The 72,089-nt window shown below is 41.4% G+C and overlaps 1 protein-coding gene and 1 pseudogene across 1 annotated transcript; both read left to right on the forward strand.

The window, feature by feature from the left end:
- The first annotated feature begins 28,589 nt into the window (after window positions 1-28,589).
- UQCRFS1 (ubiquinol-cytochrome c reductase, Rieske iron-sulfur polypeptide 1) lies at window positions 28,590-33,695 on the forward strand. The gene is made up of 2 exons (XM_037021495.2): window positions 28,590-28,868; window positions 32,805-33,695. Exons 1-2 carry the CDS (start codon window positions 28,655-28,657, stop codon window positions 33,413-33,415), a joined length of 825 nt encoding a protein of 274 aa, XP_036877390.1. The 5' UTR covers window positions 28,590-28,654; the 3' UTR covers window positions 33,416-33,695.
- Window positions 33,696-33,936: 241 nt separating this feature from the next.
- Window positions 33,937-49,695, forward strand: LOC108388551 (glyceraldehyde-3-phosphate dehydrogenase-like; annotated as a pseudogene).
- The last annotated feature ends 22,394 nt before the right edge of the window (window positions 49,696-72,089 follow it).

A 72,089-nucleotide genomic window follows, 5' to 3' on the forward strand; every position in this document is an offset into this window, starting at 1 on the left:
GAAACCTCTCTGTGCCTTGTTTCCTGGGGAGTAACAACAGTATCGATTCAAAGAACTGTTATACAAGTTCTATGAGTTAATATATGTGTAGCTTCTGGAACAGTGCCTGATAAACAGTCAGTGCCACACATCGTTTTCTTCCCTTTCTTTGTTGGACTAGGTAATTGTAGTGTGAAATATTCTCCCAGCTTCTGGGAGGGTATAATGTAAAATGTTATCCCACCTCCTGGCTTTCTAGGGTAATGTTTTTTTTCTCCCATTGTTAATATTTCAGTTTCCAAGGATAATGAAGTATTAAAGTTCACTGTAAAAGGAAAAGAGGAGAATAAATTGAAGCACTAGTAGAAGAAGTAAACTATCTCTCAGGAAAGCAGAGAGGAAGATAAGTTCTAAAACAAAAAAGGACAATAGATAATGAAAGAGGAGGGAGGTTACCAGAGGGAGTGATGCATGCAGGCGCCTGGACAGACTAAGAAAGGTTCTTACTGGAAAATACAGGGGCTTTCACCTAGTAAAGATCTGCAAGAGACCATATGTGAGCACATGGGAACAGCAAAGCAGCTAATCCCTCCACAGACCATCCAGCTGAAGGACTGAGGCCACACCAGCTCTACTCAGCTTTGGTTTGAAAGTCAGAATTGTACAAAGGTGAGAAGTTCATACTGTCAGTATCAAGCACTTTCCCTTGCCTGTTCAGCAGACTGACACCCACACCTGTCCCAGGACTCCATTTAGTCCCTGATCTGTGATATCCTGTACCATCCACAATGTTCTAGGACACTGTAAACCCAGGAGAAGGATGTCCCCCGACTATCCCTGGTGAGGTAGTGCTGAGCTTCTACTTGAGGACTCCCACCACTGGGACAGTTTTTACTGACCTCCCTAAAGGGGACATGGTGAGTCCCTGCTCCCAGTTAGATCACTGAGCTCCAGTGATGACACTCCTTCAGGAAGAGCATCTCATAGCAGCCTGGGGTGGGAGGTGTTGTTCCTGTTCTAGGGAATAGAGGTGGAAGCTCAGAGTGTTGAGGACCTTGTCTCACTTCAAGTAGGAAGGTAAACCCAGGAAGTCTGTATATTTAATCATGATGCTCTCTTGATACACTGGAAGGACTCAGAATAGGTTTTCCAAGTTAAATTCAGACTTTGTGTTTGGTTTTGCTTTTTAGTGTTGATTCAAAGCTGTAGTTATTACCTAGTGTGGTGTCATACGCATAATATACATGAATTCCAAGAGATGCCTGACTGGGCTCCCCAGGGGACACAAAGGGGCAGCCTGGGCATTTTGTGCTCTTCCAGGGCTGGGGGTGGCAATGGAGGGAAAAGGAGCCAGTCTAGCAGGATTGCTCTGGAGCCCCCTGATGGCACTTAGGGCAGCTGCCATATCTGTCTGAGGAGCTGACTCCAAGAATGCACAGTCTGACTTGGGTCTTCATGCCACAGGTATGGAATTGAAGTCAGTAGTTGGGATGTGGCCTGCTTGGTGAGCTACTGGCAAATCCAGCCCTACAACAGAGGCCTCTCTCTATCCACACATCCATCCTTCTATTCATGCATCCATCCATGCATGCAGAGAAACAAAGGCTCATGAAACAATACTTACTTTTACTATAGTGATGCACTCATATTTGCTTTACTATCCTATTCTGTGTTATTTTTTAAATATGGTTGAGATCCACAGAATTCATCTTATGACCTAATAATGGGTCCTCACTCACAGTTTGAAAAACACTGCCTTAGTAGTTGGGAAACCTGCTGGTCCCCTCCTGCCCCTTCCCCTCCTTCTCCTACTTCTCTTTATCTCTAATTCTCCCTTCCTTGGTCTCAGCTGCCTCACCAAACCTGCAGAGTGAAGGCGCGAGTGACTGACCAGTGACACATCTAATTGGAAAGCAGCATTTATAGGGGGTGGGTCGGTGGGGAGCAGTAGTAACCACCCAACATTAGGGTACACAGCTGAAATCCAGACAGCCTGACATGGAGCAGAACTAGGTTCAGGCCCTCTGTGGGTTATGGGATAGCAGCAGGAATGAGGTCAGACGGCAAGAAAGCCAGAAACCTGCTGGCCAGGGTAGAGCAGCAGGCTCTGGAGAAGCAGAGTAGGCGTCTGGCTTGGCACGTTTCTTCCCTGCAACAGGGTGTATGGAGCACACACTGGAAGTCAGGCTTGGTGTACTAGGCCCTCTCCTCTGAGACTATGGTCTTCTCAGCCCTAGAGGGCATTCATCAATGTGGGCCTAAAGTCTCAGTCACAAGTTGGAACAAATGGGGCCTCAGAGACAGTCGTAAAATAATGAATGATAGAAAGCCAGAATCTCTACCCTTGAAACTTCTACCCACTGATCAGTTATATTCCAACTTTGGGCCAGGTCCAGCATTGAGATGTGGGAATCAGAGGATATGATTGTCCAGGCCCTTGGACCTCACATTCTGAGGATGTGTGAGGGTCTGACAGACATCCAGGCAGCTGCTGTGCACACCATGTAAAGAGCTGCAGCATTCCCAGAGCAGAAGCTCTGGAAAGAGGCCCTCCCTCATTTGTTGTTCCCACCTTCACTCATTCATTAGACAAACATCTGTGTAGCACCTGCTATATGCCAGGCTGAGGTACAGCAGAGAACAAAACAAAGTGGGTCTGCCCCAGGGGGCTTCTCTTTTGGATGGAGACAGACAATTGCAAGGAGCTGTACACAGCGGGTTGGGTGTCTAGGATATGGGGAGCAAGGAGCTCTGAGTGCTGCTGATTTTTCTGCCTTCTCCCTCCCTGAGCTCCTTTATACTGACTATCTCTGGGTGGGTTACCAGGATAATGTCTTACCCAAGCCCCTCATCTTCACTTTGTCACTCGACCTTCACCTCGGTTTCCGCTGGCCATCCTCTGCCCTGTCAGGTGCAGACTCACTGGCCAACTCAGGCCAGGGAGATGTACAAACTGAAGTTTGGTGTCATCTATGGCTTTCCTAATTCTAAAGACAGAGAATTTCCTATTTACATTAAATAGAAGTTATTCAAGATGAAGGAGGAAAAGCCAACATAAACTATAACTGACACAGGGGAGGAGCCAAGATGGCGGCGTGAGTAGGACAGCGGAAATCTCCTCCCAAAAACATATATATTTTTGAAAATACAACAAATACAACTATTCCTAAAAGAGAGACCAGAAGATACCGGACAACAGTCAGGCTACATCTACATCTGTGAGAACCCAGTGCCTCACGAAGAGGGTAAGACACAAGCCGCAGCCCAGCGGGACCCCAGTGACACCCCCACCCCAGCACCCTGGTGGGAGGAGAGGAGTTAGAGCGGGCAGGAGAGGGAGCCCAGGACTGCTAAATACCCAGCCCTAGTCATCTGCACTGGAAGCGCAGACACACAGTGTGTGGTGTGCTGGATACTAGGGAAATGGGACAGGAAAACCTGTGAGTGGGTCCCCACAGCTTGTGCCCCTGGGACAAAAGAAAAGCAAGTGCTTTTTGAAAGTCTTAAAGGGACAAGGACCTTACAGCTGGATGGAAGCGTCCTGGCACACTCAGCCCAGCACCTGGGAACCCCAGCGAACTCCCAGGCACACTAACCCCCTGGGAGGTAGCGCAGCTCTGAGGCCCCTTATGGAGATAAACAGCCTCCCTCCCATTCCCCTTCCCACGTGGCCCTGCCATAGCAGAGCAGCAGCCTGAAACCATCTGTGCCCACAGCAACCACAGTGCTTACTCCACAGCTGCCTGGGCAAGAATCAGAGACCCAGTCTGTGCACAACTGCCCAGCACAAGCCTCTAGGGGTCGCCGTTCTCCAAGGAGAGGAATGCGAGGAGCAAGCAGGAAGGGATTTTGTTCTCCCAGCTGACACATGCACCATCTGCCCTTCACCATGAAAATGCAGAAGAATTTGATTCAGACCAGAAGCACACAGACATCCTCCCCTGAGAGGGAACCTGGTGAGATAGAGCTAACCAATCTTCCTGAAAAAGAATTCAAAATAAAGGTCATAACCATGCTGATGGACTTGCGGAGAAATATGCAAGAGCTAAGGAGGGAGAATATAGAAATAAAACAATCTCTGGAGGGACTTAAAAGCAGAATGGATGAGATGCAAGAGGCCATTGATGGAATAGAAATCAGAGAACAGGAACACAGAGAAGGTGACGCAGAGAGAGATAAAAGGATCTCCAGGAATGAAACAATATTAAGAGAACTGTGTGACCAATCCAAATGGAACAATATCCACATTATAGGGGTACCAGAAGAAGAAGAGAGAGAGAAAAAGGGATAGAAAGTATCTTTGAAGAAATAATTGCTGAAAACTTACCCAAACTTGGAGAGGAAATAGCCTCTCAGACCACGGAAGCCCACAGAACTCCCAACACAAGGGACCCAAGGAGGACAACACCAAGACATATAATAATGAAAATGGCAAAGATCAAGGACAAGGAAAGAGTATTAAAGGCATCCAGACAGAGAAAAAAGGTCACCTACAAAGGAAAACCCATCAGATTATCATCAGACTTCTCAACAGAAACCTTACAGGCCAGAAGACAGTGGCATGATAAATTTAATGCAATGAAACAGAAGGGCCTTGAACCAAGGATACTGTATCCAGCACAATTATCATTTAAATATGAAGGAGGGATTAAACAATTCCCAGACAAGCAAAAGTTGAAGGAATTTGCCTCCCACAAACCACCTCTACAAGGTATTTTAGAGGGACTGCTCTAGATGGGAGCACTCCTAAGGCTAAACAGATGTCACCAGAGAAAATAAAATCACAGCAAAGAAAGCGGGACAATCAAATACTAACTAAAGGCAAAAAATAAAATCAACTAACCACAAAAGCAGTCAAAGGAAACACAAAAGAGTACACACACAAAAAAAAACCTAACATACAAAGAATGGAGGAGGAGGAATAAGAAGGGAGAGAAATAAAGAATCATCAGACTATGTTTATAATAGCTCAATAAGCAAGGTGAGTTAGACAGTAAGATAGAAAAGAAGCTAACCTTGAACATTTGGTAACCAAGAACCTAGAGCCTACAATGACAATAAGTACATATCTTTCAATAATCATCCTAAATGTAAATGGACTGAATGCACCAATCAAAAGACACAGAGTAATAGAATGGATAAAAAAAACAAGACCCATCAATATGATGCTTACAAGAGACTCAACTCAAACCTAAAGACATGCATAGACTAAAAGTCAAGGGATGGAAAAAGATATTTCACGCAAACAACAAGGAGAAAAAAGCAGGTGTTGCGGTACTAGTATCAGACAAAATAGACCACAAAACAAAGAAAGTCACAAGAGCTAAAGAAAGACATTATATAATGATAAAGGGGTCAATCCAACAAGAGGATATAATCATTATAAACATATATGCACCCAATACAGGAGCACCAGCATATGTGAAATGAATACTAACATAATTAAAGGAGGAAATAGAATGCAATGCATTTATTTTAGAAGACTTCAACACACCACTCACTCCAATGGACAGATCCACCAGACAGAAAATAAGTAAGGACACAGAGGCACTGAACAACACACTAGAACAGATGGACCTAATAGACATCTATAGAACTCTACACCTAAAAGCAACAGGATACACATTCTTCTCAAGTGCACATGGAACATTCTCCAGAATAGACCACATACAAGGCCACAAAAAGAACCTCAGTAAATTCAAAAAATTGAAATTCTACCAACCAACCTCTCAGACCCCAAAGGTATAAAACCAGAACAAAATTGTACAAAGAAAGCAAAAAGGCTCACAAACACATGCAGGCTTAACAACATGCTCCTAAATAATCAATGGATTAATGACCAAATCAAAATAGAGATCAAGCAGTATATGGAAACAAATGACAACAACATCACAAAGCCCCAACTTCTGTGGGATGCAGCGAAAGCAGTTTTAAGAGGAAAGTATATAGCAATCCAGACATATTTAAAGAAGGAAGAACAATCCCAAATGAATAGTCTAAAGACACAATTATCGAAATTGGAAAAAGAAGAAAAAATGAGGCCTAAAGTCAGCAGAAGGAGGGACAAAATAAAGATTAGAGAAGAAATAAATAAAATTGAGAAGACTAAAACAATAGAAAAAATCAACGAAACCAAGAGCTGGTTCTTTGAGAAAATAAACAAAATAGATAAGCCCCTAGCCAGACTTATAAAAAGAAAAAGAGAATCTACAAACAACAACAGAATCAGAAATGAGAAAGGAAAAATCATGATGGACCACAGAAATACAAAGAATTATTAGAGAATACTATAGAAAACTATTTGCTTACAAGCTGGAAAACCTAGGAGAAATGGACAACTTCCTAGAAAAATACAACCTTCCAAGACTGACCAAGGAAGAAACAGAAAATCTAAACAGACCAATTACCAGCAAAAGAATTGAATCAGTAATCAAAAAACTACCCAAGAGCAAAACTCTTGGACCAGATGGCTTCACCGCTGAATTTTATCAAACATTTAGTGAAGATCTAATACCCATCCTCCTTAATGTTTCCCAAAAAGTAGAAGAGGTGGGTATACTTCCAAACTCATTCTGTGAGGCCAGCATCACCCTAATACCAAAACCAGGCAAAGACCCCACCAAAAAAGAAAACTACAGACCAATATCCCTGATGAACATAGATGCAAAAATACCCAACAAAATATTAGCAAACCAAATTCAAAAATACATCAAGAGGATCATACACCATGGTCAAATGGGATTCATCTCAGGGATGCAAGGATGGTACAACATTTGAAAATCCATCAACATCATCCACCATATCAAGAAAAAGGACAAAAATCACATGATCTTCTCCATTGATGCTGAAAATGCATTTGACAAAATTCAACATCAATTCATGATAAAAACTCTCAACAAAATGGGTATAGAGGGCAAGTACCTCAATATAATATAGGCCATATATGAAAAACCCACAGCTAACATCATACTGAACAGCGAGAGGCTGAAAGCATCACCTCTAAGATTGGGAACAAGACAGGGGATGCCCACTCTCCCCACTGTTATTCAACATAGTACTGGAGGTCCTAGCCACAGAAATCAGACAAAACAAAGAAATACAAGGAATCTAGATTGGTAAAGAAGAGGTCAAACTGTCACTGTTCGCAGATGACATGATATTGTACAGAAAAAACCCTAAAGACTCCACTGCAAACCTACTAGAACTGATATCAGAATACAGCAAAGTTGCAGGCTATAAAATTAATACACAGAAATCTGAGGCTTTCCTATATACTAACAATGAACTAATAGAAAGAGAAACCAGGAAAACAATTCTGTTCACAATTGCATTGAAAAGAATAAAATACCTAGGAATAAACCTAACCAAGGAAGTAAAAGACCTATACACTGAAAACTACCAGACATTCAGAAGAGAAATTAAAGAGGGCACTAACATATGGAAACTCACCCCATGCTCTTGGTTAGGAAGAATTAATATTGTCAAAATGGCCATCCTGCCCAAAGCAATCTACAGATTCAAAGCAATCCCTATCAAATTACCAACAGCATTCTTCAATGAACTGGAACAAATAGTTCTAAAATTCATATGGAACCACCAAAGACCCCAAATAGCCAAAGCAATCCTGAAAAGGAAGAATAAAGTGGGAGGGATCTCGCTCCCCAACTTCAAGCTCTGCAAGCCATAGTAATCAAGACAATTTGGTACTGGAACAAGAACAGAGCCACAGACAAGTGGAATAGAATAGAGTCTCCAAACATTAAGCCAAGCATATATAGTCAATTAATATACAATAAAGGAGCCATGGACATACAATGGGGAAATGACAGCCTCTTCAACAGCTGGTGTTGGCAAAACTGGACAGCTATATCTAAGAGAACGAAACTGGATCATTGTCTAACCCCACACACAAAAGTAAATTCGAAATGGATCAAAGACCTGAATGTAAGCCATGAAACCATAAAACTTTTAGAAAAAAACATAGGCAAAAATCTCTTGGACATAAACATGAGCGACTTCTTCATGAACATGTCTGCCCAGGCAAGGGAAACAAGAGCAAAAATGAACAAGTGGGACTATATCAAGCTGAAAAGCTTCTGTACAGCAAAGGATACCATCAATAGAACAAAAAGGCATCCTACAGTATAGGAGAATATACTCATAAATGACAGATCCGATAAAGGGTTGGCATCCAAAATATATAAAGAGCTCACTTACCTCAACAAACAAAAAGCAAATAATCCTATTAAAAAATGGGCAGAGGAGCTGAATAGACAGTTCTCTAAAGAAGAAATTCAGATGGCCAACAGACACATAAAAAGATGCTCCACATCACTTGTCATCAGAGAAATGCAAATTAAAACCACAATGAGATATCATCTCACACCAGTAAGGATGGCTAACATCCAAAAGACAAACAACAACAAATGTTGGCGAGGTTGTGGAGAAAGGGGAACCCTCCTTCACTGCTGGTGGGAATGTAAATTAGTTCAACCATTGTGGAAAGCAGTATGGAGGTTCCTCAGAATACTCAAAATAGAAATACCATTTGACCCAGGAATCTCACTTCTAGGAATTTACCCTAAGAATGCAGGAGCCCAGTTTCAAAAAGACATACACACACTTATGTTTATCGCAGCACTATTTACAATAGCCAAGAAATGGAAGCAACCTAAGTGTCCATCAGTAGATGAATGGATAAAGAAGATATGGTACATATACACAATGGAATATTATTCAGCCATAAGAAGAAAACAAACCCTACCATTTGCAACAACATGAATGGAGCTAGAGGGTATTATGCTCAGTGAAATAAGCCAGGCTGAGAAAGACAAGTACCAAATGATTTCACTCATCTGTGGAGTATAAGAACAAAGAAAAAACTGAAGGAACAAAACAGCAGCAGAATCACAGAACCCAAGAATGGACTAACAGTTACCAAAGGGAAAAGGACTGGGGAGGATGGATGAGAAGGGAGGGAGAATGTGGGGAAGAAGAAAGGGGGCCTTACGATTAGCATGCATAATATGTGGGGGGCACGGGGAGGGCTGTGCAACACAGAGAGTCTTCTCTGTTTAGTGATTTTACAGCATCTCACTATGCTGATGGACATTGACTAATAGGGTATGTGGGGGGGACTTGGTGAAGGGGTGAGTCTAGTAAACATAATGTTCCTCAAGTAATTGTAGATTAATGGTACCAAAAAAAACCACTATAACTGACACATTGATTGAGCCCACAGTTATTGATTCTGACAGGCTGTACCCATTCACCTAGGTTTCTGCCCATGGGCATGGATAGCCAAGCTTGCTCTGGAGAGTATGAACTGAAGGGAGAGGGAGCTTTTTAACTCTGCCTAGTATCATTTATCTACCTAGTATCATTTCTTTCTCATTCAGATGACCAAACATGTATTTCCCAGATATATTTGGTCATCATCCACATTTCCTGAAAACACTTCAGAGCCTTAAAGGTGAAATGGATGTCCTGTCATGTTAACAAGAAACTTTTGGATCCCCACCCAAGGTCTGGGGCTGAAGGTTGACTCAACTGATATCCAGCGATTTACTCAATCATGACTATGAAATGAAGCCCTCACAAAACCCAGTGAGAAGAGCATACCTCTCTCTTGCATCCTGCTTCTCTGTCATAGAGAGCTTCCATGCTTGGGGAACTAGATCCTCCCCATGCGCCATGGAGCCAGGCCCCAAGCTCCACGAGGACAGAAGCACTTTTATTGGGGACCTTGCCCTATTTATCTCTTCCTCTGCTTGTTAACATATATCCTTTACAGTACACTTTATTAAAGTGGTTGACATAAGGGTTTTCCTGAGTTCTGTGAGACGCTCTAGCAAGTTAATGGAACCTTAGGGAGAGGTTGTTGAAGCCGGTTGGTCAGAAGCACAGGCAACTACCTGGGGCTTGCAACCAGCATCTGGAGTCAGGGGTGGAGGGCTGTCTTGTAGGACAGAGGCCTTCACCTAGGGACTCTGGTGCTGTCTTTAGGCAGCATCAGAATTGATTTGAGTTCTCAGACACCCTGCTGGTGTTCGAGAATTGCTTGGTGTCATGCACTGAAAGACCCCCTTCCCATCACACATGCACGTTGGAATCAGGTCTGGGAACCCAAAAGGAATTGTACTATTGCTGGGGAAAAACACAGGACCTTGATTAAAGCCTTTTCAGAGAAGGTGGGATGAAGTAAAAAAATGACTGTAGATACCTCTTTCAATGAAAGTTCTGCAAAGGCAGAGAAATGGGGGCCACTTCTAGAGAAAGACTGGACTTAAGGGAGGTTTGTTCCCCCTTCCAACTTTATTGGAGTATACTTGACAAATAAAATTGTATTTATTTGAAGTTCACAATGAGACAATTTTGTATTTGCGTACTTACGGTAAGAACACCTAAGATCTACTCTCATAAAATTTCAAGTATACGATAGAGTTTTATTTAGTCACCATGTTTTAAATTACATATTCAAACTGATTCATCTTCTAAGTGGAAGTTTGTATCCTTTGAACAACATCTCCCAATGTCCTCCACTCCCAGCCCCTGGCAACCACCATTCTACTCTCTGTGTCTATGAGTTTGGCTTAATTTTTAAGATTCCATATATAATTGACACTATTCAGTATTTGTTTTTCTCTGGCTTATTTCACTTAGCATAAAGCCCTCTATGTTTGGTTTATCCATATTGTTGCAAATAACAGGACTTTATATATGTATATATATGTACCTGATGGACATTTGTATTTCTTCTTTAGAAAAAATGTCTATTTAGGTCCTCTGCCATAAATTAGGTCATTAAGAGATTTTTTTGCTATTGAGTTCTATGAATTCTCTGTATGTATTGGATATTATTCCCTTAGCAGATCTGTAGTTTGCAAATATTTTCTCCTATTCTATGGGTCACCTTTTCATTTTGTGGATTGTTTGTTTTGTATGCAGAAGCCTTCTCGCTGGATCCAGTCCCACAAGTCTAGTTTGCCTTTTGCTTTTGTTGTCTTTGCTTTTTGTGTCATATCCAAAAATTATTACCAAGATCAATATCAAGGAGATTTTTCTCATTTTTTCTTTTAAGAGTTTTATAGTTTCAGATCTTATATTTAACTTTTAATCCATTTTGAGATACTTTTTGTGAGTGGTGTAAGATAGGAGCCCAATTTCCTTTTTCTGTTTCTGAGTATCTGTTTTTCTTATTACCATTTCTTGAAGAGACTATCCTTTCCCCATCGTATATTCTTGGCTCTCTTGTCAAATTTTTGGGTTTGTTTCTGGGCACTTGATTCTGTTCCATTGGTCTATGTGTCTGTTTTTAAGCTTAGTACTATGCTGTTTTCATTACTAGAGCTTTGTGATGCAGTTTGAAATCAAGAGGTATTATGACTACAGCTTCATTTTTTCTCAGGATCACTTTGGCTATTAGAGTCTTCTGTGCTTCCATAAGCATTTTAGGATTTTTTTTTCTTATTTCTGTGAAAAATGCCACTGGAATTTTGATAGAGATTACATTGAATTCAACCGATTTGGATGCCTTTTATTTTTTTTTCTTACCTAAATGCTCTGGCTAGGGCTTCCAGTACTATGTTGACTAGGAGTCCTGAGACTGGGATTCCTTGTTTTGTTCCTGGTCTTAGAAAAAATGTTTTCAAACTTTTATTGTTGAGTAGGGTATTAGTTGTGGGCTTGTCATATATAGCCTTTATTATGTTGAGGTATGCTCCTTCTACACATAATTTGTTAAGAGTTTTATCATGAAAGGATGATGAATTTTGTCAAATGTTTTTTCTGTGTCTATTGAAATGGTCATATGACTTTTATCTTTCATTCTATTTATAAGGTTCATCACATTTATTGATTTTTGTATGTTAAATCATCCTTTTATCTCAGGGAAAAATCCCACCCAGCCATGGTGTATGCTCCTTCCAGTGTGCTGTTGAATTCAATTTTCTAGTGTTTTGTTGAGAATTTTTGCATCTATATTCATCAGGGATATTAGTCTATAGTTCTCTTGCAGTGTTCTTACCTGACTTTGGTATAAGAGTAATATTAGCTCATAAAATGAGTTTGAGAGTATTCCTTCCTCTTCAGTTTTTTGGAAGAGACTGAGAAGGATTGGCATTAACTATTTTTTTAAAGTTTGGTAGAATTCTCCAATGGTAATATCTTATACTGGGATTTCTGGGTTGGGAGGGTTTTTTTTATTAGTGATTCAATCTCTTTTCTTATTAGTCTGTTCAGATTTTCTAGTTTTTCATGATTCAGACTTGGTAGGTTGTATATATCTAGGAATTTATCCATTTCTTCTAGATTATCCTCAAGGAAGATTTCTAAAAAGATGTCATGTTAAGGCATTTTTGTGTAGGGGTAGTATAGCCAAAGGTGGAAGGAGAAATTGATGATGCAGAAAAGAGGAGGTGAGAGGGAATGGGATTCTTTAACTGGATAGGGATACATCAACTTTATTAACAGGAGGCAGGGTAAACAGAAGTTTATGGATTTGCTGCTGGAGAGATGATGGGATCTTCACCATGCTGTTACTCTATTGGGCTGCTTTTGGCACTGTTTTGCATCCTCTTAGACCCACCTCTTGTTGCAGCTGCTGATGTAGCACTGAGCTTCATGCTGGTTCTGATCAGCATTATATGGATGCAATCTGACAGCACCTCACCCAGTTGTATCTCTTGATCCTGCTTCAGGATTTTTCTAACTCTGAGGTTTTAGACATCCAAGAATATGCTCTACAGTCACACATATTAAGCATAGAAGCTCTGAAAGTTAATGGTCGTGGGGCCACACTTGATGTATGGAGGCTGGAAGCCAACGTTTAAATACCTTCCTCTTTTATCCTGCAGTGATAGTTCTGAGGCACGTTTGATAAGGCACCTGACCTGCACAACAGTGACCCACTTAATAATGAATGCATCCTTGGGTTGACTTTTCTTCTTTCCTTGTTTCACTCCCCACTCCCTCACTCTAGCTCCCTGGGATCATATTCCAATGTCAGGTACCTACATATAAATCTCTGCTCTTAGGGGAATTTAGACTGACGATATCTTGCCTGTTCAGCTCCTGCTCACTTTACTGTTCTTATTTTGCGCTAGGTTGCTAAAGCCCATTACTCTGGCCTTCTCACAGAGCCTGTAACATGCCAACTTTGCTCCTATCTCTATATCCTTGATCACTCTTGAATGTCAGCCCCAGCTCTTCCTGCGCCACCTCATCTATTCTCTGCTCATGTGCCACCATCACAGGGAAACCCTTTCTGATCAGTCAGTGTGAGCAGACCTCACTCCCACCACCAGGCCTTCTCCATCTCATTTCCTTGTTTACTTTCCGATAGGACCTGCCATACTCTGAAGTACTCTTCTTCCTTAGTTTACCTTGTGGATTTTTTGTAGGCGATTGGATTGCTTACTAGAGGCCTGCCTCCCTGGATTAACCGTGCTTGGGTTTATTTCTTAGTTCTATGGAGGTATGGTGCAGCCCTGCTCATAAAATGTCCCAGTTACAGGAGTGAAGCAGGTAACATAAATGTTTCAAATGGGCCCATTATAAGATAATAAGTGACAACTAGCACCCAACCTCTGTTTCCAGAGGACAAGAGGAACTGGTGGGGATGCTGGGGAAGCCTTGGGGCTCAGACCGTGCCTAAGGAGGGGCTTCCACACAGCTCCTTCTTGTTGTCACCTAGGAATGTCACTGATAACTACTTGACCTGGTTTCTCAAGATAAACAAGGTATCTTATACTGCGTGTGTGTGAAACCTGCAAATTTTTAAATATTGGCCCATAATTTTATTTTTCAATACTTTCTGAGCCAAAGATACCAGAACTTAAGCTCTGCTCCAGATGTGGCAGAGTTTTGTCCTGCCTCACTCAGTCAAACTAATGAGAGTTGGTTGTTCCAAGCTGTCGAGACTGCTTCACCAGAGTCAGAAACAGAGACTTGCTAACACAGGCCCACCCAGTACCGACAGAAAACAAGAGAAGAGGGTCTGCCTGTGGAAGGGAAGGCAATTAGACTGATTAACTTGCCATTGTTTGTAAATATATAAATCCAAGATGCCAAAGAAGTAGAATATGTGGCTTTTAGATAAGGTACCATAAACCTGTCTTGGATAATTAACCTTTTTAAGAAGCAAGCATGTTCAGCACTTAGTATCTGAAAAGGTATAACATAGCAAGAATGAGCTATAAATAAAAGAGATGGAAAGCACAGTTGCATTTTCCCACTTCATTATGGTGGGCTGTAGCTAATTAATTCATAATGACACTGAATTGATACTGTATTATTTGTGTTCATGCAAATTACCTCTTAACTCACATTAAAAGATGAATACATTGAGCAGGTTGAACTTTCAAAAAAGTGAACATTAATAGAAGGCAAAATAATAATGGTTATGGATGATTATTCATGCTTCTGTAGATAGGATTATATGCCAACATTTTCATTTGAAACTCTGATGTTCAACAATTCGTAACTCAATCGTAAAACAGATTCCACTGTACTCTAAGTTAGTATTATGGTTGTCAGTTGGGAAGGATTATGTTTTCTCCTCTGTGTTTAAAATTAGCTCTATTTAATAAGTTAAGAAGTTAAAATTTCCCCAGATTTAGAAAATGGCTTTCAGTGCCTCAGCGGGCCAGGCCCTGGCCAGGGATGTTTGCTGTCTGACTGAGTGTTCCAGGAGTTCCTCTGGGGATGATTCCCAGCCCTCTTGGGGGCTGAGGGTTTCTTCTCAGTGCCACATCTGGTATTGTTTTTAACTGCCCAATAGTCTGAGACCCTTTCCTCTCTGAGATAGCCCTCTTTTGCCTTCCCCTCCTTTCCCCAAAGATCAGGAGATATACATTCATTTACCTTTTCGTTCATTTGATACGTATTCAGTGAATACACAGAGTGTGACAAGCCATGTGTTGTGTGGGGGCATGGGTGAGCAGAGAACATAAGGGGAAGCTGAGGAACCGTTGGAGTTCCTTATATTAAAATGTAGTATTGTTCTTATTTTGAATTTCATGGAGAACTCCATGCTTAGGTCTGAAAGATCCTAATCTGGCTGCAGCAGACAGTTAGCTATCTGCAGTAGTGAACAGCACAAAAAAGCAGTGTCGTTTCATCATTTCAGACAGTGATGAGTACAGCAAAGAAAGAAAAAGGGTGAAGTGGCTGAGAGTGACAGGGGTGTGGGGGGTGAGAAAAACAGTCTAGAGAGGTTATCAACAGAAGATTTCAAGGAGCAGTGGCATTTAACCTGAGCACAGCATGACAGAAAGGGCACTGCTGTGTGAAGTCCTGGGGAGTAGTGTGTACCAGGCCGAGGAATGGCCGTGGGACCCCTGAGGCTGGAGTGAATTTGGACTGTTAGAGGCCAGCAAGGTTCCCAGGAAAGCTGGACCCCCAAGAGCATGCGAGCAGCAGCAGAAAGTGAGTCAGAGCAGTGGTAAGGCCTGGAAGGGCAGGTGAAGAAGTCCAGAAGGGATTCTAAGTCTCTTCCCTTTCTGAACCCTGGTTCTTTCTTCAAGGATTCCTTTTTATCCTGTCTTCCTCATGCAGTCAAAATAGAAGCAGGTGAGATTTGCTTTTTACCACTTCCTGAATGCAGGTAGATCTGTTTGTTTATATTTTAATTGTAAAAATAATAATATAAACTCAAGGTAAAAAAAGTCAAATAATATAGAAAAATATACAAAAGTAAGTAAAGATAATATATATAAAAATATATATGTTATACATTTTTATATATAAACATAAAAATAATTCTGCTATCCAAAGACGATAATTAATGCTTGATGTGCATCTTGCTAGACATTTTTTGTTCACAAAAATAGACATTTACAGACACACAAACACACTTAACCATTTAACAAAAATCTGATCATATCTATCTCGATTTATAAGCTGCTTTTCTCACTTAACACATTGAGTATCACTTACCATGCCATTAAATATAAATCTACAATGAAACTTTAAGTGACGGCAAAGCCATTTTATTAATGTGCCCCAATCTAACCAATTCTGTAGTAGATCTGGGGATAATTTTCCACTGTTATAAATAATAGTGCAATGAACATCTTCGCACATTCATCTTGCACTTGTCTGCTGGTTTATTTTGGACATGTTCTTAAAAGTGGAGTGGATGAGTCAAAGACTTCGGGTTATGAGCAGAATGACAGAGTCCCATCCATGGAGTGTATGAGGATCTTTGGTCAGGCCTCCCAGGAGAGCAAGAGCTGCCCTCACTCTCTTACTTGGTGGGCAGAGCTCCAGGGCCATTTCTGCAATTTCCAGTTCTATCTATTTTGACTGAAGCCCAGAGATCTAGTGGCCCCAGTTTTCTGGCATCACCAGCAAGTTAGTCCAGGTTCTCCTGTGATTTTCTTTCCACAAAAGAAAGTTGGAAAGAGTTTTAGTGTGTGGCATAGTATTTGGCCTCACCATGAGACAAAGTTGCAAGCAAAGAGGTCGACAGCCCCATCTGGGGCCTGAACAGAGAGAGGGAAGGGAAGACTTGACCTTTAGAACCTTGAGATGTTCACATCATGCTACTGGGAAGAGTTCTACCAAAAGTGTCCGTTTCTTTGAGGGCAAGCCAGGGGAATGCCTCTCGAAGCAGAAGCTAATGGGGGAACTGGTGTCTTCCTCCACAGAGCAGCTGCCCATTGTTTGGCTGCCAGCCATGTTTACTGTACCCAGCCAGCAGTGCTCAGGGCCTGCTTCCCTTCTCATGCATTCATATGGGCACTCTTGCCCTCCTTTCCTTTCCTGACACCTCCCCCTGGGGCACCTTAGGGCTCCCTTCTCCCCCAGGTGTCAGATTCTGTGTTCAATCAATGTAATTACCAGCTATTCTTCTCTAACTCTGGAGCACAAGAGGCCACATAACCACTAATTTCTTGGGCTCCATCTGTGTGCATTACAGATTGAATAGGAGGAATTCAGTTATTCTTCTCCAGCTGTGGACAGAGCAGTGCTTCTGTGGGGGATACTAAAGAGTACAAAATTCTTTCCTCATCCTAAGGAGTTTATTTAATGGAGACAACACGGAGGAGAGAATAGGGTGGTCTCAAAACCTAATGAGGACATCAAACCATACAGCCTGCAGGAGTTCAGAGCAGGGAGACTAGCAATAACAGTAGTGGTGGTAAAATACTCATCAGCACACAGTCAGCACTTCCAAAGACTGTGGAGTGGGGGTTTGCCCCTCCCTCCCATGACATGCACACCTTAGAGCCCCCATTTTATTGCACAAAAACTGAGGCAAGGAGACATGAACTGAGAGACCAAGGCTGAATATGCCCCTTCATCTGCCTGCATCTCCCAGGGCTTCCTGGGCAAATGGAGCTTGCACTGTAACCTAGACCCAGAGAGAGATCAGTGGGAGGATGGAGGGTGCTCCAGGTGAGCAGCAGCAGAAGCCGGGTGAGGATTAAATAGCTCAGGCCTTTGGCGCAGAGCCACCAGGTCTGTGGGGCTAGCCTTTCATTGTTCATCATTCCCATCCCTTGTAGTTCTGCCATCAATAGGACATCATTAATTATTTGGATTCAAATTTGACAAATCAAATTGCTAAGAATTAAGTAAGTTGTAGATCAATATTATCTGAATGATCAATTAATCATTCCTTGTAATTAAAACTACCAATTCTTAATACCTTTCAGTTATATTTTATTGCACACTTTCTAATTCAGAGCTTTTAGGCAATTGTATTGATTGTAGGTATACTTATACTTGGTATTCAAATAATTTATTAATCAGCCTACCTCATTATGGAGATATGGTTTAATTACCATCACTTAGACACAGAAGGTAGGTTTAATTCAGCTTAGGTTTTTCTTAAGATGCTAGAGGTTTGCTGTTTTATTCTGTCATGTGCTTCTACATGCCACACAAAGTTCCTTCTTTCGCAAAAAATAATTGTAAGGAAAGTAGGTAAGTGTACTTACAAAGTAGGTAAATGGATGAACTCTGGTATTTCTTCCAAACTATGTTTTAACTTTAATCTTTCTTATGAAGGTTTTGCAACTTAATTTTCTAATACACTAGGAAAGGATTCTCAACATTCAGGGGTAAAAAGACCTTAAGATGTACAAATAGGTACTGTTTCCAGGATACCTTGGAATACAAATTAAATATCAAGCACTTCACAATCTGTTTCGTATGTCCATCAATTTTGAAATAAGTACAAATAAAATTTCTTATTTTACCTATGAATTTATTATTCTAGTGGCAATGCTGAACAACTGGGGTTTTGTTTCAACTTCCCTTAATGTTTTCTGAGCAGCACTGTGAAAGGGAAATAATGACCTGTAATTGTGTGTATAGATCCTGCCCGGGTCCTGGGTGGGCCTGAGCCTCCTGCTTCTCTCACTCACATGCAAGGCCTCAATGCCTAGGTATGTCTTGGTGACTAAAGGATCCTAAACCTCCCCAGGGTGGAAGAACCTTGCTGGGTTTCTATCTGCAAATGTAGGATTCAGGCAGCTGTGGATCTCAGCTTCTCTTGAGTAATGGGCAAAGCTTCCACAGGGGATTTGAGTTAATTCCAAGCTGAGTGGGTCTACAACTTCATACCTGGGGACAGATGACAGAAGGTACAGAACTATAATCCTACTGGGGCAGAGGGAGAGGGATTTAGAGGGAGGGAGACACTCTACATTAACACCTTCTTCGCCCTCTATAGGCTGCCCAAGATTTTTCAGAAGTGTACCCTTTCAACTTACCCCCTACTTCTCTGAATACTCTCTTTCCTCCTGAAAATGTATGATTCGCCATCAAAACAGCTTATGCTAGATCTGTCTCTCCTAGGGTTCTCCCCATTCTGCAGCAGTGGGAGGAAGCCCTAACATGACACAGAAATGGTGGTTGTTTGGAAGACAAAATGGACATGTGCCAAGTGCTCTCATGTAGGAATACATTTGCTCACCTTCCATACCATGTTCTTATGGAGTCATCATGGAGCGAGCAGATGAGAAATGAGGCAGCAACATGCCCAGGCCGCTACTGCGTGCAAGTCTCTTCCTGGGGGGTGCCATAGTAGGCAGAATTCTAAGGTGGCCCCCAAGATTCCTACCCTGGTATAGATGTCTTGTACAGTCCCTTCCCCTTGAGTGGAGGTGGGCCTGGCCTAATCAGGTAAGCCATTGTCAAGAGGGTCTAGAGATCAGAGATGGAAGAAGTCAGAGAGGTCCAAAGAGGGAATTTTGCCTGCTGGGCTTGGAGGAACAGCTGCTGTTTTGTGGAGAAGGCCTGAGAAGAGGGCCCAACTGAGCTGTGCTCAGGCTCTTGACCCACAGAAACTATGAGATAATAAACAGGCATCATTTTAATGCCTAAATTTGTGGTATTTTTTACACAATAGAAAACAAATAAAGGCCCCAATCTCCACATTCAGGAGCCTCTCCTCTCCCACATAATTTCTATTCTGCCCATTTGAAGCCATTCCCTTCCACCACTGCCTTCAGACCTCTAGGCATGTGAGGTCCCCTCTTTCTGTCCCCCTTCTGCCAGAAGCAGATACTGAGGCAACAACTTGAGAATGTGTTGTTCCCCTGGGAAGTGGAGAGAACACCATTAGAGGAGGGAGGAAGCGAGACAAGGGAAGGCAGCCTACAAAGGGTGTACTAACAAGCCAGTTACCACTACGGCCACTGGGGCTGAATCCCGGGGGGAAATACTGGGGAACAGTGTAGAACACACATTCAGAGGTACCCGTGCAAAGGAAGGCAGTGAAGGAATTGTGAGTCATTGCTGGAGGGCTGCTGGGGGTGTGTTGGGCTGGTTATTCTCCTGCATTCGCGCCACAATATGGGCAAGAGAGAGCCTTTGGGCAGAGAAGTTTAGAGGCCGGCACTGGGAGGTCAGGGAAGGGTACAGGCAGGACTTCAGCAGCACCTGCTGCCCTGCTTTTTACCTGCTTTGTCTCCCTGCAACTTCATGGCCAGGGTCACATGCCCCTTGCTCAGGGCAGCATCCTCCGTGCCCTTCTGCTTCATCTTGCTCCACTGTGGAGGCTTTGCTCCTTTATCACTTAGCCATGGTTTGTTGGCATCTTCTCATTATGTGTCGCACACCAGGGCATGCAGTATAGCTGTCTTCCCTCCAAACCATGTGCCCCTCCAAGTCAGGGTCTGAGTCCCAGCCTCCAGCCAGGGCCTAGTAGATTCTCAACATTCATTTGATGGATGGATATACAAAGTATATTTTTCCTGAAGTGCATATATCCCTTAATGCTGTTGAACTAGGTTATCTCTGAGAGACCTTCTACCCTTCCCCATCTCAATACTCCCTCTCCCTTAGCCTGCTTTCTTTTCTCCATGGAGTGCACCACTATCTGGCATATTACATGTTTCTTTGTTGTCTGTCTTCTCTCACTAGATTGTAAGTTCCTGAAGGCCAGACACATTTATTTATGTTGTTCACTGCTGTATTGCTGGCAGTAGGCACACAGCATTGCCTGGCACATAGAAGTCTTTGGATAAAAATCTTTGGAATGAATGAATGAATGATACTCTTAGGGTCCTTAATTTCTAATTGTTCAATATTAACTGATTAAACAATTCCCAAGCCTTATTTCATCTTGACAACACACTCTGCATAGGTATTCCTATGTCCATTTTCAGATGAGAGAATTGAGGCTCAGAGAGGTTCGGTAACTTGCCCAAGTGACTCAAGCAGCAAGTGCAGCAACTGGGGCCAAATCTTGACACCCTGTGTCAAGAGCCCAGGCTCTTAGCAAGTATTCCATATAAATGAGTTCAAGTAACTCAACAAATTTTTCAGGGGGCATGTAATACAATCAGGGTGTAGAAAAAGGGGGAGTTTTTGGTGCCACTGCAGCAGCTTGCTTGGCAAGAGATGGATGTGCGGCTGATAGGGAAACTGATATGGTTTTCAACAAAGCCTGCAAATTACTCATACTTAATGAATGTGACTAATGTGTTAAGGAATGAGTGATTAAAATATTAGCATGTGTGAACTCCTCCTCTCTGGCTAATTTCTTCTCCTCCCTAGGGTTACCATCTTTCAAAGAGGTAGGGGCACAGAATCATGGAAATGGATTTTATGGAACAGAAATGCATTTTAAATGGCTTAAATTGGGGACAGTCTGTGCAGTTCTCAAGTGGCTGTCAGTCTTCACGTCTCGCTGCTCAAGCGAGGAATGTGGGCTGAGGGGAGAGGCTGGAACTGGAAATGGGAAGCTAGGCAATTCCCAGGGTAATGGCGTGGAAACAACGGACATGGGGGGCCCTTCAGCAGGGAGGCTGATTGCTTCTCTGTTTAGGCACCAGGTGAGATGAAAGCGGCTGAGGAGGCATGTCCCCAAACACAGGGCACAGGCATCCTACTGGCTCTGCTAATTACCCAGGACCATAGGCAGCACCGATTATTTATAAATACATTTTGAGGACGATCTTTGGAGAATCCCAGCAGAATCTTCTTGGCATACACTCCCCTCCCAGGTTACATACAATACCCATTGCCCAGATAGAAGCATCCAGACTGTAGGGAACAAGAAGTGTCTCAGAATACAACTCACAGACCCAGAACTAGGCGATTCCACTGCTTGCTGGCATCCTACTACCAGGTAACATATCAGATTCGTTTATGGAATTGCATAATCCTAAAGTCCCACCCTCAGAGGCCCCAGGTACTGTGACCAAATGGAATGGATGCAATGGGAAAGAACTCAGGTCCCCAAGCAAGTACTTAACCCCAGTCTTTTTCTACGTGAGGATCCAGGCCTAATGTAGTTAGATATTCTAGTAAAGAAAACACAAATTGTGTGTGTGTGTGTGTGTGTGTGTGTGTGTGTGTGTGTGTGTGTTAATTTCATATTGCTGCTGCAGCAAATTACCACAAATGTAGTGGCTTAAAACAACACAAATTTATTATTTTATAGTTCTGGAGGTCAGAAGTCTAAAATGGGTCTGCAGGGCTGTGCTCCTTCCAGGCTCCAGGTAGAGTGTTTCCTTACTTTTTCCCCTGCCAGAGGTGTCTGCATCCTTTGCCCCAGGACCCCTTCGTCCAACTTCACAGTCAGCAGCATAGCAGAATCTCCACTTTCTGATTTGCTTCTCTCTGACAAGGCCTCTGTAATTACATTGGGCCCACCAGGACAATCCAGGATAATCTTGGCATCTCAAGATCCTTAATCACATCTGCAAATCCCTTTGGGGTAACTTGGGATTCAGCCATTAGGACAGGGACATCTGTAAGGGGCCATTATTCTGACTCCAGCAGTGTGTATGTGGGAACGCTCACAATGTGTAAACACTTGCAAATCATTCTAAGGCTTATATTACTGAGCATGCCATACCAACAGGTCTCCGGGCAGAACTTAGTTGGGGAGGAGAGAGAGTATGTCTCTAGTCAATGACCTCTGACTTCTGATTTTCAAAAGTCACCCATTTGGTAAAAGAAAGGTTTTGTGTCATGCTTCTCCTTCCTTGTTCTTGCATACACTTTGCTTTTCAGAGGTCCCAAGAACAGAATTCCTTACCAAACATTTCTGTTCCCAAGCCCATGGTTATCCCCACATCCACCATGACAGATTACAAAAATAACAATAAATATTTATTAAGCTCTTGCTGTACTTACTTAAACACTTAGTACTTCATGTGCATTATTTTTTAAATATTCACAGCAATCACATCTGTACCCCAGCTTTACAGATCAGGAGTCTGAAGCTCAGCATTGCACAAAGCATCACAGCCATTAGAGCTGGCATACAAATCAGGTTGTCTACCTCCAGAGCCCATCAAGATGCAGCATACAAGGAAAGAGAAGCTGAAGCATGAAAGTTAACAGCCCCGAACCACAAAAGACCCCGAATAGCCAAAGAAATCCTGAGAAGGAAGAATAAAGAGGGAGGAATTACGCTGACTTCAAGCTGTACTACAAAGCCACAGCAATCAGGACAATTTGGTACTGGCACAATAACAGACCCACAGACAAATGGAACAAATTAGAGAGCCCAGATATAAACCCAAGCATATGTGGTCAATTAATATATTATAAAGGAGCCATGGACATTCAATGGGGAAATGACAGCCTCTTCAACAGCTGGTGTTGGCAAAACTGGACAGCTACATGTAAGAGAATGAAACTGGATCACTGTCTAACCCCATATACACAAGTAAACTCAAAATGGATGAATGTAAGTCATGAAACCATAAAACTCTTAGAAAAAAACATAGGCAAAAATCTCTTGTACATAAACATGAGCAACTTCTTCATGAACATATCTCCATGGGCAAGGGAAACAAAAGCAAAAATGAACAAGTGGGACTATATCAAGCTGAAAAGCTTCTGTACAGCAAAGGATACCATCAATAGAACAAAAAGGCATCCTACAGTATGGAAGAATGTATTCATAAATGACAGATCTGATAAAGGGTTGACATCCAAAATATATAAAGAGCTCATGCACCTCAACAAACAAAAAGCAAATAATCCAATTAAAAAATGGGCAGAGGAGCTGAATAGACAGTTCTCTAAAGAAGAAATTCAGATGGCCAACAGACACATGAAAAGATGCTCCATATCGCTAGTCATCAGAGAAATGCAAATTAAAACCACAATGAGATATCACCTCACACCAGTAAGGATCGCCACCATCCAAAAGACAAACAACAACAAATGTTGGCGAGGTTGTGGAGCAAGGGGAACCCTCCTACACTGCTGGTGGGAATGTAAATTAGTTCAACCATTGTGGAAAGCAGTATGGAGGTTCCTCAGAATACTCAAAATAGAAATACCATTTGACCCAGGAATCCCACTTCTAGGAATTTACCCTAAGAATGCAGGAGCCCAGTTTCAAAAAGACATACGCACCCTTATGTTTATTGCAGCACTATTTACAATAGCCAAGATATGGAAGCAACCTAGGTGTCCATCAGTAGATGAATGGATAAAGAAGAGCCAGTACATATACACAATGGAATATTATTCAGCCATAAGAAGAAAACAAACCCTACCATTTACAACAACATGGATGGAGCTAGAGAGTATTATTATGCTTAGTGAAATAAACCAGGCAGAGAAAGACAAGAATCAAATGATTTCACTCATCTGTGAAGTATAAGAACAAAGCAAAAACTGAAGGAACAAAACAGCAGCGGAATTACAGAACCCAAGAATGGACTAACAGTTACCAAAGGGAAAGGGACTGGGGAGGACGGGTGGGAAGGAAGGGATAAGGGGGGAAAAGGGGCATTACAATTAGCACACATAATGTAGTGGGGGTGACACGGGGAAGGCAGTATAACACAGAGAAGACAAGTAGTCATTCTATAGTATCTTACTATGCTGATGGACAGTAACTGTAATGGGGTATGTGGTGGGGACTTGATAATAGGGGGAGTCTAGTAACCATACTGTTGCTCATTAATGTAATTGTACATTAATGATACCAAAATAAAAAAATAAATAAATAATGCAAAAATAAATAAAAAAGAAAGTTCACAGCCCCTTATGTCAGAAAAAAACAACTCCCAAGTAGAACCCAGATTGGCCTGTATCAGTGCCAATATGCCTGCCACTCCTGGCTTCTAGCTTTGATCTTCATGAGTTACCTTTCTCCTTGCTGCAATATTGAACTGGAATCCAGGACAAATATTACTGAGCATGGGTTCTTTTGCATAATAATGATTTGTCTTTGTGGGAATGATGTCATCATCAAAATGGCAATACACGATATTGATATCTCTGTCCGCACTACAAAGATCAACAGCTGGACAGTGATCTGCAAACAAATGCAGCTCTGGGAAAGCCCTGGAGCCCACTTAAGAAACTTGAGAAGAACTGCCCAAGAAGAAAAGAAAGCAAGCTTCATTTTACCTGTATTAACTGGTCCCTCAAGCTGGCATTGCTCAGTGCCAAGAGGGAATGTCCCAGCTAGAAAAGTTTTTGTCAGGAAAGGAAGAGCAGCGTGAGCTATTGGCTTTCCCAGCCATGCAGGGGCACTGCACAAAGGTCCCGCTTGGGTCTCACTGCCCTCAAACTGTTAAGGCAGAGCTGTATAGAGACAGCTAGGAACAAGGAGGAAAAATAGGGGCTACTGATACCAGCCACGCATCAGGAGCAATCATGGTTCACAGTAACCCACTCCACATACCACCACAGCAGATTTCACCACTGAAGAAACCTAGGCCAGCACAGCTGCCCCAGACCCCTGCAGATTTTACCAGCTTTTCTGCCACAGGTATTCACATTTGATGCCACCAGCTGCCCAAGTTCCTCCCAACCTACACCCCCTCACCCCTGCTGGAGTCCTGGAACTGCACCTGCAGCCAGCTCAGGCTTCTAAGGCTGGGCAAGGGCAAGATGCCAGCCCAGACCCCCACAGCTGACCGCCCACCCTTGGCCATGTTTGGGACTAGCCACTCCAGCTGTGCATTGCACACCACTGGCCTAATGCCCATCACCAGACTCTCTTCAGTGTGCATGTATAGGGGAAGAGCACACCAAGAGCCAGGGCCCCAGAAGCTACCAGTGAGCGCATAGTTGGCCCTGGCCCCTGCTGCCTGCCTTGGTCCCCACCACTATGTGAGTGTCTGCAACTGGCCCCTGCCACTACATAGGCACCTGCAGCTGGCCACTGCAGATCAGTGTGTGCACAGCACTGGCTCCAGGCACCACTGCTGCGTGCTGTAATGCCTAGCCATGGACCTGGAGGTGCCACTGTGGATCCCCAGTAGCCCATGAAGCCACTGTGATCCTCGACAGTGCTCACCAAGGACCACACAGTTGTCGATGCTTTCGGACCCCTGAGCCAAGGGGACAAGTGCCCTTACACCTGGAGCTGCCAAATGCCCCAAAATCTGGTGCCATGTACCACTAGATCCAGGGTCACAGCATGATCCAGCATGTACCCATCCACAGATAAAGTCTTCCTTTACTGAAGTCAGTCCATAAAATCCAGAAGGAATGACCACTTTCTCAAATGCACAGACAACTATGCAAGGCTACTGGGATCACCAAGAATCGTAATAATGAACAGGAATATAAAATATCCTGGGAGAAACTGTTCTGGGCAGGAATGGAGTACTCTAGCCCAACCCAAGCCTATATTTGGTAACTGACACCAAAGAAAAGGCTATAAAGGAATTGCCCAAGAATTCAAAATAACTGTTCTGCTGATACCCAGAGAGTACAAGACAGCCCAGATAACAATTTAATGTTATCAGGAAAACAAGATGACAATAAAATGAGAAGTCCAACAAAGAATCAGAAAACATAAAGAAAAACCAAACAAAAATTACAGGTCATGTTTCATGTCAATCATATCTCAAAAACGCTGGGTAGATCATTTGTTTTCTCTGAATTTCAGTCTTTCATCTAGAAAATGGAGAGTTTTTTCTATTATTACTATGGACATTTATATAGCACTTACTGTGTGCCCACACACTTTATATATATTAATCCATTTAATCCTTAAATAACCATTTGAGGGTAGATATTATTATTATCCTCATTTTACAGAAGAAAAATTGAGGCACATAGAGTTTATATGTAACTCATCTTAAGACATAGCTTGTGAGTGGCAGAACTGGGATTGAACCTAGAGAGGTCAGAGATAACTCCTACTCTCTTGCGCCATGGGAGGTTGTGGGCCTTGTGGAGGCTCCTTCACTCCTTCATTCATTCTTCACTTACTCTTACCCACTTCAGAGGGCTGCTGTGATATTAAGTGTGTTATTTCACGTAAAGCACTCCAACTGTGCATGGTACAGTAGCTGTCCTGGAAGTGTCTGCTTTTATCACTGGTGGTATAAGGATTGTTGTGGAGGCCAACCCTGTGCTAGCCCTGTGGCTAGCCAAGTCAGAGTGGCCCCTGAGGAGGCCAGTTCCGTTACACAGTATGGTAATAAGCACGGACAGAACCCAGACCCCGAGCAGAGTCCAGGAGGAAGTGGTCAATGTGCTATGGACTTAGAGGAAAAATGAGACACAAGGAATCAAAAGAAGGCTTCTCAGAGAAGGCAGGTGATGTGTCAGATAAAAACAATACCAGCAAACCTTCGCTGGTGTTTACCATGTGCCAGGCCCTTAGTAGGTATCATTCTATGTCCATTTTACAGGTGAGAAAACTGATGCATAGAGGGCTTGGAAAACATGCCCAGGTCACAAAGCCCATGCCCAGCACAGAGTAGAGAAATTTCATTATTTCGTGTATCAGCCACCACCACAATTCTACCAAATCTGCACACTGCTCATATTAATATTTACTTCATATTCAAATTAACTAATTTTTCACCTAAATAAATATAAAAATATATATCTCACTATAATAATTGGAAAATCAGTACAGATAGAAAAAAAATACAACAAAAATAAACAATATTGTTAAATCCTTTCTAGTTTAACAACCTGCTAAGGGCTTTGAATTCAAAAGGACTATTCTATTAAGGGAGAAATTGGCAAGTGTTAGAAATTAAAGATACATTAGCATCGAACTGCACTGTCTTTTGTATGTGATCAGAGGGATTTAAAGAGAAGTGAAAAGGGAGTCATTTTCTAACCACATGACAGAAAGTGATTTAGGGACCTATCCCTGTATCCCCTAAAATATCACTTAGGGAAACTGGCGGTAGCCCTACTTCACGGCTTGCTGGCCATTCCATCCTGGACACATAATCCCTCTCAGCCTCTTCTTCCTTATTAGTAAAATACCTTACTTCACAGGGAACTTGACTCTAAATTAAAGAATGAGAGTAAAGCACAAAATCTAATACATATGTCAGTCAGGGGAAAGAAAATCCCGGGCAAAATACTTCTAAAAACCAAAATCAGTCAAAGGGAGAAATGAAGTTTAAAACCCGTTTATTTCTCACAAACTGCAGTCTCAGGCGGTCTTTCTTCTCTGCTCCAGCAGCCACCACACCGGCCCTCCCCCTCACCACTCAGGTGCAGATAAGCCCTCTGTTGCCCAGGTAATCACCCATTGATATGGAGATGACTTCTCCACCCCTGAGGAAAGATGCAAATGCACTAAAGCCATACTTCTTTCCACATCAGAACGCCTTTTGATATGCAGATATACTAAAGCCAGGCGAGATATTCTGGAAATGTTACAATTTTACCCACAACATGGTAAATGTTTATAAACATAAGCCATTATTATCATTATTAAACTTTCCACGGAAGTCCCTACCTTTTTACTAAAATTATTTTTTAATTAGATAATAATCATTACTGTAAACACATATCAGTTACTATATGTATCTCCTATTATATACACCCTACCATATCCATTTATATCTACCAACACAGATATGTTAAGAACTAGTATCCCTATTTAAAGTATTTTAATAATTTGTTCTTATCCCTAGGTCCCCATAAATAAGGCTTTTGCCCCAGCGGCTCAACAGCAGTCATTCCGGAGTCTCCCTCGCCGCCGGTCTCCGGGCAGATGCTGGAGCACAGACCCAGAGCCGCCCTGGGCGGGCCGAAGAGGTGGCACCCAGTGCTTCCCGCCAGGCCCGCCCTCAGCGTGGACTCATAAGCCCCGCCTCTGCCGCAGCTGCCCTCCAGGCTCGCCCCGCCCCGCGGGGGCTTTGCTCATGCCGGCGCACTGACGTCACGGTCCCGCGCCTCCGGCACCTCCTCGCGCCTGCGCTGCGGGCGGAAGGTCGTGTCAGTGGGTGGCTTGGCGTTCGGAGCCGTTGTCGCCATGTTGTCGGTCGCCGCCCGTTCGGGCCCGTTCGCACCCGTCCTGTCGGCCACGTCCCGCGGGGTGGCGGGCGCGCTGCTGCCCCTAGTGCAGGCCGCGGTGCCCGCCACCTCGGAGCCGCCAGTGCTGGACGTGAAGCGCCCCTTCCTGTGCCGGGAGTCGCTGAATGGCCAGGCTGCGAACCGGCCTCTGGTTGCCTTCGTGGGCCTCAATGGTGAGCGGGGCTGAGGGGAGCGCCCGGAGACTGAGCGTTCCCCTTTTTCTCGCTCCTTCCGGCCCTGGGCCCGGGGAACATCGGAGGAAGGCGGGGATCTGCGGGGAAATGGAGTGAAGCTCTGTTTGGTGTATCAGTTTACCCGGCTGGGTCGACCTTGGGCTGGCCTCTGCGCCTCCCCCGATTTGTGTTCTCACCTGTGCGGAAAGGCCTCTGGTTGCGCGATCACAAGTGGTTCTCCAGCTCTGGGACTCTTAGTTGGCGGTCATCTGAGCTCCCAACCACAGGCTAAATTTCGTACTTTGTCGGTTATGTTCGAGAACCCTGGAGTCCGACTATTTAAAGTAGAATCTGACGGATTTTGCTGTTTACAGGTCGTTTGACTTTGGGCAAATTTCTAAACGTTTTTCTTCACCTGAGAAAGGATTAATGATTATACCAATTTCACAGGTTATATCGTGAGGTTCAGATGCAAAATTGTATGTAAAGCCATTAGCACATTTGGGGGCACTGTATAAATGTTCAAAAAATAGAAACGGCTGTTAATATTTGGGAAATTGTCCAGCTTACCATCACCGATCCCTTCAGTTGTCTTTACCTTTTACCATCCCCCAACCAAAGAAGCCCCAAGGTGATTTATAGCATAGACAATCAGCAGTGGTTTCAGGCTTTGGAGCAAAGGGGTTTTCACACCAGTCAGTTTGATCCTCAAGGAAAGCAACAGGCAGAGGTTAAAGGTATTTCCGTTTTGCAGATGAGGAAACAGACTACAGGAGGTGAAGTGACTTGAACAAATATAAATTGTGTATGTGGTAGAGCGTGGATGTGAAGGACTGATATAGTCAAGAGCTCTCACCAGGCTTGTATTTCACACCCTCTGTCTGCAGATCCTGGTTTATCTTTTGTGCCTTGTCTTCCATTTCTCTTCATGCCCTCCATATTGGAGGTCCTGAATTGGCAACCTGTGGGGCAGTGTGCCTGTAGTGTGCCCAACCTGCATAGTTTTAAAAAATTCGGAAGATTTCTGGCATGTCTTCAAGTGTTGGAAGCTGGCAACACTGGGCTCTAGTTTGTACATAGGAAAAAGCTAGTGTGCTGGGCATTGCCTGCTCCCCTAGTGGGAATAAGTTCTCTTTCTGTTCATCGCATGCAGTCCTCAGTAGGCCTGTTTGATTCATTGTGTTAACCTATCTGACCCCTCTGACGGTTGATTTGGTGGCCTTTGCTCTACCACTGATCAAATTGCCTCCACTCTCTTTATTCAGCCTTCATTCACCCTATTCTCTTTAAATGATTATCTCACTCAGTTTTCTACATTTCCGAGTCTTAGCCATCCTTCCAATTTCAATTCAAAATGAGATCCATAAAATTTTTATTTGCTGATTCCTATATGTTTTCCTTTATAGCATGTAACACTTTCAGTATTGCATTTACTGTTGATTCCTCTGACCTAGGGCTTAAGGGCATGGAGAAGATCTCTAATTTTTCTCTCCCACAACATTGGAATTTGCATACAGTTGTTGCAAAATACTTATAACTGAATAAAGTGATTTAGAGGGGGGCACCAGTGGGTGTTGGAGAAACTGTTCTGGGCAGGAATGGAGTATTCTAGCCCATCCCAAGCCTAGTTTTCAGACCTGGAGGTGAGAAACAACAGGAAGGAGAAAATCTCAATAGCAAGGGTGAAAAGTATCTTTGGAATTTGTCAGGTGGCTGAAGGGTTTCTTCTAAATATCAGAGGCTCATCTGACTTTTCCGAGATCTGGTAAATAATTATTTTTTTACATTCTGTAACCATGCCTTCAGATTGTAGCTTGAGTTCACTTTAAAATCTCCTGTCAGGATAGTTTGTAGAAAAGAAAGATGGTGAGTAGACCATGTGCAATGATAAGGACTGACTTAGGAGAAGACCACTGAGAAGGAGAAAGATTTCCAAGGCACATCAGAGCTCACATTAAAACAGAACAAACAGAACAAACGTTGTGTTTTGTTATGTTTTTGTTATGGTGTAATGTTTTTATCTATTGTAATGCCTTAAATTTTCTCTATTCTAGTTTATATTTTTATGATTGCTTTAAGGTTAGAACTAAATCTAGCTAGCATTTTTGCTACTGAAAGTCACACCTAATACAGCTCATGTAAATTATTTAGAGAATGATTTTTACAATATGACAGTTTAATTTCCCAAAGTATTCTTGATGGTGTAGCTCAATATAAAGTGTAACATGCTGGATACAATGAGAGTAGACAGCTGGATTTCTTTTGCCACCAAATCTCTGGATGAGAGTGTCAAAGTCATTCTGTTTAGTGTTCCCATACATTTCCTTGTGTACTGTTACATGGTTAAGGATTGTATTAGGTAGTGTTTTTAGTGTAGAAGTATGAATTATAGTTCCTTCATATTTTAGGAATGCCAATACATCTTCCCTTTGTAAACAGACAATACTAAGGGAAAGTAATTCATACTTGATTCCAAACCCCAGCCTACACTGACAGTTTAGCATTAGGTAGAAGTAGGGTTAATACATGATGTAATGTCACTTTACAATAGTTGTGAATCTCAAGTAGTCACTACTGCATCCTGGTCTCCTCCAGAAAATGTTGCTTTAGAAAAATAGAGTGATTTTGATAGGTTTCACTGTTCATGGGCTTCCATAAAGTCATTGACCTTGGGAACCAGGTGAAAAGTAGTTGATACACTATTGTAATGCCTGACTGCTCAAGGAAGTATATTAGGATGAGATAGCCTAGTAGAATTGTAATTTTTATGAAAATGCATTTTATAAGTACATATTTCTTTTGGAAACAACACATTTCCTGTGTTGTGAGGAAGTTTTAGTGTCCTCTTTTCTAAAAAAGGGAATCTTGTGGAAAAATTCCTAAAATGGATATACAATTTTCAAAGAGATTTGCTTCTTGAAACATCCCTAAAAGTGATGCCAATAAGTTGGGTTTTTTGCAGACATTTGAAAATGGTATGGGACAGAAGGATATATCTTTTAAAGAAAAATTAGCTACTTGTATCCAGAGACTACATAAACTAATTATTTGCCTGTTTAACATTTGACACAAATATGCGGCCTGTTTGTGGCCTGCAGTAGTAGTGTCCCAGTTGGGAGACCCACAGCAGTGAGAAAGGATAATGTCCCTACTCTTAGCAGGAGCAATAGCAGAGGCTATGCCCTTCACTGACAAGGGACGTGCATGAGAATTGGGCTGTTTTCCTGTACTCATTCTTTTTGAGACTCCATTTGATTTTGGTAGCTGTCTGTTCTGATAAGATGTCCTTTTCTGCCCATTAGTGGTTTCACTTGAAGTTCAAGTTATACTTTTTATACCCTAGAGTCTAAAATAGAAATCTCTAAATTTTCTGCAAATATAGTTTTACTAACAGTTCATAAAATGTTTATTTTCTTGTAATTAGTATTTTATGAATGTTTTGAAGTTCTTTCGAGAGCAGATAGATAGAAATATAGTTTGATGTTTTGTTTAATAAGGTGATCATACATCAACTTATCAAATGGACTGTATGAGTTTTAAGGTCTCTTCTAATCCAGAGAGTGTGGAGGTTATTTAGCATTGTATAATAAAATTTGTCCTGGCAGGTTGAATTTGGGGGAATTTAAAAATATTGCTGTTAACAGTGCTACTTAATTAAAAAAAAACTTTGTGTACTAAATTGTTATGAATTCTGAATCACTATTCGTTAATGGGAACTCAACTTATGATTTCATACCAATATGATAAGTGGTCGTTGACCATTTCTTTTTTAGTATTTTATATGCTGGCACTGTCACCTTAACCATTTCTGAGATCAGTCAGTGCCGTGTTTCACCTTTTTATAATTTGATTTTTGCTTGTGAAAACAGAAAGGCCTATATCCTGATGTATACCTTTCACCTAATTGTGTATGTTGATCTTTTGTTTATCTTGCAGTCCCTGCTTCTATCCGTTATTCCCATACAGACGTCAAAGTGCCTGACTTCTCCGACTATCGTCGCACTGAAGTGTTAGATGGTACAAAGTCTTCAAAAGAGAGCAGTGAGGCTAGAAAAGGTTTCTCCTACTTGATAACTGCAACAACTACTGTCGGTGTTGCATATGCTGCCAAGAATGTTGTCTCCCAGTTTGTTTCCAGCATGAGTGCTTCTGCAGATGTGTTGGCCATGTCGAAAATTGAAATCAAGTTATCTGATATTCCAGAAGGCAAGAACATGGCTTTCAAATGGAGGGGCAAACCCTTGTTTGTGCGGCATCGAACCAAGAGGGAAATTGAACAGGAAGCTGCAGTTGAAGTGTCCCAGCTGAGGGACCCACAGCATGATTTAGACCGAGTGAAGAAACCTGAGTGGGTTATTCTGATAGGTGTTTGCACCCATCTTGGTTGTGTACCCATTGCAAATGCAGGAGATTTTGGTGGTTATTACTGCCCTTGCCATGGGTCACACTATGACGCATCTGGCAGGATCAGGAAGGGACCTGCACCTCTCAACCTTGAAGTTCCCTCATATGAGTTCACTGGTGATGATATGGTGGTTGTTGGTTAGAGAGCTGAACTCAAGTTATAGGCTTCTTTCAGTCTTCATGTAACCTCAGAAGACTTATTTGAAAGCAGTCCTTCTGTACTTAAAGTTGGTTGATTTGAAATATTAAGAACTGCTAATAATGTATTTTTAAACACGTAAAGTAAATTGAGTTTAATGTTGAATAAAGCTGCCACCTAATAAAGCCACTGTTAAACATTGTTAAGCTCTGTCAAAGACTTGAAAGGTACAGTGTCTTTGATAGTTAATTCTAATTAAAAAATTGCAGACTGGTTATACCAAATATTTGTGAAATCTATAATTGACTTTCTCATTTATTTACGTCCTTTGTGTCAGAGACAGAGTCTACAGAGCTCATTACAATGAGGTAAAATAAGCTGGTCATCTCCCAGTTCTGGGAGATGTTCATGGCATTGGCAGACACAATAGTATCCGGGTGAGTCCTGTATGTTGTCGTTGATCCCATCTCCCTTTCCCCAATAATCTCTATGGGAATGTTGAATGTAATCTATGGGAAAGTCCTGAATGAGGTGTTAGCAGCCCTGGGGGTTTAGCCCCAGCTCTAGCTAGCTGATTGCCTGCCTATGTCATAGGCCAGGAAATTGTATTAATCACTTATGGGAGTAAGTGGGAGGGATGAAAGGAAAAGGGGATGTCTTGCTAATGGGTTTCAGCCCCTGGCAAGTTCACTGTGGATTGAATGTGACCAAAGAAAATGACAGTAAAACGTTCTTTGGGGTGAAAGGGTTATACCCAACTTTATTTCCACAGTGGCAGGTCAGTCACTAAAATCCTGTTCATGCAGCAAGCTGGTATCTGCCTTTGGGCATCTCTGCCTGCAAAGCCATGCTCTGGGCCTCTCTGCCTGCACAGTCGTCCTCACAGCTATCCTCTGGGCCTCTGTCCTTGGCACTGCCACCACTCCAGCCTCTGCTCTGCTCTCCTGCAGCCTTGCAGCAGTGCCACCCTGTTGCCCAGAACACCAGGCGGAGCCTTTTATATAGAACAATAGCAATGTATTGCCCACACGTGTATAGTGAGGTAGCCAACCAGGGCCAGGTGAGAATCCTGCCCACAGGAACTTTCATTTTATCCACACTGTTCTCTAGTTGAGAACACCATTAGGGGACCTCCTGCACTCTGGGGGGATGCTTCCTTTCAGTGTGCAGGAAAATCTTGTTTGGCTCTAGGAGCCTATGGACTCCAGTTGGAAAACCGATTGTAGGGAGACGTCCTGGCGGCCTGTTCTCCAAACCTCAGCCACCCTTTCTCGCCCTCCCACAATGGGCAATTCTCCCTCAAAAACATTGGGAGACACTCCCCTCAGCTGTCTCCTACGTAATCTTTCCCGATTAGGTTTAAAGGAGACATGAAACCAAACCACATGGCTTCTATATAAACTCGACAATGGGTCACAGCGGCTAGCTGAGGGCAATTTCTATTTCCAAATTCTCTGACATTTTAGTAACTTCCTCCAGAATACTGGCAAATGGTTAGAGATTCCCTAAATCCAAGGCTTCACCCTCCCTGAGAAACCTTTGTTCTCCACTTAACTCTGACCTCCCACTGAGAACCCACCTCTGCGGCCTAGCCTGCAGCCTGCAGGAGAAACATAGCCAAGGGCCAAAACCTCTTTCTTAACACAGCAGTGTTCTTTTTCCCTCACAACTGCCTGCCTCAGCCCAGACAACTGGAGATGATCTTTCCTAACTAGTCTGGTAGTCTCCCCCAGGGACCTTAACTTCCTATTGTCTACTGGCGAGGCTCCCAGATCTCCGGGAGGTGTGTCTGGCCAAAACAGTCCCTTTATGCCTTTTGCATACTCTATATAGGCCTTTTGCTGACTAAGAGCTCAGGTGAGAGCCGGACAAAAATGCCTTTTTTTCTTTCATCTGGTGCTGAAACCCGGGAGGGGATGCAAACTCAACAGTCCAAGCAGGTTTATTGCTAAAACTGAGAGAGACACCTCTGTTCTGGTGAGCAGAACAAAGGGAAAAAGGGGTCTCTAACAGGCCAAGAGGCTTTTTATGGTCAAGATATTTGGCGAGCTCTTTGAGGTGAGGGGTCAAGGAAAAAATGGGCTTGTGGCTTGCTGACGTGTCCTCTATAGAATGCTTGTAACCTAAATAAGATAAAGTCTAGGTCTCTCCGAGATAGCAGGTCCGGATTCTATCATTCTCCGTTTTAAATGGAGGACTTTCTGACCTGTAGAGCAATGGAGATTTCCAAGGAAAAGTTGGTGTTGCTTAATTTAAAAGTAGTGAAATTCTATCATTATGTGTAAGCAACATTAGACAGCTAGTATTTGTGTTAATATTTTGAGCCTCTCATGTGAAGTCCCCTCCCCCTCCATCATATCATGAGGCCAAGAGAAGTTGGGATGTTTGTCTTGTTTATCATTGTGAAGATTCTGTTTTCTAATATTCATGAGAAAAGTCATCTTACACTTGTACTCCATGCTACTTTTTTATGGTGTCAGTTACCCATAATTTATTGTTTAAAACTATACCAATATACCTATTATAAACTGACAAATTTTGAGGCTGAGTTATAAGTGGCTACTTCTGTTGTAAAATGGTACTAGGAGGCGTTATTCATCACTTCAGAATATACTTATGTAGGAACTTTGCTGGTATATGTTTTAAATCAAAGAATTTTTACTTGGAGGAACTTTATGAGATTATAGTGCCCCTTGTAATTTGAAGGTGAATTGTTAAGCTTGGGGTTGAGATGTTGGAACTTTACTGAATGAATCCTTAGAACCCAGCAAATTTGGATGGCTTCTGTCATCCTATGTAAAAGTTGAAAGTAATTTTGTTTCTTTGGACATAGTTGACGCTGCTGAGCTTCTAATATATCTGTGAGTGTGGAGTATGGGGTAGAAGTACTGGAGTAGAATTTAGGGTTTTAATTCTGTTTTTGCCATTTCCTAGCCATGGAACCATGGGCCTGTCAGTTAACCTCCTTTGGACATTTGTTTTCCCACCCATAAAATTGGGATGGTTGGATTAGAGGATTGCTAAGAGTCCTTCCAATTTAAGATTTTGTGAGATTCTCAGCCCCACCCCTATGACAGGAATGGGTTTTCTTGGATAAGCATTTGATGTATTTGCAGTATTATCAAAATAAAGAGATCCATACTCAGAGAAGCAACATTATTTTAATCAACTGACCCAACCTTCTACAATAGTAGTACTCAACGAGGGGCATCATTACTATTCCAATGGGGTGTTTGTGGCCATTATTTGATGGTCATAATGATTGGAGGGTGGTGCTGGAACTGGTGGGGGTGGGAGGAGGAATGCAAAGTGTTCAGTTGGGAGGTGGACATGGGTCCACACACAAAGGGAGTTGTGCTGCCAAAAATGTCAACACTCCTTCCCTGGAGAGAACTACTGATAACCAATATTACATCTTCCCACCCTGCAGTGATACCTCAGAATTGTTTATGGTTATATATTTGAAATGCCAAAACACAACTGCATGAGAGACTCCATGGCAATGGAGGACAAAAATAGGCAGTTGCCGGCCTGTGGATGTGTCACAGGCATTCTGTGCTGGAATTGCTCTACTTGCGGGGCAGCCTGTCTTTTTTGGTAAACCTAGGCTGATGTTAAACTTGAATCCCAGTATCCCATTTAGTTTTCATAAGAAGGCTGTTCCACAGGTGGTAGAACCAGTCAAGTGACTTGATACTACTTTGCTAGATAAATACAGCATTATTTCACGGAACAAAATCTTAGATATTTCGGGAAATGACAGAAGAAATTTTGTTGGCATTCTGACATCAGATATTAACATGTACTTCTTTTTACTGGGAATAAAGATTAGGATAATCTTGAGATCCATGCCTTTTCATTATGCTTTTAAAAAAAGAAAAATACCTTGTAATGAAATTTTGCATTGTTTGTTAGAGGTAATCTCCAATTTACTTTGGTCTTTCCAAGCACACTTTTGTAAACTCTATCTTTGACTCAATCTTAGGGTGTAGAAGGCATCTGTCCTTATTTGATAAAAGGCTTGGAATCAAAACGTGCTATTAGTACCCTAATTTTTCTGAACAATAGGAATACTATTTATCTGAATGCCAGAAGTCATTCTTCATTTCTACAGTGCTGGAACTGACATGTTCTGTATTTTCATGTCATTTGAATATCATTGCAGTTTGTGTATTACCCCAAAATAAATTTTCATATTTTTCAGAATGATATCCTTGGCCCACTGTTCTAGCACACTTTCCCTCATTATCACCTATTTGCTAATGACTCCCCTGTGTTACTTCTATGAGCCTCATACGTTTACCTGCTTACTAGGCATTTATGCGTGGATGTTTCATGAACACCATAAACTCAAAATGTTCAAAAAGAAAGGAAGTCATCTTGTTTCCCATAAGCCATCTTCATTGCAGTTGGTGGTCAATCCATCTACCCAGTAACCTACTTGGCAAGCAAAAAACCTCTAGTCTCTTCTGCCTCCTTTTCCGTCCTTCTCCCCACCTAGGCCTAAAATCAATCCCCACACCTTGCTAATTCTATTTCCTTCATAAAACAGGGGCATTTCTGTCTCTGTAATGTGTAGCATTCCAAATGGCAAACTCTGAGCATCAACTCCTAGCCATGAGGCAAACTGTACATATGTATATGATTTCATTTACTCCTCAAAAAAATCCTAACACGTAATGTTATTCCTGTTTATAGATAGAGAAACTGAGACATATGGAAGTCACTTGTCTACAATTTCGCATAGCTGGTAGGTTGGCAGAGCCAAAACTTTATTTTAAGCCAGGGATTGTGATTCCAGAGCCTATAGTCCAGATCACCATCCTATATATACCAATCTACCTGTCTGTGTGTGTGTGCTATACATACACACATACACACGCCAGTGCTTTAATTGAGGCCTTGTTAATTCTTTCCTGGTTTACTGCAGCAAGATTCCAGACAGGTCTTTGTTTCCTCCAATCCTGTCCCCTTAAAACCCATCCTCCACATAGTTGCCAGGTAGTTTAGGGGTTAAAAGTATGGGCTTGGTTCCTGGAAGCCAGTCCTGGCTCTGCTGTTTCCTACACATCTGACCTGGCATAAATCACTTAATCTCTGTGCCTCTCATGTTTACCTGCTTACTAGGCATTTGTGCATGGATGTTTCATTAACACCATAAACTCAATCTTAGGGTGTAGAAGGCATCTGCAAAATAGTACTCCCTCAGAGATAGCTTCAGAACTCCTTAGCATGGTGCCCCTACAAGGTCCTTCTTACCTGCAAACTGTTAGTAAACCCTTTGCTCCAGTAACAGAATTTTTTTTGTTGCTACCTGCATTCTCCTTGTTTTCTCTCAGTCTCTTTCCTTTGCCTTATTCCCCCATTTTTCCTTGTCTTAGTTTGTCCTCTGCCTGCCCTTCAAGACTGCCCGAGGTATGGTTCCCTGCACTAATCAGATCACTCTTGCATCAAGTTTTCCCAAAATAACTAGGGCGTATTCATTTAGATATTTATATTTTCCTCTATTGTAAAGTTTACTCTCCTGGTTTCTCCCTACCACCAGATTGAGAGGCTAGGGCCAGAGCAAGTACTCACCCATGAAGTTGGACGCTGAATGAGGCACAGTGGGTAGAGAGTGGGGAGTGAATTTCTGAGTGGTATTATTTTAAAGCAAAAATTTCTGGAGAGTATTTTATAAATAGAAGCTCTAACACTTAAAAAAATAGAGCAATCATGTCTGTGTATCTTTCTAGGACTTAATGTCAGAGGAAAATTAAGTATATTACAGGATAGTTTAGATTTAAATTTAGGCTTTATTTCCAGAAGAAAAAATTGAAAAGAATAAATAATGAATTCAAGGTGTTAAAAAAAAAAAAGAAACTGGGAATATTTTACTTTATTTCCATTTGCTTCACAATGAACATGTTCTTCCTGTGTAAGATCTCAATGTCAAAAGGTCTGTCCTTTAGTATTTTATTTCCAATGCTTTAAAGTGCAATGGACATCATTTCATTACTACTACCATTTCATTTCTCTTTTACTTACTTTCCATCCTGTGATTTAGGAAGGGAACATTTTGCTTAGAGGGGAAAAAATACTATTAAGCAGGTGAATTGATCAGTTCCTTTCCAAAGGAAGGACTGAGGATTATTTTCTCTTTTCTCAATATTCAGCACTACTTACTGCAGGTTGAAAATGTCCCAATCATAGTACTACTAGGAATGTGAGGTTAAGATGGTTTCTACTGTAGATACCTGAAACCAAGTGCTTGCTTATGTTAATGCTTATAAAAAGGTTATTACAGGTCTGAAATCTCTGGTTGGCAGTACAAGATTAAAATTAATTTTGTGAAGGGCTTCAGCAGTTTCTATAATAACTCCTCTGTAACCATCAACATAAGACTGGTCTATCAGGGAATTGAAAAAATCCCAAATTTAATAAACTACACGTTATACTTTTGCAGCTATTATCCTAAACTTGGGCCAATTTGAGTGCCAGAGCTTGCAGTCATCTGGCTTTTGAAATCCTTGTCTGATTATAAAATATTTGCAAAGGTAAGAAATGAAAGTGCATAAGTAATAGGTTTTTCATACATTTTTAAAAGGGCAAACAAAACCTTGACTCCTCAATTGAAGGGGGAAAAAAGCTAATAATGCATTTCCCATAATTGTCCAGTCTCGGCTGAGTATCTGAAATCTGCCATTTTCTTTATCTGTGCATAGCTAAAATTCCAACTCATGCCTCTTCCTTTATCTGAGGCAATACTTGCTTTCTTAGCTCTCCCTACAAAGATACACTCTCTCCTGTAACCCACTTGGTTCTTTGGAAGGACAAATGTTCTGAGGGCCCCAGCTGATCTCAGAATATGAAAATCAGGTTAGGGACCATATTCCTCTTACTCAAGGATTATTTATTAGATCCTTTTAAATACAAGTCTCAGATGAGATAAAGAATGTGAAAGGCGCATAAACTGGAAGTCAGGATACAAATGCTCAAAGCATTATTGGTGAGGTATACCAGTGAGGTCTTAGATGACATTTAGAATAAGATTAGATATGCGGAAAAGCAATTTAGGTCGAGGTATGTCCCTATTCAGACTGAGTAATCAGCTGAAAATTGGTATTAATGCGACACTCTCATGATGGTTTGGTCCCTTGATTTGCATATGTACATGTTTTTGATGCTAATAGAGAGCAACGCTGAACTCATCTGCGGTATTGGTTCACATTGTAAGCCCCCGGACTCCCTGTAACTTTGAAGAATTCTTACTAATTGAAATCCAAAAGCAGGTTCTTTGAAAAGACTGAGAAAATAGATAAAGTTTTTGTAAGCTTTATAAAAGAGAAAAATGAGATTAAGTTAAGTAAGATGAGGAAACAGCCAGCCATCATCACTTGATAGGAGAGATTAATAATACAATATAATTCTGTATAATGTCCTTCATGTAATTGTAGATTAATGATACCAAAATAAAATTTAAAAAAAAAAGAAATGCAAGTGCACTAAGATCCCCACAAAAAAAAAAAAAAGAATATAACTCTGTGGCAACAAAGTAGAGATACAGATGGTTTATTAACAAAATATAAAATGCCAAAATTTACCCAAGAAACAGAAACCTTTGAATATACCAATTAGTATAGATGAAATTAAGTATAAAAAATGACCATGACTGGTTGGCTTCAGATGTGATGAGTTCAATTTGACACTTTAAAGAAAAGATAATTCTAATGCTGTTTAAACTTTATTCTAGATCAGAGCTTCTCCAATCTTACTGTGCATGCAGTTCACCTGAGGGTCTTTTTCATGATGCATATGTTGATTCCTTATGTCTAGGTTAGGGCCTGAGATTCTGCATTTTTAACAGTTCAGGAAATAAGTTTGACAGCCAGGTGGTATCCATGCTGCTAGTCCATGAAACATACTTTGGCTTAAAATTCTGTACCATGGGGGCATCGGGTGAAAAGGAGGATGGAGGCTCTGCAATTCATTTTAATGAGTTTGGCATAAAATTTAATATTAAAACAATATTAAATATACAGAAACAAAATAATACATCAGTTCCATTTACTAAATATTTTTAAATAAAATACTAGTTAAATAAACCTAGGTTTTCTGCTCTTTCCTGTTCAACAGACAGCTGTATCATTCCTGAGACACAATGGTGAAGGATTGGAACAAATGGATTTGTCCCTTTTGGGCACCTGGCCACCAGGGTTACTTTCAACTCTGGCAAAATAGATATTATTGCCACCAGTGACCCCCTTAATTGATGATGGTCTATATGGTCCAGTATGATTGCACCCATGGCAAATTCAACAGTATAGTCAAGGCAGAGAAAGTAAGCTTGTCACCAATGGAAAGCCCATCTCCATCTTCCAGGAGCAAGATCCTGCCAACATTGGATCAGGTAATGCTGGTGCTGAATATAGTGGGGAGTCCACGATGTCTTCACTATGGAGAAGCCAGGGTGCACTCTAAGGGTGGAGCCAAAGTCTTCCTGTCTACCCCTTCTGCAGATGCCCCCAAGATGAGCATCGCAGGATGCTCAGCTGTGATAAGCATGAAGCATGAGAAGTATGACAACTCCCTCAAGGTTGTCAGCAATGTCTCCTGCACCACCCTTGGCTCCCTTGGCCAAGGTCATGGATGATGACTTTGGCATTGTGCAGGTATTCATGACCATAGTCTGTGCTTTCACTGACACCCAGAAAATCATGGATTTCTGGCCTCTCTGGGAAGCTGAGGCATGATGGCTGAATGGCTGCCCAGAACATTGTCCCTGCTTTTCCTGGTACTGCCAACCATGGGTAAGGTCATCCCTGAACTGAATGGGAAGCTCAATAGCATGGCCTTCCATTCTGCACCCCCACCATAATGAGTTGGTTGTGAATCTGACATAACATTTGGAAAAAGCTGTCCAATTCGATGACATCAAGAAGGTGATGAAATAGGCATCAGAGGGCCCCCTAAAGGGCATCCTGGGCTATTCTGAGGACCAGCTTTCTGGTGACTTTAACAGTGACTTTATTCTTCTTTTCAGCAGTGGAGCTGGCATTGCCCTCAGTGACCACTTTGTCAAATTCATTTCCTGGTATAACAATGAATTTGGCTACAGCAACAATGTGTTGACTCTCAGTGGTCCATATGGCCTCCAAGGAGTAAGAGCCTTGCACCAGCAGCCTCAACAGCATAAGAAAGAAGCCCTCAGCTGTCAGAGTGTCCTTGCCCCAACTCAATCCCCAACACACTGATAATCTCCCATCCTCAACACGGTTTCCATCTCAGACCCCTGAAGACCTAGGCAGCCCTGCCTTGTCATGTACCATTAATAAAACACACACAAAAAATATAACAATATAGCAAAAGAATAATAAGCTTTGACTAAGTAAGATTTATTTTGGAAATAGGACATAGTTTGGTATCAACACTATTAAAACAACAAAGAAGAAAAAATCACAAAGCTTATCAATAGATATGAAAAAGGTATTCCTAATACAAATCTAAATAGGGAAGGATAATCTTTAAATACGACAAAGGCTGTTTACAAAACCAAAACCAATAGCAAATATTCTAAATCGTGAAACACTAAGACAACTTCAGAGATCAAGACTAGCTAGCAATATACACCATCACTAGCATTATTTAACATAGTTTTGGAGGTTCTAGAACATGCAATAAATAGGACAAGAAAAAAATAACCAATATAAATCCTACAAAAGAAGAGAGAAAGCTATGTTTTGTTCATAATACATTTCCAGAAAATTTAGAGACCCTAATTAATACATTAAAATTAAAAATGTAGTAAGATGTTGAGATGTAAGACAAATATTTCAATCAAAGCTTTTCACACATCTCTACATCAGAAATAATCTAAAAATGGGGAAAAGTGTTAACTTTACAGTATATAAGCTATTGTTCAGTGAAGGCTATTGTTTAAGTAATAATCCTCAGTACCTAGAATGGTGCCTGGCTCCTAGTAGGTGGTAAATAAATATTTGTTGAATGAGTGTGACAAATAAAAAAAACATGAAACATGCATATATTCATAAGTAAGGCACAGAACTTTAGGAAAAAAGTCTAAAGATCTAAACAAATGTAAAGACATCCTGCTGTTGGCTGAGGTAACTTAGTTTCATTAAAAAGTAAATTATCTCCAAATTAACATACACATTTAATGAATTTCAATTAGTATCTCTAGCATTTTTTGTTTGTTTATTTAGGATAAAATGGTCATTAAATTTATACAGAAGAAGAAATATCCAGGAATAGCAAAGAAAATTATGAAAAAGGAAAAATGAAGATTTCTTAGATGTAACACTCTCCTGTAAAATCATTGTAGTTATGACACTGGGTATGAGTATGACATTGACATGGGAACAGACAGGTCAGTGGAACAAAATAGACTCAAGAACTAGATCTCAGGGTATATAAGAATTTACGAAGAATAAGATTCAATTAGTAGGAAAAATAATGGTTTGTTTAATAAACGGTACTGGCAAAATCTATCCATCTAGAAGAGACCAGAGTTGAACCATAGCTCTCATTATTCATGAAAATAAATTCCAGGGAAATTAAAGTTTCATATAGGACAAAAAAAACTTTTTTACATCTCAGGAACTGTGTATCTGAGGATGAAGAAGACCTTCAAATGACAGGACACTTAAAACCTATAACAGAAAAGAGACCTATTTGTATACAAAAATAAAATCGAGTAGCAAAAGATTATTAGCCAAATTAAATGACAAATAATACATTTGTTAAAAGTTAATGAAAATGGAATAATTAGTTAATATCTATACATAGATTTTATAAATTGACAGACAAAAATCTCAAGAAAAATGGGGAAAGGAAATGTATAAGCAAATATAGAAAACAGTTAATCTGAGTGACTAATAAACAAATGAGAAGGTATGAAATCTAGTTTGAGCAAGTGCAATAGCAATATCACTTTTATATCCATTAGTTGAATAAAACTACAAAGAGGAATATATCTTTCGCTGTTGAGTAAGTGTGAGAAAGGGTACTCTCACACATTGCTGACAGATATCGGAGATAGTTTTAATATATTTCTCCAGACTGCTTTCCAAAAACAAAAATACAGATACCATTTGTTATAGCAGCCACTCTTCTGAGACGCTCCCCATAGAAATAAAAACACAAATATGGAAAAACTGAATTTATAAGAATATTTGATTCAGTGATTTATAGTGAGCCCAAACTATAAACAAGTGACAGTGACAAAAAACAATAATAGAATGTATAAAATTTTCTGTACATAATCTTATGAGTGTAGAAAAAATGTGGAAGAATACGAGGTGTTGTTAACATGGATTATCTGGATGGAACTAGATGTGGGGAGGGAAGAGTGTAGTGGGGAGTCAGGCACATAGAAACAAGCTAACAAGGAAAAAGCAAGAACATGCCACTGCCTGCCTGCTGTCTGCCCTTGCCAGCATGAGTGACTGCCCATTTTGTAAAATTACATATATATGTATATGCATATATATGAATATATAGATATATATGATCTATATATATATATATATTGATCTACTTATCTGCCTAAAGAAAGAGGGGGAAAGTGAGTTATACCTATATCTATAGACCCATAAGGATGCTTATGACATTGCTAAGTGAAAAAAGAAAATTGCAATGTAAAGTGTGTATGGTTCTCTTCGGTAGGAACAAACAAAAACACCCTCTATATATTGCTGCTTTGATACGTTTGCAAAAAAGGCATGGGAAAGCACTGCAAACTCTTAGGATAGGTATAGCGTAGGGTTGAGAGGTGGGGAACGATTAAGGTATTTCTTTACAGAGTTTCTCATATCTGCTACAATGAGCCTGTATTGCTTTGTAACTTGAAAAACTTGAAATATTGTCCTATCTGGGCAGACATTTTTCCTGACTTATTACTTTACTTTGATTATCAGTTGGTCCTTCCTATTAATTAATATTAGACATTGACTAGTATTTAATGTCAGTGGTCAATTTTTTTTGTATATTAGCATATAGATATACACATATATAAAAATTCTATAAATATACATTTCTGGGTATATGGGTAGAGTAAATTTGGAATTTAGCAATGGTTTCCTAGAAAAATTAAAAGCAATAGATCTACCACTTATTTACTTGTATCACTCATGAATTCTAAATCACAGATTTTCTTGGCTCATTCAAATATGAAGGAAAGAAGGATGATGAGTAATACAGAGAAATCATTTGCATCTCATCACATAAATATCAGAGATGTCTAACTGAACTCTCCACAATGAAGTAAATGGACTATATTCTGTGCTATCTAATATTAATTATAACCACTAGCCCCATGTGGCTATAGAGCACTTTAAATGTGATGACTGTATCTGAAGAATTGAATTTCTTTAATTTAATTTAAATAATTTAAATTTTATAATTTTGGATTAAATATAAATAGCCACATGTAGACAATAGTTATAGCATGTTCAGTAGAACTACTACTCTCACTTAAAACAAACAAAAGAAATCCCAGGCTCATTGATAATTGAAATGATGAATTTGCTTCTTTTAGCTAATAACTGGTATGTAAGAGAATATCCTGTATGTGTATGGTGTAATAGCTTTTTAAAAACATTGTTATAATTGTAAAATTTTAATAAAATAAAACAAACATATAAAATATGAAAACATGACAAATACCCATGAACCCACCATTTACATTTAAAAAATGTTACTATTTCATTAAATTTTGCCTCCAATTTTTAAAAATATTACATATCCAAGCTCCCTTTATATTCTCCCCTTTCCTTCCCTTCTCCACACCAAGTTAAAGACATATAAATTAGGCATGTGTCCTTCCTGTCCACTGGTATCAGATATTTGCTTCATGCTTTTCAAAGACGGACAAGAACCATACATCATCAGAGTATAGCATTCTGTCTGGGTTATATGTGTATCTGTGTGTGTGGTCCTGTGTATTTGCCCAAAATAATCCACTTGCCAAGAAAGATTAGAGGAATTTAGAGCCATAGAAAAAAGGAGAGCAATCTGGATGAGGGGTTATTTACTCACAGAAAGTGAGAATGGATAATATTAAATAAGAATCATACAACTTAATAACAAAAGAGCAAATAATTTAATTTAAAAATTAGCAAAGAACCTGAGTATTTTTCCAAATAAAACATAATTATGGACATTAGGTATAAGAAAAGGTGCTTAACATCACTGATACTAAACCTAGACAAGGACAATGCAATAAAAGAAAATTACAGGCCAATAACCTGGATGAACATAGGTGCAAAAATCCTCAGCAAAATATTAGCAAACTGAGTTCAACAATACATTAAAAAGATTATATACCATGATCAAGTGCTATTTATTCCAGGTAAGTGAGGATGGTTCACTAAACGTCTGCAAATCACTCAGTGTGATACACCACACTAACAAAATGAAGGATAAAAACATGATCATCTCAATAGATGCAAAAAAATCATTTGAAAAAATTCGACATCCATTTATGATAAAAACAAAGTGGCTATAGAGGGAATGCACTTCAATATAATAAAGACAGTATATGACAAGCCCATAGATAACATCATATTCAATGGTGAAAAGCTGAAACATTTTCCTCTAAGATCAGGAATAAGACGAGGATGCACACTCTGATCACTTCTATTAACATAGTATTGGAAGTCCTAGCCAGAGCAATTAGGCAAGAAAAAGAAATAAAAAGCATCCAAGTTGGAAAGGAAGAAGTAAAACTCACAATTTACAGATGATATAAAAAAAAAAACCCACTAAAGACTCCATAAAAAAACTAAGAATAAATTCAGTGAAGTTGCAGGATACAGAATTAAATCATAAAAGGCTGTTGGATACTTCTGCACTAGTAATAAGTTATCAGAAAGAGAGAAGAATGAAATAATCCCACTTACAATTATAACAAAAAGAATAAAATAACTGGGAATAAGTTTAACCTAGATTAAAAGACCTGTATATGGAGAAATATAAGACACTAATGAAAGAAATCAAAGAACATACAAATAGATTGGGAAAATCAATATTAAAATGTCCATACTACCCAAAGGAATATATAGATTCCATGCAATCCTTATAAAAATTCCAAAGGCAATTTTCAAAGAAATTGAACAAATAACTATGTGTAGGAAAGCACACACACACACAAAAAAAACAATAGCCAGAGCAATCTTGAGAAGGAAGAACAAAGCTAGAGGCATCACACCCCTAATTTCAAACTATATTACAAACTGTAGTAATGAAAACTATGTATGGTATTTGCATAAAAACAGATCACAGATCAATGGAATAAAATAGAAAGCCCCCAAATAAACCCACACCTTTAATAATAAACCTCCAATAAAACTCTTAGAAGAAAACAGGCAAAACTCTTGAATATAAACATGAGCAACTTCATGAACATATCTCCATGGGTGACAGAAACAAAAGCAAAAATGAACAAGTGGGACTATATCAAAATGAAAAGCTTCTGTACAGCAAAGGACACCATCAGTAGGACAAAAAGGCATCCTACAGTATGGGAGAATATATTCATAAATGACATCCAATAAAGGGTTGACATCCAAAACATATAAAGAGCACACATGCCTCAACAACCAAAAAGCAAATAGCCCAATTAAAAAATGGGCAGAGGATCTGAACAGACACTTCTCCAAAGAAGAAATTTAGATGGCCAACAGGCACATGAAAAGATGCTCCACATTGCTAATCATCAGGGAAATGCAAATTAAAAGCACAATGAGATATCACCTCACACCAGTTAGGATGGCTAACATCCAAAAGACAAACAACAACATGCTGGCAAGAATGCAGAGAAAGGGGAACCTTCCTACACAACCGGTGGGAATGTAAATTAGTTCAACCATTGAAAGCAGTATGGAGGTTTCTCAAAAAGCTCAAAATAGAAATATCATTTGACCCAGGAATTTAACTCCTAGGAATTTATCTGAAAAAAACAGGATCACAGATTCCGACATATGCACTCTTATGTTTATTTGCAGCACTATTTATAATAGCTAAGAAATGGAAGCAATCTAAGTGTCCATCAGTAGATGAATGGATAAAGAAGATGTGGTACATATACACAATGGAATATTATCCAGCCATAAGAAGAAAACAAACCCTTCCATTTGCAACAACATGGATGGAGTTAGAGGATATTACGCTCAGTGAAATAAGCCAGGCAAAGAAAGACAAGTATCAAATGATTTCACTCATCTATGGAGTATAAGAATAAAGCAAAAACTGAAGGAACAAAACAGCAGCAGACTCACAGAACCCAAGAATGGACTAACAGTTACCAAAGGGAAGGGGATTGGGGAGGGTGAGTGGGAAGGGAGGGATAAGAGGGTTAAGGGGCATTACGATTAGTACACATAATGTAGGGGGGGCATGGGGAAGGAAGTAAAGCACAGAGAAGACAAGTAGTGACTCTATAGCATCTTACTATCCTGACAGACAGTAACTATAATGGGGTATGTGGAGGGGACTTGATAATAGGGGGAATGTAGTAACCACAATGTTGCTCATGTGAAACCCAAGCATAAGATTGTATATTAATGCTAACTTAATAATAAATAATAAATAAATAACCCTGCAATGTCAATTAATTTATGACTAAGGAGCCAAGAATATATAATGGGGAAAGGACAGTGTCCTCAATAAATGGTGTTGAGAAATCTGTAAAGCCACATGCAAAAGAATGAAGCTTGACCACTATTTTATACCATACACAAAAATTTACTTGAAATCGATTAGACTTGAACATAAGACTTGAAACCATAAAACTCACAAGAAAACAGGAAGTAAACTCCCTGATATCAATCTTGGTGATGATATTTTGATCTGACACCAAAAACAAAAGCAACAAAAGGAAACGTAAGTAAGTGGGACTATATCATACTATAAAGCTTCTGCACAACAAAGGAAACCATCAACAAAACAAAAAGGCAGCCTACTGAATGGGAGAACATATTAGCAAATCACATATTTGATAAGCAGCTAGTATCTAAAATACATAAAGAACTCAACAGCAAAAAAATGGTGGCATGAGAGGAGAGACAGAGGCTTCCTCCTAAAACTGAATACAATTAGAAAATTTTATTGGCTCAACTAATCCTGAGAGAGCAACAGGAGAGAGGAAGGCACCAGACTGCACACAACTGGAGAAAAGAGCAGACCTCACCGAATGGGGATAACATACCAGAGCTGTGGCTCCACAGGACCTGAGCCCTTCCCCCACCCCAGCTCACTGGTGGGAGGAAGAGAAATGGAGCAGGAAGGTAGTGGAAGGCTTGGGACTGCTGAATACCTAGCTCTGGAGATCTTCTCTGGGAGCACAAACTTACATTTCATAGTGCTTTCATGAGACTCGCATGACTATCAGGTTGGAAAGTTAATACAGGCAGAGTTCCTGGAGAGACTGGGATTCCGGCTGCTTGTGGAAAGCAGGGATCCATATCTGGCTGCTCTGGGACAAAAACTTATACCTGTGTGACCAGCCTACTGGCTCAGGCAGTGGAGACAGGCACAGCAGCTGGGAGGTGGGGAACAGCTCTTTCCTCCCCCCAGGCACCAGTACTGCTCCCCTGTGACCCCCGGCATTGCTTCAGGGGCTGAGCAGCTCCAGAATAGAGCTTCTGGACACTAGAAGGTGCCATATACAAACACGAAACACCAAAGTAACCTTGTCCAGAGTAAAATAATTAATACAACTCCCAAGAAAGATTTAAATAGTATGGACCTCGTGACTCTTCCTGAAAGGGAGTTCAAAATAAAAATAATCAACATTCTAATGGAGGTATGGGAAGACATCCAAGAACTCAGGAATGAATTCAGGTTGGAGATCCAATCACTGAGGAAGCAGGATGGATATGGTGGAGGAGACAATAAATGAAATGAAACTAGAGAAGAGGAATACAAAGAAGCTGAGGCACAGAGAGAAAAAAGGATCTCTAAGAATGAAAGAATATTGAGAGAACTGTGTGACCAATCCAAGCATAACAATATTCACATTATAGGGATACCAGAAGAAGAAGAAGAGAGAGAAAGGGATAGAAAGTGTCTCTGAGGAGGTAGTTGCTGAAAACTTCCCCAAGCTGGGGAAGGAGATAGTCTCTCAGGCCATGGAGATCCACAGATCTCCCAACACAAGGGACCCAAGGAAGACAACACCAAGACACATAGTAATTAAAATGGGAAAGATCAAGGATAAGGACAGACTGCTAAAAGCAGCCAGAGAGAGAAATAAGATCACATGCAAAGGAAAGCCCATCAGGCTAACATCAGACTTCTCAGCAGAAATCTTACAGGCCAGAAGGGAGTGGCATGATGTATTTAATGCCATGAAGCAGAAGGGCCTGGAACCAAGATTACTTTATCTGGCAAAATTATCATTTAAATTTGAAGGACAGATTAAACAATTTCCAGATAAGCAGAAGCAGAGAGAATTTACCTCCCACAAACAATCTCTACATTGTATTTTGGAGGGACTGCTATAAATGGAAGTATTCCTAAGGTTGAATAGCTGTCACCAGAGGTAATAACCACAGTAAAGAAAGTAGAACACCTAATTACAAAGCAAATGCAAAATTAAATTAACTATCCTCAAAGTCAATCAAGGGATAGACAAAAAGTACAGAATTTGACACCTAATATGTAAAGAATGAAGGTGGAAGAGAAAGGAGGAGAAATAGAAAAGAACCTTTAGATTGTGCTTGTAACAGCATACTAAGTGAGTTAAGTTAGACTCTTAGTAAGGAAAGTAACCTGGAACCTTTGGTAACCATGAATCTAAAGCATGAAATGGCAATAAGTACATACCTATCAATAATCACCCTAAATGTAAATGGACTCAATGCACCAATCAAAAGACATACAGTCACTGAATGGATAAAAAAATAAGACCCATCTATATGCTGCTTACAAGAGACTCACCTCAAACCCAAAGACATGCACAGACTAAAAGTCAAGGGATGGAAAAAGATATTTCATGCAAACAATAGGGAGAAAAAAGCAGGTGTTGCAGTACTAGTATCAGACAAAATAGACTTCAAAACAAAGAAAGTAACAAGAGATAAAGAAGGACATTACATAATGATAAAGGGGTCAGTCCAACAGGAGGATATAACCATTATAAATATATATGCACCTAAAATAGGAGACCCAGCATATATAAAAATAACCATTATAAATATATATGCACCTAAAATAGGAGACCCAGCATGTGTAAAACAAATACGAACAGAACTAAAGGAGGAAATAAAATGCAAGGCATTCATTTTAGGAGACGTCAACACACCATTCACTCCAAAGGACATATCCACCAGCCAGAAAATAAGTAAGGACACAGGGACACTGAACAACACACTAGAACAGATGGACCTAATAGACATCTATAGAACTCTACATCCAAAAGCAACAGGATACACATTCTTCTCAAGTGCACATGGAACATTCTCCAGAATAGACCACATACTAGGCCACAAAAAGAGCCTCAGTAAATTCCAAAAGATTGAAATCATACCAACCAACTTTTCAGACCACAAAGGCATAAAACTAGAAATAAATTGTACAAAGGAATCAAAAAGGCTCACAGACATATGGAGGCTTAACAACATGCTCCTAAATAGTCAATGGATCAACAACCAAATTAAAATGGGGACACAGCAATATATGGAAATAAATGACAACAACAACACAAAACCCCAACTTCTGTGGGATGCCCCAAAAGACTCTTAAGAGGAAAGTATATAGGAATCCAGGCATATTTAAAGAAGGAAGAACAAACCCAAATGGATAGTCTAAAGTCACAATTATCAAAATTGGAAAAAGAAGAACAAATGAGGCCTAAAGTCAGCAGAAGGAGGGACATAATAAAGATCAGAGAAGAAATAAATAAAATTGAGAAGAATAAAACAATAGAAAAAATCAATGAAACCAAGAGCTGGTTCTTTAAGAAAATAAACAAAATAGATAAACCTCTAGCCAGACTTACTAAGAGAAAAAGAGAATCAACACACATCAACAGAATCAGAAATGAGAAAGGACACATCACGACGGACCCAACAGAAATACAAAGATTTATTAGAGACTACTGTGAAAACCTATATGCTAAGAAGCTGGAAAACCTAGAGAAAATGGACAACTTCCTAGAAAAATACAACCTTGCAAGACTGACCAAGGAAGAAACACAAAATCTAAACAAACCAATCACCAACAAAGAAATTGAAGTGGTAATCAAAAACTACCCAAGAACAAAACCCCAAGGCCAGATGGATTTACCTTGGAATTTTATCAGACATACAGAGAAAATATAATTCCCATTCTCCTTAAAGTTTTCCAAAAAATAGAAGAGGAGGGAATACTCCCAAACTCATTCTATGAAGCCAACATCATCCTAATACCAAAACCAGGCAAAGACCCCACCAAAAACGAAAATTACAGACCAATATCACTGATGAACATAGATTCAAAAATACTCAACAAAATATTAGCAAACCAAATTCAAAAATACATCAAAAGGATCATACACCATGACCAAGTGGGATTCATCCCATGAATGTAAGGATGATACAACATCTGAAAATCCATCAACATCATCCACCACGTCAACAAAAAGAAGGACAAAAACCACACAATCATCTCCATAGATGCTGAGAAAGCATTTGACAAAATTCAACATCCATTCATGATAAAAACTCTCAACAAAATGGGTATAGAGGGCAAGTACCTCAACATAATAAGGCCATATATGATAAACCCACAGCCAACATCATACTGAACAGTGAAAAGCTGAAAGCTTTTCCTCTGAGATTGGGAACAAGACAGGGATGCCCACTCTCCCCACTGTTATTCAACACAGTACTGGAGGTCGTAGACACAGCAATTAGGCAAAACAAAGAAATACAAGGAATCCAGATCAGTAAAGAAGAAGTCAAACTGTCACTATTTGCAGATGACATGATATTGTACATAAAAAACCCTAAAGACTTTACTCCAAAACTACTAGAACTGACATCAGAATACAGCAAAGTTGCAGGATACAAAATTAACACACAGAAATCTGTGGCTTTCCTATACACTAACAATGAACCAATAGAAAGAGAAATCAGGAAAACAATTCCATTCACAATTGCATCAAAAAGAATAAAATACTTAGGAATAAACCTTACCAAGGAAGTGAAAGACCTATACCCTGAAAACTATAAGACACTCTTAAGAGAAATTAAACAGGACACTAACAAATGGAAACTCACCCCATGCTCTTGGGTAGGAAGAATTAATATTGTCAAAATGTCCATCCTGCCCAAAGCAATATGCAGATTTGATGCAATCCCTATCAAATTACCAACAACATTCTTCAATGAACTAGAACAAATAGTTCAAAAATTCATATGGAAACACCAAATACCCCATATAGCCAAAGCAGTCCTGAGAAGGAAGAATAAAGTTGGAGGGATCTCACTTCCCAACTTCAAGCTCTACTACAAAGCCACAGTAATCAAGACAGTTTGGTACTGGCACAAGAACAGAGCCACAGACCAGTGGAAAAGAATAGAGACCCCAGATATTAACCCAAACCTTTATGGTCAATTAATATATGATAAAGGAGCCATGGATATACAATGGGGAAATGACAGTCTCTTCAACAGATGGTACTGGCAAAACTGGACAGCTACATGTAAGAGAATGAAACTGGATCACTGTCTTACCCCATACACAAAAGTAAATTAAAAATGGATCAAAGACCTGAATGTAAGTCATGAAACCATAAAACTCTTAGAAAAAAACATAGGCAAAAATCTCTTCGACATAAACATGAGCGACTTGTTCATGAACATGTTTCCCCGGGCAAGGGAAACAAAAACAAAAATGAAAAAATGGGACTATATCAAGCTGAAAAGCTTCTGTTCAGCAAAGGACACCATCAGTAGAACAAAAAGGTACCCTACAGAATGGGAGAATATATTCTTAAATGACAGATCCAATAACGGGTTGACATCCAAAATATATAAAGAGCTCACACACCTCAACAAACAAAAAGCAAATAATCCTATTAAAAAATGGGCATAGGAGCTGAACAGACAGTTCTCCAAAGAAGAAATTCAGATGGCCAACAGACACATGAAAAGATGCTCCACATCGCTAGTCATCAGAGAAATGCAAATTAAAACCACAATGAGATATCACCTCACACCAGTAAGGATCACCCCCATCCAAAAGACAAACAACAACAAATGTTGGTGAGGTTGTGGAGAAAGGGGAACCCTCCTGCACTGCTGGTGGGAATGCAAATTAGTTCAACCATTGTGGAAAGCAGTATGGAGGTTCCTCAAAAAGCTCAAAATAGAAATACCATTTGACCCAGGAATTGCACTTCTAGAAATTTACCCTAAGAATGCAGCAGCCCAGTTTGAAAAAGACAGGTGCACCCCTATGTTTATCACAGAACTATTTTCAATAGCCAAGAAATGGAAGCAACCTAAATGTCCATCAGTAGATGAATGGATAAAGAAGAGGTGGTACATATAGACAATGGAATATTACTCAGCCATAAGACATAAACAGATCCTACCATTTGCAACAACATGGATGGAACTAGAGGGTATTATGCTCAGTGAAATAGGCCAGGCGGAGAAAGACAAGTACCAAATGATTTTAGTCATATGTGGAGTAAAAGAACAAAGAAACACTGAAGGAACAAAACAGCAGCAGAATCACAGAACCCAAGAATGGACTAATGGTTACCAAAGGGAAAGGGACTGGAGAAGATGGGTGGGAAGGGAGGGATAAGGGCAGGGAAAAATAAAGGGGGACTTATGATTAGCATGTATAATGTTGGGGGCATAGGGAAGGATGTGGAACACAGAGAAGACAGTGAGTCTACAGCATCTTACTATGCTCATGGACAGTGACTGTAATGTGGTTTGTTGGGGGGGTACTTGGTGAAGGGGGGAGTCTAGTAACCATAATGTTCTTCATGTAATTGTAGATTAATGATAATTAAAATGGAAAAAAAAGAACTCAACAGCAAAAATACAAAGAGTTCAATTAAAAAATGGGCAGAAGATCTGAATAGACATTTTTCCAAAGAAGACATGCAAATGGCTAAAGGATACATAAAAAGATATTCAATATCATTAATAATCAGGGAAATGCAAATCATTCTTCAATGAACTAGAGAAAATCATTCTAGAATTCATATGGAACCACAAAAGCAATCCTGAGAAGGAAGAATAAACCTGGAGAAGGAAGAATACTGCTTTCCCCAACTTCAAGCTCTACTACAAAGCCACAGTAATCAAGACAATTTGGTACTGGCACAAGAACAGACCCAAAGACCAATGGATAAGACTGGAGAACCCTGATATAAACCCAACCATATATGGTCAATTCATATATGAGAAAGGAGGCACAGACATACAGTGGGAAATGGCAGCCTCTTCAACAGCTGTTGTTGACAAAATTGGACAGCTACATGCAAGAGAATGGAACTGGATTATTGTTTAACCCCATACACAAAAGTAAACTTGAAATGGATCAAAGACCTGAATGTAAGTCATAAAACCATAAAACTCTTAGAAGGCAACATATGAAAAAATCTCCTGAATATAAGCATGAGCAACTCCTTCCTGAATGCATCTCCTTGAGCAAGGAAAACAAAAGCAAAAATGAACACATGGGATTAAATCAAACTAAAAAGTTTCTGTATGGCAAAGGACACCATCAACAAAACAAAAAGGCATCCTACAGTACAGGAGAATATATTTGTAAATGACATATCTGTCAAGGGATTAACATTCAAAATATATAAAGAACTCACATGCCTCATCACCCAAAAAGCAAATAACCCAATTTAAAAATGGGCACATGATATGAGACAGTTCTCCAAAGAAGAAATTCTGATGGCCAACAGACACATGAAAAGTTGCTCCACACCACTAATCATCAGGGAAATGCAAATTAAAACAACAAGGAGATATTATCTGTATCAGTAAGGATGGCCAGCATTGAAAATACTAGGAACAAATGCTGGCGAGGATGTGGAGAAAGGGGAACCCTCCTACACTGCTGGTGGGAATGTAAGCTAGTTCACCCATTGTGGAAAGCAGTGTGGAGGTTCCTCAAAAAGCTCCACACCATAGAAATACCATTTGACCCAGGAGTCCCACTCCTAGGAATTTACCCAAAGAATACAACTTCTCAGATTCAAAAAGACATATGCATCCCTATGTTTATCACAACACTATCACAATAGCGAAGATACAGAAGCAACCTAAGTGTCCATCAGTAGATGAATGGATAAAGATGTGGTACATATACACAGTGGAGTACTATTCAGCCCTAAGAAAGAAACAAATCCTACCATTTGCAACAACATGGATGGAACTGGATTATATTATGCTCAGTGAAATAAGCCAGGTGGACAAAGTCAAGTGCCAAATGATTTCCCTCATTTGTGGAGTATCACAATGAAGCAAAACTGAAAGAACAAAACAGCAGCAGACTCAGAGAGTTCAAGAAGGGACTAGTGGTTACCAAAAGGGAAGGATGTGGGAGGGCGGGTGCAGAGGGAGGGAGAAGGGGATTGAGGCATATTATGTTTAGTACACATGGCGTGGGGAATCATGGGGAAAACAGTGTAGCACAGAGAAGGCATATAGTGAATCTGTGGCATCTTACCACAGTGATGGATGGTGACTGCACTGGCATATGGATGGAGACTTGATAATATGGGTAAATGTAGTAACTGCATTGTTTTTTCATGGGAAACCTTCATAATAGTGTATATCAGTAATACCTTGATAAATTTTGTAAAAATATAAAGCACTCTACATGCCCCTTTTTGCCTCTAGTCAGTAGCCGGTGTACCTGATCTAAAACACTTGGAAACACAGAATTCCATCCTGTGGCTCAAGAGGATTCTCTCTTCCATAAGGGTTTTGTGATATGGTCTTTTACAGCACAGAAGTCACTTTGAGGTTACAAGAAAGAAATGGATTGCAGGTTGTCAGATGGACACAGGGAAGATTATAGTGCAAAGGAATGAGGAGGCAGAGAGCCACAGGGAAATACCATTTTTCCACTCACCATATCGCTCTGCATTCCAGGAGTGGATCATACTCAGAGAAAAGGCATTTTAAATCATATTATTTAAAGAAAAGTGTGTATTTGTCACTTGCCCTCACCACTTACTTTACTTGGATGAAACGGTTGCTCCTGGAAAAGATTGCTCACTACTGAGTTTAGTGAATATGTAGGAAGCAACATCAATGAGAAATGGAATGTGGCTTCCCTGGCAGAGTGAGATGAGGAAGCTGAGCAGAGCTGTCAGGAAAAAAATGCAGGGCTATGCCCAGGAGATTATGCTCTGTGGATGAGGAAAAGGAAGCAATACGAGGGTGGGTTTATAGAAAAATGAAAAATCCTACCCAAAACCATATAGATACAGATTGTGGGTACTCTACCTTTGGGGGGGTTCCTTTATTTATTAATCTCAAGGAGAAGTGAAGAGCCCCCACCCGTAAGATGACGAACTTCCGGCTTCTCTTCCAGGTCCTCGGTTCCCACCGGCGCCACCTGTTACCCAGTCACCTCTCACCCCGCTCTCAATCCCAGCACCTAGCCAATAGCCACCAGCCCCGTAGAAGTAACACCACAATCACCTCATGCCCCTTCCTATGTAACCCAGCACCTTTCCCTAATAAAGCGGAATTCTCTGGTGAATTGCTGCTGTGTGTCGCTCCTTCCTTTCATTGGTGCCGAAACCCGGGAGATGGGACACCTGAACTGGGCCCCGTCTTCCTCCCCGACACCAGCAGCAGCTTGCCGTCTTCCTCTTTTTCTGGCGCTGGCTCCTCACACTCACCACTCCTATCTGGCCTTTGGGTAAGTTTTTCCCCGGAGTGGGCCACTCTTCCCCGAGCTATCGCAGCGCCATTGACCGTGATTGTCTGGCAAGGCCCTGATGCTCGGGGACGAGGAGGGAACTCTCCCCTCCTCAGGCCTTCACGGCTGTGGCAGACCCTCAGGCCCCTCCTCCGACAATCATAAACGCACTCACCGCTCCTTCCATTAGTGCCGAAACTTTTTAAGCAAAGTTTCCCCGGAGTGGGACACTCTTCCCCAGCTATCACAGCACCATTGACCGTGATCGTCCAGCAAGGCCCTGATGCTCGGGGACGAGGAGGGAACTCTCCCCGCCTCAGGCCTTCATGGCTGTGGCGGACCCTCAGGCCCCTCCTCCAAAAGCCATAAACAAGGTGACTCCTTTGCGGATGAGAATGCTCCCTTTTCCCCCCTCCTCCTTCTGTTCCATCCGCTGAAAATTCCTAGTACTAGGTTCTTCATGACTCCAGCACTCTGCCTTCTTAGAGAAGTCTGGGTGACGACCCACACTTCCTAAGAAATTCCAACTTGTATACGAGTTTTTGCAGACCACCAAGGATCATTGGGGATGCCCTTTGTCTCCTTGCGGTCTGCTCCCAGTCCGAGGATCTCCTTTCATCTTCCCCTGTTTGTCTCCTCCTCTGTCCTTTAGCCATGGGAGCCTCCTCATCCCTCCCTGAAAGTTCACCTCTTGAATGACTGCTCAAGCACCTAGCTACCTTCTCCCTGACACCTGATATAAAACCAAAACTTCTCCATAAATACTGCTCCCAAGATTGGCCGACATACCCCCTAGACAATAACAACCAATGGCCTGCAGGGGGAACTCTTGATCCTAACATCATTCACGATCTTTTTAACTACTGCCAGCGCCTGAAAAAATGGAAGGAGAATCCCTATATCGAAGCTTTTCGCCTCCTAGCTCAAAATCCCAGCCTCTGCACCACCTGTTCCCTTCCCCAAGTTCTCCTAGCCTGCAAGCTGTCTCCCTCCCCTCCACACACTCCCAGTCCCTCTTCGATTACCTTTGACCCAGCTGACGAACCTCCGCCATACAGGCTTCCCCCTTCGGTCCCTACCCCTCCTACAACCCCTCCGCCCACCACCACCGTCACCGCCGTCTCCACCTACTCCCCCGCAGAAGCCTCCCATCCTCCCCCTTCTCCCTCCTCTCCTACAACAGCCCCTCCCCCTTCCTCCATCACCGCTGTCGCCGTTGCCTCCACCTCCTCCCCCACAGAAGCCTCCCGTCCTCTCCCTTCCCCCTCCTCTCCTTCCTCCACCACCATCTCCTCCCCTACCTCACCCCCTCCACCTTCATCCCCCTCACCTTCCCCCCCTCTGCAGATCAAGCCTGAGCCTTTCAGCCCCCCTCCAACTAAGTCCCAGGAGCCTCCTCCGTCTTTGACCCCTCTGACTCGTTCCCGAGGGCCTCCCAAAATTATCATGTCTTTGTCCCCATCACCTGTTTCCCCCCCACAGACTGAGCCAGAACCCTTCAGTCCCCCTCAGACTCGGTCCCGAGGGCCTCCCAAAATTATCGCCCCCCTCCAAGAGGTAGCTGGATCCGAAGGCATCGTGCGCGTTCATGTCCCTTTCTCCCTAGGAGATTTAGCCCAACTTGAGAAACACCTAGGTTCCTTTTCCACTGATCCCATGACATACATCAGGGAGTTTCAATGGACCCTCCAGTCTTACATCCTCACACATCATGACATTCTCATGCTCCTGGCCAATACCCTCCTCCCTGAAGAGCATAGACGAGTTTGGGACTTCGCCCAAACACACACTACCAAAACCCACAGGACTGACCCCACCTATCCCCCTGGCCCCACTGCTGCCCCTGAACAAGACCCACACTGGGATTATAACACCACTGTATGTCTCTGCTCTCGAGATATTTTCGTCTCCTGCTTAATAGCAGGTCTGAAAAAGGCAGCTCGTAAAGTAGTCAATTTTCAAAAGCTCCAAGACATAATTCAAAGGAGGGAGGAAACTCCCTCCAAGTTCTTAGACAGACTCACTCAAGCCCTGTTATAGTATACCAGCCTGGACCCAGAAATGCCTGACAGAAGACAAGTCCTTATGACATACTTCCTAGCTCAAAGCTACCCCGACATTAAAGCTAAACTCAAGAAGTTAGAACAGGACCCCGCTACCCCACAGACTGAGATCCTAACAGTGGCCTTTAAAGTCTTCCATAACCGGGAGGGGGAGAAAGAACACTGTAAACAAAAGGCTGATCAGGCCAATTTCCAAATGTTGGCCCAGCTGATAAAACCACAAACTGGGCACCCTTCTACAAACAAGCCCCCCCCACCCCCAGGAGCTTGTTTCAAGTGTGGAAAAGAAGGACATTGGTCAAGAGTGTGCCCCTCCACCCCGTGCCCCAGATGCCACAAAAAAGGCCACTGGGGTCTGATTGCCCAACCACCCGAAGGGGAGGCTGGACGAACAACCCCCATCCTAAGCCCGCCATAGTGGGGCTGGCAGAAGAAGATTGACGGGGGCCGGGGGCTTCTCACCCGACGATTTCCATCACCAAACAGGAGCCCAGGGTTACTTTAATAGTAGACGGTCGCCCCATCTCCTTCCTCCTAGATACAGGAGCCACCTTCTCAGTTTTGCAAGAATACTGGGGCCCTACCACGCCTGCCATTACTCCTATAGTCGGGGTAGGAGGTAAACAGATTTTCCCATTAAACCCCCCCCTCTTTTATGCACAATCCAAGACAATCCCATACCTTTCTCCCACTCCTTCCTGGTTATGCCCCAGTGTCCCATCCCTTTACTAGGATGGGACATCATTTCCCTCCTCCACTTTTCCATAACTATATCCACTCCCACAGCCCCCAGTACTCCCTTTCTGATGGCCCTCATAGCTGACAACCCCCCTCTACCCAATGAAAGCTCCGGTTCCGCCCTCATACACCTTGTAAATCCCAAAGTTTGGGACATTACAAGCCCCTCTGTGGCTCTATGTCCTCCTGCCTCTATCAAATTATGTGACCCCTCTCAGTATATCTGTCAGGCCCAATACCCCCTAACCACTTCAGCCCTCATAGGCCTCCAACCCATCATTCAAGATCTCTTAAACAAAAATTACCTCAGACCCACTCACTCCCCATTTAATACCCCCATATTAGCTGTTAAAAAAACCAATGGATCTTTCCGCCTTGTCCAAGACCTTCGCCTCATCAACATGGCCGTTGTCCCTATCCATCCCTTAGTTCCAAATCCATACACCCTTTTATCGCAGATTCCTGCCTCGGCATCCCACTTCTCAGTCCTAGATCTCAAGGATGCATTTTTTTCTATCCCTCTGGACCCCTCCTCCCAAGATTTTTTCACGTTCACCTGGACGGAACCATACACAAGACATTCTAAACAACTCACTTGGACAGTTTTGCCACAAGGCTTCTGAGATAGTCCCCATATTTTTGGACAAGTCCTAGCTCAGGACCTCAAACAGTTTCATCATGATCACTCCGAGTCCACCTTATTACAATACGTAGACGATCTTCTACTCTGCAGTCCCTCTTGGGAACAGTCTCAACTTGACACTGCCTCCCTACTTAACCTTCTAGCTTCCAGAGGTCACCAGGTATCCCCTGTCAAAGCTCAAATCTCTTCCCCTTCTGTCACTTACCTCGGATTCCTTCTGTCTCAACAAAGAAAGTCCGTTACCTTAGACAGAAAACGACTCCTGTCTGACCTGCCCGTTCCCAAAACCAAGACAGAAATTCTTTCCTTTCTAGGCCTAGCTGGGTATTTTAGAGTGTGGATCCCTAACTTCTCCCTGTTGGCAAGACCCCTATACGACCTCAGCAAGGGCCCCCCTGAAGAACCATTATCCTCCTCACCGCGACACTCCTTCATTAAGCTCCATCAATCCCTTGTGGAAGCCCCAGCTCTCCATCTTCCTGATTTGTCAAAGCGCTTCTCATTATACATCCATGAAAAGTCCAGTCAAGCACTAGGAGTCCTAGGCCAATATTATGGCCCATCCTTTTCCCCAGTAGCTTATCTCCCCAAGCAATTAGACCCCACAGTTCAGGGATGGGCCCCCTACCTATGGGCATTAGCCGCTGGGCAGCTCTTGCAGAAAGAAGCTCACAAATGAACATTCTTGGCACCCCTAACCATTCTGTCCCCACATCACCTAAAAGATCTCTTAACCTACAAAAGTTTACAGACTCTCCCTCCCTTCAGACTCCTGACCTTACTGTCCTCTTTCCTCCAAAATCCAGACATTTCTTTCCTCCCCTGCCCCCCCCACCAAATCCGGCTACTCTTCTTCCTCTGCCCTACTCTCCTCATACTCCCTCACATGATTGCCTGGAAGCCCTTCACAACTTCCTTCCATGCCACTCCACGATCTCCGAAGGAGCCCTCTCACACTCAGACCTCATCTGGTTTACTGATGGGTCCTCCTTTAAACATGAGGGCACCCACTATGCAGGATATGCAGTAGTGTCCCTCAAAGACATCATCGAGGCATGAGCCCTACCCCCTGGTACAACCAATCAACAGGCCGAACTCATTGCAGCCACCAGAGCTGCACTCTGGCCCGGGACACGTCTCTCACACTGTACACTGACTCCAAATATGTATTCCACATTCTCTTGTCTCACGCGGCAGTATGGAAAGAACAAGGCCTCCTCACCACAAAAGGGAATTCTATCACTAATTCAGCCTTAATTGCTAAACTTCTAGCGGCTTCACAACTCCCACACCGACTAGGCATAGTCCACTGCAAATCACATCAAAAGGATGACTCCCCCATTGCAAGAGGTAACAACAAAGCCGCCAGAATAGCCCGGTCAATTGCCCTATCAGAAGACACACCAGACAACAATCCGTCTGCCCTTGCGGTTTTAGCCTTATCACAAGACACCCTCTGTTCCCAGGACTAAGAGTCTCTCTTCTGCTTCTTACATGATCTCTTCCATCCCAGCCCCCAATCCTTGATCCATTTTTTACAATCCTTTTTTTCTCTCTCTCCTGAAGACAAAACCCTACTTAACCAAATCACCCACAGGTGCACCATCTGCCAGCGCACTAACCCTAATACTCCCCTCAAGGCCCGACCCTTCCCGGCTCATCAAGCAAGGGGCAAATAGACTTCACTAACATGCCCCCTGTACTGCATATCACATACCTACTCGTGTTAGTAGATACATTTTCAGGATGGGTGGAAGCTTTCCCCACCACTAACAAACGAGCGTCTGCAGTTGCCTCTATCCTCCTCACCCAGATCTTTCCTAGGTTCAGGATGCCCACTTCCCTCCAATCAGATAACGGCCTTGAGTTCACTGTCCAAATTATCCAGAAACTCTCCAAGTCACTCTCACTCCCCTGGCATTTACATTGTCCTTATCGACTAAAGGCTTCAGGAAAAGTAGAAAGAACCAATAGGACTCTAAAGGACATCGTGACCAAACTATCTCTAGAACTACACCTTGACTGGGTTCACTTACTTCCCTTAGCTCTACTCCGCATTCGAGCCCTCCCAAAGAAACCTTCTTTCTTGTCGCCCTTTGAGATCATTGTACGGCTGCCCTATTCTACCCCCGGGGCTCCCTTCCCACAAAGGACCAATTCCTCCCAATATGGCCCTTCCGCTACTCTCTCTCCTCCGCACTGAATTGTGGAAATATCAGGATTGGCTCCTTCCTGATCCATCCGCCTCCCAAAATCCTCCTGTCTTACAGCCCAGCCAACTAGTGTTTTATAAGCCACCAGAGGATTGGCCCTCTCTCACCCCAAAATGGGAAGGTCCACACCCAGTTATTCTCTGCACCTCCTCGGCTGCCAAGCTCTTACTGCCTGATAACTCTGTCACCCCTTGGATTCATATGTCCAGGTTGAAACCAAACACCCAGGACCCACCTTCTCTGGACACCCAAGACCCATCAGTCACAATCCAGAGTCCTTCAGATACAGCCCAAGACGCTCTCTACTCTACCACGCCTCATCCCTCTGATCCCTTGAAACTCCACATCTCCCGTTCACCCCCTTTGCCATCCATACCCGAATCATGATATTTTCCTCTTTTACTGCTCTCTCGCTTTTTTCCTCATTCCTATTGTCTTCCCCGCCACCTCAGCCTCCTTTGTATGGTGGTTCAAAGTCAGACAGACTTACACACAGCATTGAACAAAAGTTACTGCCCTCATTGCCACATTAGACTGCCCTCTAAAAGGCTGCTCCAGGCCTTTATACCTCCACTTTCCTCCCCCCACCGAAGTGTTCACTAGCAGCTACCTTTATTCTCCCTACCTCTGCTTCCTCTATGACCAAAGACAAGCCTATTGCAGGCGATGGAAAGACACCTACGGGGGATGTCCCTACTGGTCTTGCACCATTCACTACATGGGTAACTCCCGGTACCCACAGTGTTACTCCTCCAACCATTTCATGAAATATCCCAACAGCTCATTCTCCTTACCAATCCCAGATCCCTGGGACTCTTGATGGGCCGCTGGAGTCACAGCCTCAGTTTACTACGGGGGGTGCTCAACCCCCCACGGTACCCTTCATATCTCTCGAGAGTATGTTCCCTCTCATTCCCAGATCTTTCAAGTTGCATCTGATATCAAACATTCTGAAAAAGTCATTATCCAAACTCTTGACGGCGCCTCTTCATCTTCTCACCCCTGCCCCTCTTCCAGTTCCTCCTACTCTTGGTTACAGCTCATTCAGGACACCACCATCTTTCTCAACCACACCCTTAACATCGCCAATTGTTTCTTGTGCACAGCACTACAGCGCCCACTGCTGGCCGCCGTGCCCCTTAACATTTTCAACTACTCTTTCCATGCAGAAGGACAACCCCTCTGCCCTCTGGCAGACATACCCCTATGGGAACCAGAATGTGCAGATAATCTCACCATCCACCACTGTGTAGGCCCAACCCCTCCCCCCTCCAGCGCACTTCACTGTCTCTCTATCCACACCCCTACCTCCGGCTCTAAGACTTTTACGCAGCTGGGACACTCCTTTTGGTGTAATGAAAGTCTTTTTAACTCACTGCCTCCCAACTCCAGCACACCCTGCATTCTCGTCACCCTAATCCCACAGTTTACACTTTACAGCAGCGCAGAATTCCTTGAGCTTCAACCTCCTTTGCCCTTGCGCACAAGAAGGTCTACTTTCCTTCCCATTATGGTCTGTATTTCCCTAGCCACCTCAGCCATTGGGGCAGGATTTTCAGGGGGAGCCTTGGGTCACTCTCTATGGGCAATTAGAGATCTCAACGCCAAACTTGAGGGAGCCCTGACATCCACTGCCGATTTCCTAGCCTCTCTCCAAAGACAGGTCACTTCGCTAGCTAAGGTCGCCCTTCAAAACCGGCAGGCCTTAGATCTGCTTACAGCCGAAAAGGGCGGCACCTGCGTCTTCCTTTGAGAAGAGTGCTGCTGTTACATCAACGAATCCGGCATTGTAGAAACTGACATTACCAAACTCACCGACCTTGCCTCCAGCCTCCACTCTGCTTCCAATTCCAACCCATTCTCTTCAATACTGACAAACCCCTTCCTCACCTGGCTGTGGCCCATTGCAGGCCCTATAATAATCAATCTTCTCACCTGTCTCATCTTGCCTTGTACAGTAAAGTTTATCAAATCCCAAGTTGGTAAAATCTCTAATCAAACTTTCAACCAGCTTTTACTCAGGAACTACCAGCTTTTAGCCACAGAAGATCCCTCACCCTCACGTGACCTCCTCACCACATGCTGCGATGGACCCCTCTCCCCACTGGAAACAGTTCCTGGAAACGCCTGGCTTCTGGCACCCGTATCCTCTTGGCACCACCATTAGAATCAACAAGTCCTTGACCTATGGTTACAGGGAACCTTCATTGATTTCCAATCTGAAGAAGTCCACATCTACTCGTCCTTACTGTGGGGAGTCCTATCAACCCTTTCCTCCCAATCCTCAAGCCCTCACTCCCTTCTCCACCCCTGTTCAGTAGGAAGCAGTCAGAGAGAAAGCAACGTCCACAACACCATAGAGGAGAAAGGGGGGAATGAAGGGCCCCCACCTGTAAAATGGCGAACTTCTGGCTTCTCTTCCGGGTCCTCGGTTCCCGCCAGCACCACCTGTAGCCCAATCACCTCTCGCCCCCTTCCCAATCCCAGCACCCAACCCTCGGTTCCCACCAGCCCCATAGAAGTAACACCACAATCACCTCATGCCCCTTCCTATATAACCCAGCACCTTTCCCTAATAAAGTGGAATTCTCTGGTGAATTGCTGCTGTGTGTTGCTCCTTCCTTTCAAGAAGGAGCTGGGAAATTGATTTACAATTGACAAGGGTAAAACGGGAAGATCATTTAAAACATATATTTCTCTTATTGATAATGAAGCTTATGGGGTTGACAGAGTTACATACCATTTATAGAATCACAAAGTATAAACTATTCATACATATCATCTGAAAAATTAAAAAGAACATTTTATGTAAATACTATTTTTTAAATAGAAAATAAGAAAACCCTGAAAACATGGAAAAACACAAAGAGGAAAGACATACAAAATCACCAAAATCTTACCCAAAGATAAAAACTCACTATTTGCATGCATGTTAGTACAGCACTTTTTCATACAGATGAGTCTATGAGCTTTTCTTTTTCTTTTTAGAATTGTTTTTCATTTTGGTATCATTAATATACAATTACATGAGCAACATTGTGTTTACTAGATTCCCCCCATTATCAAGTCCCCACCACATACCCCATTACAGTCACTGTCCATCAGAGCAGTAAGATGCTACTTGTCCTCTTTGTGCTATACTGCCTTCCCCATGCCCTCCCCCCCTACATTATGTGTGCTAATTGTAATGCCCATTTTTCCCTTTATCCCTCCCTTCCCACCCATCCTCCCCAGTCCCTTTCCCTTTGGTAACTGTTAGTCCATTCTTGGGTTCTGTGAGTCTGCTGCTGTTTTGTTCCTTCAGTTTTCCTTTGTTCTTATACTCCACATGTGAGTGAAATCATTTGATACTTGTCTTTCTCCACCTGGCTTATTTCACTGAGCATAATACCCTCTAGCTCCATCCATGTTGTTGCAAATGGTAGGATTTGTTTTCTTCTTATGACTGAATAAGATTCCCTTGTGTATATGTACCACATCCTCTTTATCCATTCATCTATTGATGGACACTTAGGTTGCTTCCATTTCTTGGCTATTGTAAATAGTGCTGTGATAAACATAGGGGTGTGTATGTCTTTGAATCTGTGATCCTGGTTTTTTTTTTGGTAAATTCCTAGGAGTGGAATTCCTGGGTGAAATGGTATTTCTATTTTGAGCTTTTTGAGGAACCTCCATACTGCTTTCCACAATGGTTGAACTAATTTACACTCTCATCAGCAGTGTAGGGGGGTTCCCCATTCTCCACAGCCTCGCTAACATTTGTTGTTGTTTGTCTTTTGGATGTTGGCCATCCTAACTGGTGTGAGGTGATATCTCAATGTGGTTTTCCTTTGCATTTCTCTGATGACAAGCGATGTGGAGCATCTTTTCATGTGTCTGTTGGCCATCTGAATTTCTTCTTTATAGAAGTGTCTCTTCAGATCCTCTGCCCATTTTTCAATTGGATTGTTTGCTTTTTGTTTGTTGAGTTGCATGAGCTCTTTATATATTTTGGATGTCAACCCCTTATCATATATGTCATTTATGAATATATTCTCCCATACTGTAGGATGCCTTTTTGTTCTACTGATGGTATCCTTTGCTGTACAGAAAGAAGCTTTTTAGTTTGATATAGTCCCACTTGTTCATTTTTGCTTTTGTTTCCCTTACCCATGGAGATATGTTCATGAAGAAGTTCATGTTTATATTCAAGAGAGTTTTACCTATGTTTTCTTCTAAGGGTTTTATGGTTTCATAACTTACACTCAGGTCTTTGATCCATTTCAAGTTTACTTTTGTGTATGGAGTTACACAGTAATCCAGTTTCATTCTCTTACATGTAGCTGTCCAGTTTTGCCAATACCAGTTGTTGAAGAGGCTATCATTTTCCCATTGTATATCCATGGATCCTTTATCATACATTAAATAACCATATATACTTGGGTTATTTATCTGGACTTTCTATTCTGTTCCACTGGTCTATGGATCTGTTCTTGTGCCAGTACCAAATTATCTTCATTACTGTGGCTTTGTGGTAGAGCTTGAAGTTGGAAAGAGAGATCCCCCCTTCTTTATTCTTCCTTCTCAGGATTGTTTTGGCTATTCAGGGTCTTTTTTGGTTCCATATGAATTTTAGAACTATTTGTTCCAGTTCATTGAAGAATGCTGTTGGTATTTTGATAGGGATTGCATTGAATCTGTAGATTGCTTTAGGCAGGATGGCCATTTTGACAATATTAATTCTTCCTAGCCAAAAGCATGGGATGACTTTCCATTTTTTTAGTGTCTTCTTTAATTCCTCTTAAGAGTGTCTTATAGTTTTCAGGGTATAGGTCTTTCACTTCCTTGGTTAGGTTTATTCCTAGGTATTTTATTCTTTTTGATGCAATTGTGAATGGAATTGTTTTCCTGATTTCTCTTTCTGTTAGTTCATTGTTAATGTATAGGACAGCTACAGATTTCTGTGTTAATTTTGTATCCTGCAACTTTGCTGAATTCAGATATGAGTGCAGTTTTGGAGTGGATTCTTTAGGGATTTATATGTACAATATTATGTCATCTGCAAACAGTGACAGTTTGACTTTTTCTTTACCAATCTGGATGCATCTTATTTCTTTGTGCTGTCTGGTTGCCATGGCTAGGACCTCCAGTACTATATTGAATAAAAGCAGGGAGTGTGGGCATCCTTGTTTTGTTCCTGATCTTAAAGGAAAAGTTTTCAGCTTCTCACTGTTAAATATGATGTGGGTTGTGGGTTTGTCATATATGGCCTTTATTATGTTGAGGTTCTTGCTCTCTATGTCCATTTTGTTGAGAGTTTTTATCATGAATGGATTTTGAATTTTGTCAAATGCTTTTTCAGCATCTATGGAAATGATTGTGTGGTTTTTGTCCTTTTTGTTGATGTGGTGGATGATGTTGATGAATTTTCTAATGTTGTACCACCCTTGCATCACTGAAATAAATCCTACTTGATCAGGATGGATGATCTTTTTGATGTATTTTTGAATTCGGTTTGCTAATATTTTGAGTATTTTTGCATCTATGTTCATCAGGGATATTGGTCTGCAGTTTTCTTTTTTTGTGGTGTCTTTGCCTGGTTTTGGTATTAGAGTGATGCTGAATTCATAGAGTGACTTTGGAAGTATTCCCTCTTCTATTTTTTGGAAAACTTTAAGGAGAATGGGTATTATGTCTTCTCTGAATGTCTGATAAAATTCAGTGGTGAATTCATCTAGTCTGGGGGTTTTGCTCTTGGGTAGTTTTTTGATTGCCAATTCAATTTCATTGCTGGTAATTGGTCTGTTTATATTTTCTGTTTATTCCTTGGTCAGTCTTGGAAGGTTGCATTTTTCTAGAAAGTTGTCCATTTCTTCCAGGTTATCCAGTTTGTTAGCATGTAGATTTTCATAGTATTCTCTAATAATTCTTTGTATTTCTGTGGTGTCCACTGTGATTTTTCCTTTCTAATTTCTGATTCTATTTATGTGTATAGATTCTCTTTTTTTCTTAGTAAGTCTGACTAGGGGTTTATCTATTTTATTTATTTTCTCAATGAACCAGCTCTTGGTCTCATTAATTTTTCTATTGTTTTTTCTTCTCAATTTTATTTATTTCTTCTCTGATCTTTATTATGTCCCTCCTTCTACTGACTTTGAGCTTCATTTGTTCTTCTTTTTCCAGTTTCAATAATTGTAAATTTTGACTATTCATTTGGGATTGTTCTTCTTTTTTTAAATATGCCTGGATTGCTATATACTTTCCTCTTAGAACTGCCTTCCCGGTGTCCCAGAGAAGTTGGGGCTTGTGCTGTTGTTTTCATTTGTCTCCATATATTGCTTGATCTGTTTTAATTTCATCATTGATCCATTGATTATTTAGGAGCATGTTGTTAAGTCTCCATGTGTTTGTGAGTCGTTTTGTTTTCTTTGTACAATTTATTTCTAGTTTTATACCTTTGTGATCTGAGAAGTTGGTTGGTACAATTTCAATCTTTTTGAATTTACTGAGGCTCTTTTCATGTCCTAGTTTGTGGTCTATTCTGGAAAATGTTCCACGTGCCCTTGAGAAGAATGTGTATCCTGTTGCTTTTGGGTGTAGAGTTCTGTAGATGTCTGTTAGGTCCATCTGTTCTAATGTGTTGTTCAGTGCCTCTGTGTCCTTACTTATTTTCTGTCCAGTTGATCTGTCCTTTAGAGTGGGTGTTGTATTGAAGTCTCCTAAAATGAATGCATTGCATTCTATTTCCTCCTTTAATTCTGTTAGTATTTGTTTCACATATGTAGGTGCTCCTGTGTTGGGTGTATAGATATTTATAATGGTTATATCCTCTTGTTGGATTGACTCCTTTATCATTATGTAATGTCCTTCTTTGTCTCTTGTGACTTTCTTTGTTTTGAAGTCTATTTTGTATGATACAAGTACTGCAACCCCTGCTTTTTTCTCCCTGTTGTTTGCATGAAATATATTTTTCCATCCCTTCAGTTTTAGTCTGTGTATGTTTTTGGGTTTGAAGTGAGTCTCTTGTAGGCAGCATATAGATGGGTCTTGCTTTTTTATCAATTCTATTACACTGTGTCTTTTGATTGGTGCATTCAGTCCATTTACATTTAAGGTGATTATCAATAGACATGTACTTATTGCTATTGCTGGCTTTGGATTCATGGATACCAAAGGTTCAAGGGAAGCTTCTTTATTATCTTACCATCTAACTTAACTCACTTATTATGCTATTATAAATACAGTCTGATGAATCCTTATTTGTCCCTTATTTTTCTTCCTCCTCCACTCTTTATATGTTAGGTGTTTTATTATGTACTCTTTTGTGTTTCCCTTGACTGATTTTGTGGATAGCTGATTTATTTTGTCTTTAGTTAGTATTTGGTTGGTCTGCTTTCTTTGCTATGGTTTTATTTTCTCTAGTGACAGCTATTTAGCCTTAAGCAGACTTCCATCTAGAGCAGTCCCTCCAAAATACATTGTAGAGATGGTTTGTGGGAGGTAAATTCCCTCAACTTTTGCTTATCTTGGAATTGTTTAATCCCTCATTCAAATTTAAATGATAATCTTGCTGGATACAGTGTTCTTGGTTCAAGGCCCTTCTGTTTCATTGCCTTGAATATATCATGCCACTCCCTTCTGGCCTGTAAGGTTTCTGCTGAGAAGTCTGAATATAGCCTGATGGGTTTTCCTTTGTAGGTGATCTTTCTTCTTTCTCTGGCTACTTTTAATCCTCTGGTCCTTGTCTTTGATCTTTGCCATTTTAATTGTTATATGTCTTGGTGTTGTTCTCCTTGGTCCCTTGTGTTGGGAGATCTGTGGACTTCCATGGCCTGAAAAACTATTTCCTTCCCCAGCTTGGGGAAGTTTTCAGCAATTATTTCTTCAAAAACACTTTCCATCCCTTTTTCTCTCTCTTCTTCTTCTGGTACCCCTATAAGGAGGATATTGTTCCTTTTGGATTGGTCACATAGTTCTCTTAATATTCTTTCATTCATAGAGATCCTTTTATCTCTCTCTGCCTCAGCTTCTCTGTATTCCTGTTCTCTGATTTCTATTCCATTAACAGTCTCTTCCATCTCATCCAGTCTGCTCTTAAATCCTTCCATTGTTTGTTTCATTTCATTACCTACCTCCTGAGTTCATCCCTTA

This window comes from Manis javanica, chromosome 17 (genome assembly GCF_040802235.1).
Source record: "Manis javanica isolate MJ-LG chromosome 17, MJ_LKY, whole genome shotgun sequence".
In the NCBI taxonomy this organism is placed as follows: Eukaryota; Metazoa; Chordata; class Mammalia; order Pholidota; family Manidae; genus Manis; species Manis javanica.

Excerpts from the sequence above, each read along its gene's own strand:
- UQCRFS1 (XM_037021495.2), top strand. The coding sequence starts at position 28,655 with ATGTTGTCGGTCGCCGCCCGTTCGGGCCCGTTCGCACCCGTCCTGTCG. Across the intron at positions 28,869-32,804 it reads TGCCTTCGTGGGCCTCAATG|TCCCTGCTTCTATCCGTTAT; the intron begins GTGAGCGGGGCT and ends TTTATCTTGCAG.